This window comes from Physcomitrium patens, chromosome 24, assembly GCF_059467195.1.
Source record: "Physcomitrium patens ecotype Gransden chromosome 24, ASM5946719v1, whole genome shotgun sequence".
Classification (NCBI taxonomy): domain Eukaryota; kingdom Viridiplantae; phylum Streptophyta; class Bryopsida; order Funariales; family Funariaceae; genus Physcomitrium; species Physcomitrium patens.
The window spans coordinates 14,081,275-14,153,363 of NC_143433.1; the positions used below are offsets into that span (position 1 = coordinate 14,081,275).

The 72,089-nt window shown below is 32.5% G+C and overlaps 3 protein-coding genes and 1 long non-coding RNA gene across 8 annotated transcripts in view; all 4 read right to left on the minus strand.

The window, feature by feature from the left end:
* Positions 1-18,387: 18,387 nt before the first annotated feature.
* Positions 18,388-19,387, minus strand: LOC149986454 (uncharacterized). The gene is made up of 2 exons (XR_016500483.1): positions 18,864-19,387; positions 18,388-18,528 (listed from the first exon to the last, which is right to left on the minus strand). It is a non-coding gene; the product is annotated as an uncharacterized LOC149986454 (long non-coding RNA).
* Positions 19,388-19,975: 588 nt separating this feature from the next.
* Positions 19,976-26,205, minus strand: LOC112276848 (sugar transporter ERD6-like 4). 5 transcript variants are annotated; one of them, XM_090246907.1, is made up of 20 exons: positions 25,877-25,998; positions 25,571-25,747; positions 24,915-25,157; positions 24,606-24,668; positions 24,322-24,411; positions 24,116-24,175; positions 23,842-23,907; positions 23,601-23,666; positions 23,388-23,463; positions 23,028-23,092; positions 22,704-22,796; positions 22,530-22,610; positions 22,323-22,407; positions 21,986-22,032; positions 21,803-21,865; positions 21,510-21,569; positions 21,288-21,356; positions 21,037-21,096; positions 20,789-20,903; positions 19,976-20,637 (listed from the first exon to the last, which is right to left on the minus strand). In XM_090246907.1, exons 3-20 carry the CDS (start codon positions 25,122-25,124, stop codon positions 20,525-20,527), a joined length of 1,482 nt encoding a protein of 493 aa, XP_090103033.1. In that variant the 5' UTR covers positions 25,125-25,157; positions 25,571-25,747; positions 25,877-25,998; the 3' UTR covers positions 19,976-20,524. The 5 variants fall into 5 exon arrangements, with proteins under 5 accessions (XP_090103033.1, XP_024364378.1, XP_024364377.1 ...); XM_024508610.3 differs by lacking the exon at positions 25,877-25,998 and adding an exon at positions 25,319-25,402 and having other exon boundaries at positions 25,571-25,707; XM_024508609.3 differs by lacking the exon at positions 25,571-25,747 and having other exon boundaries at positions 25,877-26,205.
* Positions 26,206-27,660: 1,455 nt separating this feature from the next.
* LOC112276847 (sugar transport protein MST4) lies at positions 27,661-30,753 on the minus strand. Its single transcript, XM_024508606.3, has 4 exons — positions 30,089-30,753; positions 29,400-29,725; positions 28,678-29,304; positions 27,661-28,572 (listed from the first exon to the last, which is right to left on the minus strand). Exons 1-4 carry the CDS (start codon positions 30,219-30,221, stop codon positions 28,075-28,077), a joined length of 1,584 nt encoding a protein of 527 aa, XP_024364374.1. The 5' UTR covers positions 30,222-30,753; the 3' UTR covers positions 27,661-28,074.
* Positions 30,754-72,049: 41,296 nt separating this feature from the next.
* Positions 72,050-72,089, minus strand: part of LOC112277028 (large ribosomal subunit protein eL14z) — a 1,471-nt gene continuing 1,431 nt past the window's right edge. The window contains exon 2 of the mRNA XM_024508989.3: positions 72,050-72,089. This exon is cut by the window's right edge and continues 120 nt beyond it. The gene's annotated coding sequence lies outside the window, so the exon portion shown is untranslated.

The window sequence follows — 72,089 nt, forward strand, 5'->3', positions numbered from 1 at the left end:
ATGCAATATTTATTTTTAACAAGTCTAGTTTTTTTTCCATTATATGTTGTCACTTTGGCTTAATACAAAGTACAAGGCTTATTAGACTATTTTTTGGATTGATCTTCAATTGTTAATTCATACCAACTATATTCACATTCTTGATTAGAAGATCAAAGAGTCTTCTAAGAAAATCTTAGTTGTTTTTTAATGGAGCTTGGTGTCTTTGGTTCCCTTTGACAATATTAATCTAGTTGATGTTGCTTATATTTTAATGTTGTAGCTACACTACCTAAGGCAATTCATATTTTGGCATGGTGTAAGCTCTCAATTATACTCCAAACTTTAAATTTTTGTTATTTCCTTATTTTATGATAATTGAGTATGTTAGATTAGGATTTATATGAATAGAATTTAGTTTTATAGAATTTTTAGGATTTTAACATTTGATGATATAAATCATAGCTTAATTCCTTGAGTTAGATTAATTTGGATTAAAGTGATAAGAGTTAAAAAATTAGAGTATCAAATTACTTAGTTCTAATAATTTAGAGGTTGTTAGTCATTACTATGAGAGTTGACTAAAGATCTATGAGTTAACCTACAATCATCTCATATAATTTAGGATGAATAAGAATTATAGTTTTTTAAAAGATTTGGTAAAGTTTAGCAATGACAATTTTAAAGATTTTCTCCAAATTCAACAAAATCAGGTAACAAAGTAGTTCTTTTAATTAATGAAAGCCTTTCAAATACAATAGTGGCATCAAATTCACCCCATGAAGTGAAGAAAACAAGATCAGCATCCTTTCCTTCAAAATATAAGTGGAGCAATGAAATTCTCATTTTTGAAGAATTTTACAAGAATTGCCAAAATCCTTATAAGTAAAAACCTTCATAAATATTGCAAATAAGCATATATTGATGCATATAAGTATACAATCTTAATATAAAAAGGTATTTTGAAGACAATGGTGAAGTTAGATTTATCAAAAAGTGCTTTTTTGACTACTTACAAGAGCCATCAATCTACATTAAAAATTTTAGAAATCAAGGGTGGACATGTGGCCGCCTTCCTATAAGCCACCACTTAATTGTATAAGAGTGGCTTGATTTTCCAAGCCCTCTCTCTCTCTCCTCTTTGATATAGGGCAAAGCCATATCAAATTTTGTAGTCTTTGTTAAAAAAACATTTCTTATGGCATAGATACTCGATTGAGTTGAAATTTACTGGAACAAAGGTGCCTTCAAGTTAAATTTGAAAAAAACTAAAAATCATTCAATTTAGAGCTAATGACGATTTTTGAAAATTTTTAGAGTACAAGGAGATTGCTACCTTCAATTCTTTGGCATTATCAAGGTACCTTTGTTTTTGTTTTTTTTAGTTCTATTTTTACTTTTATTTTTATAGTAACTTGTAACTTCTATATTTCAACTTTGAATTTTGAATTTTGAATTTTTAACCTTTATTCTTCTTTCTTATATTTTTAATTTTTACATTTAATTTAAATTTTAATATTTTATTTTTACTATAAATGAATAATAAGAATTTAATTAATTACTTTTACTATTAATTATTTAATAATTAATAATTTATAAATTTAAATTAATTATTTATTTATTTACTCTAATTAATTATAATTTTTTAATCACACAAAATTTAATATAGACCATGTGAATGGTCTTGAACAGTTTGTGAATGATTGAGTAGAAACCATATGAATGATTTGAATGACCTAATGGCATTTGAGTAGACACCATGTGAATAGTGTTGAAAGAAAAATCATAGTCAAGTGGTGGTCATGAAAATAATCTTGAATTGTATGAATTGAATCCTAAAACAATCAACTTTCCTCTAATTAATTTTGTTCCATCTTTATTATTTGTCTCTTTTGTTTTTTCCTTATTGAAAGGTATTGTGAGGCTCTCATAAGTTTTATTTATCTTCTTCTTCTTTGTTGTTATTGATTAATTACATTATAAGCTAAATAAAATTTATTAAATCTTTCTATTTAATATCAATAACCATTTCTTAGGGGGCATTAAATTAATTGAACTATAAATACTAAGATTTAAATTAAATTGGTAATTATACAATTAAGAGCTCATCCATTCTATCTTCTAAACTTGTTATATGGCATCAATTTTACCAAGTGGTGAAATTTGAACTCACATATGGATTGAACATGCTCTTAATATTCAATTACATTTGTTAAATTAAAATTTGTGGCTGCATTTACTTCTTTTAATTTATTTTTGTATGACATTGTGGTTGAAGAAATCTGCAATATTATTTTGATCTTAGATTCTAAAACTATATTTCTACTTCATGATCATTTTTCAATTCTATTTTTTGTCTCTTAATGAAGTTGCCTTATGTATTAGTTCTAAATTTTTAAAAAGCAAGTTTTTATTAAAGATGACTTTGGTTTTGAGATTGAAGATCTCTTGCCCTTTTGCCATTTTTGAGTATCATACAAAGTTCATTTTTTGTACCTTAGCATCCAACTTATGCCACTTTTTTCTTGGCAAATGGTACCATGCAATATAATGAAAGTAGTATATATAAGAGAATTGATTTTTCATCAATAAAGGCTTCAATAGGTGTCATGCTATCAAGCTTTATAATTTGTAATTAGTTTTGAGCCTAAATCACAAATTTTACTATAAATACCTAATATTAATAGTTTAACTTTGCCTTATCAAAAAAAAACCTACACTACTTTAAAAATTATGTACATCATATATTTTAATATCATATATAAGCTATGGTTATTATATATTAGAACTCTTCTATTCTAAAGTATGCACTAAATTCTTTACTTACAAATCCCTTGTCTTAGTCCTTAAAAAAGATCTTGATTTTTTTTCTAATTTTGCTTTGTATCTTTGCCTTGCAAGCTATATATGCTATCCAAAATTTGTCTTGTATATATATATAAATGTTAAGCTTGTGTAGCTAAGATATTCATTGATCTTCATTGCTAGCTACTTAGTGCTGTTGAAGCTCTCAATATTAGAATACCTTAAATTTGATACAATGATATTTAGAATATTCTTTGTATATTTGTGTTTGTTCAAAAACGGTTGTAAATACATCTTTCTAATAATACATGACTTATTTGCAAGCATATTTTAATTGTCTTTAATGATGTTTAATCTAATTATAATTCTTCTACGTTTTGTCTTCTAGATTGTTTCTATTAAGACACGTATCAATGTATGGTGCCATTTTATAAGCATTTAGCTAGTTGTGCTTGTATTAGATTTGGTGGCAACTTCTTCAACTTTATATGATATAAGATATGTATTTTTGCTTAGCTTTATTAGAATTAGATTATCTTCAAATAGAAGGATCCATTCTACTTTCAACTCATCTAGGTTGAATTCGCAGCCTTTCTTGCACAAGATCATTTTAGACATAAAAAGTTCTTTTTTTCTTAGTACTTAATGTATGCTTTTGATGATTACCAAAATCTATTTTTTTTTAATGAGTTTTGGACCGTGTGAGCCAAATTATGTGACTTACAATGTAGTTAATATAAATATTAGAATAAATCAATGGAATTAAGAAGAATTTTTTTTGGATGTAGTCAAGTAGGATAAGTTATTGAAAAAAAGTCTCATTTAGGTGTTAAGAATTGAGCACAATCATAATGGTGGATGAAACAATTATGGTTAAAATTAGATTAAGTAGGGATAGTGGTGTTATATTGATAAAGCAATGAAAAAAGGAGTAAATAGTAGAAAATACGTTATCTAGACCTTTAAAATTAAAAATATATTGAAAATAGTAATTTTTTGAACATACTATTTCTCAACAAGATTAGAGTAAGAAAGACTTCTAGAAGGGCTCCTAACAATCTCTCATAAGGGTGTGTTAGGGACTTGAAAAAAAAAAAAAAAAAACACAAACACAAACACAAACACAAACTAGGTGACCTACCTTACTGGATTAGTTTGGATTGCATAGGTTTCAATCTAAACCGTTCTAAATTGGACAAGTTTTGTTAATAGTAATAGATAGACAAGGTATGGAGCATTGCAATTTGAAGATGGCAGAATTAATAATGGTAGCGAGGCGAGGCGGCGAAAGATGTGGTATTTAGTAGACAAGAAAGTTGAGCAGTGCAGATTTGGTTGGAGACATATATGCTGCTTAGAAAGTTTTGTGCAAAGGAGAGAAGTAGAGATTGCAAAAGAAGGTAGCGACTTATGCCATAGTTGCATAAAAGACCGAATTGTGATTTAATTAGAAAGTGAGTGGAAGAATCTAAGAAGAAAGAAATGATGGCTATAGCGAAAAGAAATTATTGGTTGTGGGCATAGGAATAGATCTAGATTAGTAGAGAAGATTGCTAATTAGGAGGCGGAAAGGATGTCAATACTAGAGGAGCTTGGGTTGACTGAAAGAGAAGCAACAGTGATACTATGCTGGGTTGGCATTGAGAGATCTAAGCTACATGGCTATTTAGAGGAGGCAATGAGGTGAAGGCGTTTTTATTGAAATAAATTAGAGTGATAGTGTTGGGAGGACATAGAGACGACATGGTGGCAACAAAGACAAGACATGACTTAGGAGTTGATGACCATGGTAGATTAGTTGTAATTTGCTATATTGTTGCAAGGTGATAGTTGATTTCCAATAGTGGTTAGATAACAACTTTGGAAGGATTTTTGTATATATTTTTGGTGTAATAATAAGCGATAGTAGTATTATGATCAATATTTAGTATGGTTGGTTCTTTGCTGAAGAAAGTGATATATGTAAAAACTTTCAAGAGTTGATTATTAGGCAGCGTAAATAAATAAATAATTAATTAAAATAATGTATATATAATAATAATAATAACAAATAAATAATTAATTAATTAAAATAATATATATAATAATAATAATAATAACAAATAATTAATTAATTAATTAAAATAATATATATATAATAATAATAATAACAAATAAATAAATAATAAACATATAAAAATAAAATAAATAAATAAATAATAAGAATAAATAAATAAAATAATAAAATAATAAAATAATAAAATAATAAAAATAAAAATATAGTATAATATAATATATAAATATAAAATAAAATAAAAAATACATAAAAAATTTAATAAAATAAAACCATAGATAAATAATGCTTTAGAAAAAGAAGACAGCTAATCTTATGTGAGTGAAGTTACTCCATCAAACTATCAAATGCAATTAAAGTGGATTAATTTTGTTAATAGACTCTTAAATGCATCTCATTTAATCTTTAAGATTGATTGATAATATTATTAAAACTCTATAGTGGTATAGAGATAAATTCATCAAAGTTCGTGATCCTCTTTCTATTGTATTAGAAGTTCATGTTAGTGACACAATTGATGTACAAGTACTCTAGCTTTACAATAAGTATGGATATTTTTTTTTATTCATGAATAATTGACAAAGTCAATGTTTTGGTTTTTTGATGTACTTCTTGTGTAGACAACATCCCTACAATGCCAATGGTTGTTGTATTGTCATTTGGAGTATGAAATTCTTGATTGCCTTCTGGGTGGCTCTTCTATTTATATATTTAATAGGTAGACTTTACATTGCCAATTCTCAATCTTTATTTTGTTGGTTTGAAGTATAGCTTCTTTGCAGATTGTCCTCAAGCTTATATATAATTAAGGTAGAAATTACAAAGATGTTTCTCTTTTATTCATTATATCTTCTTCAAGAAATATGATTTTTATTAGATCTTTTATAATCTCTTTTAATTTTTGAATCATAGCAATTTCATGAATAGATCCAAGTTTTTTAATAATATATTTAAAACCAAAAATAGGAAGCTTTTATTTTTTATTTTTCAACCTACTTAGATGTACTAGCTCCTATAATCAAATAGTTATAAAAAAAAATCTCTCTGTTGGAAATTTCTCTATTCATTTATCTTTTGTGTATTGGCAATTGTAGAATTTTTTTTATAAAAAAAATATCTACTATAACTTCTAAGGGCTTGTATATTTCAACAAGTTCTATCACATCTCTTGTATAGTGTTGCATTTTTAAATGTGGCTATATTGCAAGGGCCTCACATTGAATATAATGTAGATTTGAACTTTGAGCTCCTTGATATTCCAACTCAATCACTCATTGGACTTGGCGTTATTGAAATACAAACTAAATCCATCCACTTATTGATATAAGTTTCTTAAGCTTAGAAAATATTGCATTACAAAACTCCATATAATATAGATTTTTTTATATATGTTGTAGACATATATTTATTGTAATTATTATTTAAGTGATATGAATAGGTAGATGTAGATAAAAATAGATTAATTTCATAATATCTTTTAAGAAAGCTTCTCAGAAGCTTCATAGATGCTGCTTTGACTTAACATGTGTTTATAGTTGATTGATAGGTTAGAAACTTTGTCAACAAGTTAATCACATGCCACATAAGTTGATAGTTTGCAGAACTAGTTAACTATGTAGCATTCATATAAAAAACTTACCTTATAAGTTAAGATAAATGTTGTACAAAGTCAACCTATTTTGGATGTCTTATACAATGTTACCAAGTAGCTCATTGATAGGTAGTATATATAGAAGTAAGAGTAAAGTTTTCTTCACTCTTGCCAACTCTTTTCTTGCTTCTAGTCTAGTTTTAAGAGTCTCTAGTTTTCTTATCTTTTGGCAATAGCTATTTCAATTTCTTTTTAATACACATTTTTTTTCTATTTTATCATATTTCTTTGAAAAAGTTTCACTTATTTATTTTCTTTCATCAAGTGCTTATCTTTGAAAAATTGACAAGAGTATATTTATAATATCAAAGCTTTGTCTTTTTTCATTAAGAATAGATTATCTCTTTTTCTTGATAAGACATAAGCATATTAGAAGTTGTAGATTACCTTCTTCTAAACTGATATTATTTTTTATATTTTCTTTGTTTTTAAATCTTTTCTTTTATTTGTCTTGAGTGATATTAGATATCTCTTTTCTTTTAAGTATTATTATGACAAAGCTTATTAAAATTAAGAGTGCAATGGTACAAATACAAGAACTCTTGAGGGATTTAATGCTTGTAATGCATCAATTCAATTTACTACTATAAAGAAGAATAAAAATGGCAAAAAGTGGAGATATAGAGATGATTGGAGTTTTTTCAACATTTGTACTAAATCATATCCTTCCTTCCATGTAGAACACCATTCAAGTATTAGAGAACCAAGAATTACCTTAATTAAGAATTTTAATGGTACAAAATCAAATATTTGAAGATTTATTAATCAAGTATAACTAGGAATTGAATTTCAACTTCAAAGCTATCAAATTCTAAAATCACAAGTCAAGTTTATTGAAATACTACTTTTTAATTTAGCATTTTCATGATTCATTAATTTTTTGAATTTTATTCTAAGAATCACACAAGTAGGCCTCAACATTATTATAATTCAATGGCAATACCAACTTCTTTTCAATATATATCTTTGGAAGTAAAGGATATGCAAATTGATGCAATATGTTTCAAACTTCTTATTAAGGAAGAAAATACTTATTGTCATGAAGAAGGATTGTATTTATATTATAGAGTACTAAAGCACATTGCTCAACATTGTCCAAAGAAATGAGGCAATCATAAAATGAGAAGTATAATTATTAATATGTTAAAAAATAACTTTGTCTAGCTACAATAAGAATTGAGCAGCTAGAACCTTACAACACCTAATGAAGGTCATATTCTCTTCTCAAAATTCTCTTCTTATTTTGCAATAGATATTAGTTTAGGACCTAAACATCACAAAGCCTCTGCTTTACTAGATTCAGGAGCCTCAATTTATTTTTTAGATGAAGACTTTATTAAAAGCCATAACATATCTTTAATAAAAAATATATATATATATATTCATATAGAAATCATAGATAGTTGTTCATTATCCTTTGAAAATTTTTTTTATAAATTTTTTTTAAAAAAAAAAATTAATGGTTATAGTAGTTTTGTAATATTTAATATCATTGGATCTTCTTTTAATTTGATCATTTTAAGTTTATCATAGTTAAAAAAGTATAATCTTTAAATAGATTAGATTTATTTAAAAGTATAACTAAGCATGTATTTAATCAAGTAGAAAGTCATAATCTAATATAACCAAATTTACATTTATAAATATAAGAGCTTTCTTACATACTGTTAAAAAAAGATCACTTTGTGTCATTTATGCCACACCTATTTTTAATGGTAAAAAGACTTCAATTAATATTTTTGGCTAATATTAAGATTTTTAAGATATTATGAATCATCAAATTAACTCATTAATTATTTTAAGACAAAAAAATAAATTTAGAGTACTTAAAATTATAATGTATAGTAAGTAGTATAGAAATCCTCAAATAAATTTAAAAAATAGAATATTAATTCTAAAAATAGAGTTTTAATAAGTCTTAGAGATAATTATCTTAATTGATTTAGTATATTTATTTATTATTGAGTATTAAGGATTATTTATTAAGATTGATATTTATATTGGCCTTATATCTATATGTATTATTTATAAAAAACTATAAATATTGGTTAGTATTTAGAAGCATGAAAGAGAACTTCATATCTTCTTAATTAATTATATAGAAAATAAAAAATTTAATAGATACAAATTGATTTTATAACTATAAAAAATCACTAAGATAGAAAAATAGAGCTTTAAATAGTTAGTAGTATTAAAAAATATTATAAATTTTTTATAATTTATTAAAAATTTATTTAGAATTTTTTAGGAATTTTTTAGGAATTTTTAAAGAAGATTTCAAGACCTTGGTAAAATTGAGTTTTATCACTTTGGAAGAAATTATAAAGAAATGAAACAAGTTTTAAAAGCCATTCAAGGTTCCTAAACTAATTAGATGTTTTTGAATACTATGGTGAAGTTAAAAATATAAAAAAAATATTTTTACTATTAGAAAATAGAAGAACCAACAACTAGTCTAATCATTGTAAAAAGGCAGGTGCACAAGTCCCATATGGATTGTAATACCTTAGGCATAAGTAGGAAGATAAAACTTAGGCCTCATGGCCTCTCTCATACACCCATATACACTACTTGTGAGCCTTGGTGAAGCTCGAACTCTTGATCTCTTAAGTAAGTTATCCTTGAGGTAAAAATTATTCACTTAATTTTTTATTTATTACTTATTATTTTTAAACCTTCATAACTTACTCATAATAATTCGAATTCACATATTTCTTATATCATTATATATATATATATATATATATATATATTTATTTATTTATTTTTATTTTTATTTTTTTTAAATATATTTATTTATTTTTATTTTTTATATTTTATTGGATAAAAAATCAGTGAACATATTGTGACTAGTTTTATAGTGTACAATTGCTTAGTTGCACTTATTTCACTTATTTTGTATTGTGCTTCTTTTGTTATTATTTTTACTACTTTCACTTCATACTATCAATTACAAGCAACTCTTAATTAAGGCCATCTTATAATTTAGATTGAAGGGTGAAATTTACCTTCATAGATATATTTAAGAAAAAAAATGCAAATACTCTTTCAAAACTTTGTTCCTATGACTACTTAATTGACCTTTAAGAAGAAACTCAATTGCCATTTGGACCAATCTATAATTTATTGCAAAATAAGTTGGTTAAATTCAAAGAATATATTGAAGAAAATTTAGTCAAGAACTTCATATGCTATTTCAAATTTCTTATAAGAGCTCCAATTTTATTTGTGAAAAAAAAAATGGATTATTATGGATGTGCGTTGATTATTAATGATTTAATAAGATCACTATTAAAAATAAATATCTACTACTTTTGATATTTGGACTTTTTAATCAATTGAATTAAACTAAGATCTATATAAAAATAGATCTATAAAGGATATACAATCTGATACACATCTAATAAAGAGATGAATAGAAGATTACGATTTGAACAAGATATGTATATTTTGAATATAATGTCATGTCTTTTGGACTTACAAATATACTAATAGCTTTTTAATATCTAATAAATGATATCTTTAGAGAATTTTTAAATAATTTTATTATTTTTTATTTAAATAATATTGTAATCTATTCTAAGAATATAAAAAAATCAAAACTTCATATTTGTCATATGTTACAAAAACTAAGAGATGCAAGACTCTATGCCAAGATAGAAAAGTATGTATTTTATACTACTCAAGTCAAATTCTTAGAATACACCATTTTACCATATAGTTGTATTATAATACGACACTGCCTCCTATAGAAGTAGATAATAATCAAGAATTTGAGGTTGAAGAAGTCTTAGACTCAAGGTAGTACCAATTTAGGTTGAAATATCTTATTCATTAGCATAGATATAATATTAGAAAATATACATGGAAATTGACAAAAAATCTTATAAATATAGTAAAGAAGGTCAAAAAATTTCATCAATAACATCCATCAAAACCAAGATAAAAGATAGCAAATCTTTGCTATAAAAGAATTATAATTTTAAAAAGATTGCATTCTACCTTCTATCTTTGTTTGTAGTTTCTATATAGTTATAGGATTAAGAAAATAGAAAATCAATAGCTAGCAGATTCAACTAAGGAGCTATTATTTATTAACTTATTGGATTAGATATTGCAATTATCACACCCTTCAAGATGATGTAATAAGAATGAAGACCTTCAAGAGTAATATATTCTTCTTCAAATAAATGGCAAGATACAATATGTTTGATATTATGACTTAATAAGAGAGTCTTGACATTTGGTGATTTTATTAGAGATATAAACGACTTTGGATGGCATTACAAATATTTTATTTGAAGGAAGTTAAGGAAGTTTCAACAATGATCAAACAACAAAGTAGACTTTTTGCTTTAGAATGGGACATTATTCATGGCTAAGAGAACCTATCAACTACCTTCAAAAGAAACAAAGATCAAAGTATGTGGCAAATATAACTTGTTACATCTTAAACTTTTTCAACATGTGATGACCACTCCTTGTGGAACTTATTCCTAGAAGGAAGAATAATGTCACAAATATATATTTATTATAATTATTATCTATATGATATAAATAGATAGAAGTAGATAAAAATAAATTAATTTGATAGAAAAGCTTTTTAAAAATTAATAGATATTTTTTTGACTTTACATATATTTGTAATTCATTAGTAGGTTAAAAATTTGGTCAATAAGTTAACTACATGTCATATACATTGGTAGCTTATGAAAAAAGCTAATTATGTGGCATACATATAAAAAACTTACCTTGCAAGTTAAGATACATGTTCTGCAAAGTCAACATGTTTTGAAGGTCATATAAAATGTCAATGTGTAGCTCCAAGGTAAATAGTATATATAGAGGCAAGAGTGAAGCCTTCTTTGCTCTTGTCAATTCTTTTCTTACTTCTAATCTAGTTTCAAGAGTCTCTAATTTCTTGTCTCTTAGCAATAGTCATTCCAATTTTCTTTTAATATATATACTTTCTTATTTTTATTTTGTCATGCTTATTTAAAAAAATCTTACTTACTTATTTTCTTTCATCGAGTTCTTATCTTTGATAGTTTAGCTAATTGATCTATTGATTGTTAGGAGTCAAGGTAGTTGCTATGATGGAAAAAAGAAAGAATGAGATTGCCATGATAGATAAAAAAGAAGATGAGAGGATGATGATATAATATTATTTTATTTATTATTACAATACCATAATAAAAATAGATATAAACTTATTAACATAATATTAAATTTCAAACATAATTTAGAAAAAATTATCTTGTAAGTTAAATTTGAATTAATAATTTGTTAAGGTAGTTTGAAATTTTGCACAATAGTGCACTTAATTTAGATTTAATATTTCAATATATTTTCTATTAAAGTAATATTTTCTTATCACCACTTTATAACAAATCATTTCAAAGCTATAGATGTCTTTTTTTTTTATCAACAATTTATGTATAGATTTTTTCTTGTTGTAATTTCTAATGAACTCTAAAGCCATCTAACAAGGCTACTTCATCTATATAGAGATTTGGCTCCAAGCTTTTTCAAGTTTCAATGTTCAATAATTTTGACCTCCAAATATTTATCATAATCTTTCATCAAAATATTAGAGCTTTGCAAATTTTTATACATAAATTATTGAGTGTACAAGTAACACATAACTTGTGCTATTTGACTATTGATATAAATTTCTTCACTCTACAAGAAGGATTGGTACCCTTTATATTTCTTATGCATGAATTCTTACAGATCTATATTCATCAATTCTAAAAGAATAATGCATTACTTCGCATCTTATACAAAGATAATAAATTGAATAACATCCAGATGTTTAACTCAATAAATAAGCCAAATTTCTTCAATAATTGATACTTATTATAATTATTCATACTAGATTTAAATACTTTGATAACAAACTTAACTCCAAGCCAAGTGCTAGAATGAACAACAGCTCATCTACAACCATCATCCTTCTCATGCTCTAAATCCTCCAAACATGTTCTTTATAGATGTATATCTCAATTGATTTAATAAAAATATAATTGGATCCTTCAAGCAAGGAGAATATACTTAACTTTGCTACCTCAATTCTTTCCATTTTCATAAATTGTGTATTTTCTATCATTTCTTACATAGACATATTAGTATCTTATAACAAATCCAACTTTTCAATCATCTCCCTCATATCCATCTCAATATTTGCTATTAACATACAATGCTTTTTAATTTCTATAGAAACATCAAATTTTCTTGCACGATTCTTAATATAAGGCTTTAAAAAAATTGTACTTTTAGGATGTCCATCTCTTCATGAATAATCTTGAATGCATCTTGATTGTCCATTAGGCTGATTATATTCCTTATAATTACTAAGAATTTTTTCTTCTAGGTCAAAGATAAAGCCTCTATTTTTCTTAATATCCTTGGGAGCTCACTTAAACTAAAATAATCTTTATTATTGTTATTGCCAAAGGAAAATTCATCTTCAACAAATTCCTTAAGATGTTTCTTCAATCATTTATCAATGGAATTCATTTGGTTTGCAATACACTTGATTTGATTGTAGTTCATTAGTACATCATAAGAGGCATTGCAGACATTCTTTACAATTTGCAAGGCGTAGAAGACTTGAGAAACAAACTTTATTGATTCAACCATAGCATAACATGCTTTTGAAACTTCACACATTAAGTACATAATTTTTTTTCTTGCAGTTTGAATATAAGATAGAACAAGAAATATTTCTAGAAAGACATGCTGCAGCTATGTGATGCTAGGAAGCAAAGCAAAACAACAAAAATTGAAAGTGATTGGGACTCATAAATACTCAAGAATCCATTTGAAAATGAACTCCATTTCTCATAAACAGTCACATTGATATACATTTGTAACTTCAGTTAATTGAAAATTAACTGAAGTGTCACCGTTTAGACAAAGATAAGTTGGATTTACTAATGTCATTTCTATTACATAAGCTAACTATATTTCATGGTTGCTTTCTTCGATATCCAGCACTTCCTTTCAACCACAAACATCTTTTTTTCTTGATTTCTGCAACTATGTCGCATCTTAGAAGGAGACTCATCCTGTCAAAGGTCATTGAGAATCTTCGCTTACAGATAGAAACTATGTCTCTTGTTAGTGCTATGTTTTCTGGTACTATTGTTAACATGTATTTTGCATCGTTCTTCACAAAATCTATAGCTTCTGTTCCAACTTTTGAAATTGTTATTTCATTTAGCTGCAAATCTTCATTCTCTTGTTTTGGATTTTTGGAGTCTCCCTTCACAGAATCTGCCGTATTGTTATTGGAATTTTGTTTTCTTGGTTGATAGATTTGCTCAACCCTAAGATGCACCTCAGTAAAGATCTTGTTCTTGAAATTGCGACAAAAGAGCAAGGAATAAATAATCTCCGTAGTGCATTTGTACCTAGTGTGAAGAAATTTTTCGTCATTCGTTGAGGTCGCATTCTTGGTATCTATCTTAATTGGCATGACTATGAGGAAAATATAAAAATATTAGAGGTTGTAAATATAGAAGTTTCAAAAAATACGAAGAAAAGTGATATTTAATAGCAGATTGTGCCAGTATTGATTAGTCTCTTGAGTTAATCAAATTTTCATGATATTATTGTAATCTGCCAATGTTTTGTAGCTTATTAAGGTAAAATGTTGACAATGTTTTTATTAAAATGTCAGCTAATTGATCTTTGGTGGGAATAAGCTGTACTGCTATTGTGTCATTTGTAATTTTTTCTTGAATGTAATGATGTTTGAACTTGATGTGTTTTGTTCTTCTATGCATGACTAGATTATTTGCCAGCTTTATGCACCTCATATTATCACTTAGAATAATACTATGAGTATTAGCATTCATTTGTAATTCTCTATGTAATCTTCTCAAATATGTGAGATCCAGAGCTGCCTTAGAAACAGCTCAATATTTAGCTTCTGTATTTCATAAAATAATTGTATCTTGTAAATTACTACTCCAGTGAATTGGAGCACCTGCAAATTGATGTATAATTCCAGCAACTGATCGTTGAGTATCTGGATCTCTCCCAAAATCAGCATCTATGAATGTGATGAGTCCTTCCTCGCTTCTAACGGAATATAGAATACCATAATTTATGGTTCCCTTTAAATATCTCAAGATGTTTCTTGTTGCTTGTAAGTCTGTCTCCTGTGGTTTATTCATGAAACATGAGCAATTAAAGACTACAAACATAATGTTTCATGTAGTGATATTCAAATGAATAAAGCTCCCTACTAGTGAACGATAGTAAGTTGGATCCGTTTCAAGAGAGTTCATCTCAACTTGTAATTTTACTCCTAGATTCATTGGTACTGTTAAAGGACTACGATTTTCTATATTGAATTTTCTTAATAATTTTTGTATATATCTTTGCTGGTGCAACCAAATTCCCTTGTCTGTGAATTCAAGCTCTCCTCCAAGATAAATTTGAGCTTGTCCTCAATCTGATATCTCATAGTTATTCATCAAGCTTGTTTAGATATCATTGATATTCTTGGTGTCATCACCTATTAACAACAAATTATCCACATATAATAATAAAATAGTATACTTCTTACTGCAAATAGAGTAGTATAAATTATATCCTTGTTACTTTGATGTAGCTGTTTTTATTGTAAATATTTATTAATGTTTGAAAATCACGCTCTGAGAGCCTACTTCAAGTCATATAATGCTTATTTTAGTCAACATACTTTGTTTGTTATTGCTTGGGATGCCTACCCTTTGAGTACTTCCATATACTCATCTTCAGTTAATACTCCATTTAAAAAAGTTGTCTTCACGTTTAGATGTCAAATGAACTAAGTGCAACTTGCAGAGAGAGCTAATATGAATCTAATTGTAGACCACTATACCACTGAAGCAAAGGTTGCAAAATAATGAATTCTTACAATATGTTTGTCCCCCCAAGCAATTATTCAAGCTTTGAGTTTTGGTTTTTCATCAATATTATTTTGCTTTGACTTGAAAATCCACCATCATTGGATTGTATGTACGTCGATTGGTGTCTCAATCAGTTCTCATGTGTAAATCTTATTTACCGCATCAATTTCAAGTTGAACTGCATGTTTCTAATTTTGATGCAAAATGGCTTTGGCATAGTTTTGTGAAGACAGAATATAATAATTTCTTCAATTTGTATTTGGTTTGCAAAGTCGTATTGATCTTTGCACTACCGTTGAGATTTGTTGATATGATTTGCTTGATTTATTAGTCATGCCATGATTACTAGAAACTAAATCCTCTTGTTTTGAACTTTATGGAGATGATATTAAGCTTGTTTCATCTTCTGCCAAAAAATCAATACACTATTGAATTTGTTGTTCCGCAATATGTTGAGATTTGAATGTTTTAGCTGCTACATGAAAATGATCAATAGATGTTGATTGCAAATGGTTGGCAGGTGCTACATGTTTGTGTCCAACTCGCATCTTGTCGAAAACAACATCTTTGCTCAAAAGAAACTTTTTGTTTATCAAATCATACAAACAATTCAACTTGCTCCTGTCATCGCAGCCGACTAGCATGCATTTTTTGGTTTTAGTATTTAGTTTCTGTCAATTATGTTTTGGAATGTGGATAAAGGCGACAAATCTTATGATCAAGGGTTGGTTTATGTTTTGTATACCTTTGTTCTGGAGTAATACCATTATTTGGTTTTGTGGCACTACGATTTAGTATATAATTAGTTGTATTGATCAATTTGCTCCAAAGAAACATCGGCAATCTTCTTTCATGCAACAAACTGCGAGCTTTTTTGATTCATAATTGATTCTGTCTTTTAGCTACCTCATTCTGAGGGGGTGTGATGGCTTATATTAGATGCCTTCTAATTCCATGAACCTCCAAAAATCCATCAAATTCTTTTGAGAGAAACTTACCTTTTTTATTAGTGCAAAGAATGCAATTTTTCTTCCCAATTGGTGCTTTAGTCATTGCTTTAAAAAAATTAAGTTTTTTAAGAGATTTTTATTTTTCTTTCATAAAATATATCCAGCTTTTTCTTGTTTTGTCATCAGTGGAAGCGACAAAATATTTGGATCCGTTCAATGAGGCAATTTTTATAGGACCTACTAGATCGCATGAATGACTTGGTTTATATAAGTGCACTAGTTTCACTAACTTTTAAAAAACTCTTGCGGTGTTGTCTCCTTGCCAATCAATTATGACAAACTGTTCTGTTGTTTTGCAAAGTATGTAGACCTTTTATGCGTTGCAATTTTGAAAGACAATAAAGTGCGAAGTAATTTTGATGTCTACACATCCTATGCCATATTTTCAGCAGATCATTTATCGTTGTATAATTAATCTGCTGGTTTGATATCACGCAGTTACCAAATTGTATAAATTGTATAAACCATTATGATTATCTTGATCTCCAAATGCAACTACTTTCGACCTGTATATGTTATCAAGAATGTAAACATTAGTTGCGGTGAACATAAGAACTCTTCTTATATTAGTAAGAAATCCTACAGATAACAAGTTACATTTAATAGAAGGTGAGTAGAGAACATCCATAATTTTTATTTCATCATCACCGGCTTTAAACTTAACCTTGCATTTTTTAAGATCTTGTGACACTCACCCCAGCAGTTATAATTGTTTTTCCTTCGACTATTTTTGTGTGTTCTAGAAATTGCTCCTGCTGTGTAATGTGAACACTAGATCCAAAATCCATGTACCATTTTGTTGAATTCTAAAATTCTGCTAGATCTACCTTGAAACTATTTGCCTTACATGAAGTTTTGGTGTCTGATTCTGATTCTTTACTCACCATATTGACTGGATGAGGGATTACTGGTCCCTTACAATAAAAACAATTTTGAGCAATATGCCCAGGCTTGTCGCACACAAAGCAATAAACGATTTTATCGTGCTCAGATTTCTTGTCACCAGAACTGCTATGACTTACCTTAATTTAAAAAGTATTGCGTCTCTTTGGCTACGGTAAAAATTGCCTCTTCTATTTATATGAAAAGATTGATTGTATTTCCATTGTATAATGGCTAGTGCTTCCTCATTTGTATCACCAAAGTGTAATGCACGCAACTAAAGCCTATGGTGTTCATTAATCACTTTTCCAACTACTTGAACAAAAGATGGAAGCGGTATCAGTGTGTTAATACTCATAATCAAACCTTTGAAAGTTTGAGGTAGGCCATTCATTACGATGTTAACTATCATTTGTTCGGGTATTCGTTCTCCGATTGCCGCCAGCTTGTTATGTAACTTCTTCGCATGCCTCAGATACTCTTCCACATCTCCTCCTTCTTTCATCCGCATAGAGTGAAGTTTTGTGGTTAACAAAAGAATTTGCAACTGATCTCCACTATGAAACATGTTTTGTTACATCTCCCAGACATTAGCAAGATCAGGTTTCTCTACGACATTGTTTTTGAATTCGTCCTTTATTGAAATAAGAATACTCGTATGCGCTTTGTACTTGTTTTTCCTAAGAGCAACTTCAATCAAGACTTGACCATTGATTGTGGCAAGAAAAGTAACATGAATTACTTTTGCTTCTACAATATGACACAAATACTCTTTACGAAGAATAGCTTTCATTTTTTACCTCCATACATGATAATTGCTCTCTCCTTCTAGCTTGTTTGCCTCTCCACTGCTCAACTATGATCTTTCTTCAGCAATGCTACTATCAAAATAAACTACGTACTTGCTAAACTTGCTTTGATACCATGAAAGTGATTGAGACTCATAAACACTTAGGAATCCATTTGAAAATGAACTCCATTTCTCATAAACAGTCACATTGATATGCATTTGTAACTATAGTTAACTGAGAGTTAACTGGAGTATTACCGTTAAGACAAAGATAAGTTGGGTTTGCTGATGTCATCTACAATTTCTTAAGCTAATTATGTTTCGTGGTTGCTTTTCTTGATATCCAACAAAAACAATATGAATCTAACATTTTGTACTAGCCCACGGTGGGTTTCACGCCAAGAATAAGCTACACCGGTTTCATTGTGGAATTTGGAACGTTATTGACTTCATCCCTGCCACATGATTAGAATTTTTACTCCATTCGACAGCTCACGTACCCAACCAAATCGACTTTTTCCATAATGCGATTTATAATTTCCAAGTATTCAAGCATTGCATATTCAATTGCTGGTAGAGAAGACTTGACAATGAAATTAACAGCACAATATTCTACAAAACACCAAGAATATTAGGAACAATCATCATTGGGGAAACCTGTGCCATAGAAAACGTATCAAACAAGCCTTGGATTTAATGTAAACATGCTTGATCCACGCTGGATTCATCGTACTTCACCACAGAGCACAGCCAATGCGCAAACGGTGTCGGCAAACTTGTGAAAGCTTACCAAGAATGATAGAATTCCTTGTCTGGACGCCAAGGCAACTTTCATATCACAGCCCGCGTGAGTATTACGCCGAGCTACTAGTGTGCATGACGCAATGCCGCCGTCGAGGTTGAAACCTATTTGCCGTTAAGGATCTGGCCATTGTTTCTTTATCAAACCCGAGAGTGGGCAATTACGACCTCAAGATATGAAGCTCCTAAACCATCTAGGAATCTAGGAGACCTAGGGAAGAGCGTATGGTTGCGGAAATGCAACCAGTTACACAACTTCCACAACCAACTTCGATTGTGGGCGAACAGAAGAAGACCTCAATCCGGACAACACCAAGCGAGCTAACCTCAAATGACACCTCAAAGTGTCTTCAAAGACGTGGGGTTCAAACACACTCCTTTCAACAATCGGCTTTACAAACTCAGATTCACGGAAGATCCATTCTGCAACTATGCAGCAATTCATCGCCACTTGATAACCATCTCCCCCAAACTTCGGACATGCCGCCACCCGCACAAGGACTTGGAATGGGTACTGCGCTATCTGGTGCTTGTTGCCGGGCGCAGCGATAATGCTCCCACATTTGCACCACCCCGCCGAATCAGCTTCTTAATTCGGAGGGTGAACTTCTGGCCTCTCGTCGTTCATAGGGAAAGGTCAGTCCGCCGGAAAGTTTATTTTCTTCAATATCTGATACACGCGTAGTGCGATATTTTCCCAACAGCTGCGAAAGATGAACCGTCGCCGCTGTCACCATGACCATCGTTGCAGCGTGCAGCATCGGTTACAATTCCTTCGCGAGTTGAAGTTCCTGTTGGATTTCGATTCATCGATCTAGTTAATATGTCGATGGATTTTTGAATACATGGGTTGATTGGTTGAAAATCAGAAATTAAGAAAACCATTGGAAATTGCTAAAATACCACGAGTAGATGCCTGAAATTATTTCTAGGACACCACAAAAAGATTCATTAGGACTTGAAATCAGATTTATCTTGTTACTGTTAAGTGCTAGAAAAAATAAATCATACCGATTTTGAGCGAACAGTTTGCTACATTCATTTCAAGTTGTACCATCCGTTCATCAATACAATTTTGCAAAATCAAAAACAGTCGAGAACTAATCAAATTCAGGTCATGTATTAAAGCTACTGAGGAAGTGACGCTACTCATTAATTAAGTGTTATGGCAGAGTCACATGGCTACCGATCATCATCATTTATAAACAGGAACATGTATAGTACTAAAACGAAGTCCTAAAGGATCTGTGAATGAAGATAAGACAACTTGGGTTCTCATGAGAAGAAGAGGCCTCTAACAAGAGCTAGAGAAGGCTAACAGATGCATCAACAGAGCCAGCATGAGCATTGAGAATCCCTCAGTGGAGTTGAATGAGATGCTTCGCGACGACCTTCAACCAGTTTCCACACCTGAGCAAAGCTCATTTTCATACAGCTTAAGCAGAGGATATTTGTTTCGCCGAGTCCCAGGATGAGATGGACGATGAGAAATCGAACAAATCAGAAATAGCGGTCACAGTGGGACCTTAACACTAGAAGATCTATTCATCAGAGCCAAAAAGTGTTTCTCCTCCGAAGCTCGTCCTACGTTGCCGTTGCTGGTGCAATTGGGAATTATTTGTTGTAGTCGAATTTGCTGGCAGATTGATCTCACTTGAAGGAAGCTTCGATCTGTTCCAGCGTCCGGCCACGTGTTTCCGGTACAAACAGAGCAACGAACACGACCGTTCCCACACACTCGGCAGCAAAGATCCAAAACGACCCTACACGTACAAGGTTTCACGAGAGTAAGTGCTACCGTTAGCAGCCAGAAAATCCACAAAAACGAGGCAATGTCAATTAATTTCTGCATCCATCTCTGTATCAGCTGTTCAACAAAATGAGATTTTTCATTACTGGCACAATTTTTAGCACCTGTTGAGCTCCACAGAAGCATGTAGTTAAAGATCATGGTGACGGCATACGAACAGAACCAGTTCACGAGAGTTGCAACACTTCCAGCAATTCCCTTCACGTATCCGGGGAAAATCTGTACATTTTACATATATGAATATTAAGATGACGAGAGATTGACAGCAACCAAGTTGAAAGCAGAGTGTTTTCAAGCACTAGGGAGGGATGAATTTCTGACTTGCTAGCACTTCCTGGATATCAAGTCTCACCTCAGACATTATTATCCATGGAATGGCTCCAATTCCCAACGAGAATGCTGCGATGTATACCTGCACAAGTACCACGCTTCCATTAAGCGACTTGACGAACAAACTCCCAAAAGACTTCGAAAGTTTGCCATTCAACCAACAGGACATGCTCAAACTCAACAGATCAAGTTTAATACCAAAATTACGAGTAGGGCAACGGTGAAAGGCATGTAACGACTGACAATTGAGGGGAATGGATGTAGAAACCTTACCAGAAGGCTGACAAGAGCTAAATAAGCGTCAAAAGTGGCTAATGCCTCTGACATGTCTGGTTGCAAATCCTGTAGCAGGAAATCACATGAACCTTAAAACACTACCAGACCAATCTATACACAGTTGGAAAAGCACAAATACATGATAAAATATAAGATAATCAAATTCGACAAGGTCCAAAATATAGCTCAAGTGAGAAGCTTCAGTAGCAAAGGTCGAACCCGTAAGTAGAAGGAAAACCCCACGAGGAAGCAGCTGAGAGCCATGCCTCCTGCAGAAACCTATGTACAAACGCACAAATCCCAATTCTAAGAATTAACCGCACAAACCCTTTTCAACTGAGCCAACCATATAGACAATGAGCTCAGGAGGTTGAGAATCCCAGGGTAGCAATACCAATCTTTCTATTCTTATCCTCGTTTTTTTATTTTTTTTTATTTTTTTTTTGTTCCGTTTACAAATTACATGGCAACATCATGACCATGAACTCTCCTTTTGCTTAGTTTGAGATTACCATGAGTAAAATACGTCGTCCTGCTTTGTCCATCAGTCCAGCAGCAGCAAGAGTCATAATAACCTACAGAAGAGAATCAAACAAATAATATCAACAACTGGCCTTCACCCATGTCGTGAATTACTAGATATTTCATGCACCCTTCAAGCCAAGACAGCATGTCCTCAAGGCAGTAGCAATCACCTGCAGGGTTCCCAGAGCAACAGTAGCCACATCTGGATTATGGACACCTGCAGCATGTTGAAGGAAAGGTCAGACTCTTAAATCTAAGGATATAGGAAAAGCAACTATGATGCATTTTCTCGACTAAATTTTCACATATTATAAAGATCAGAAACATAAAAGGTCGAACTGAACTGAATAATTGTATGCAGCAATAAGAGCACGCCATGTCATCACAAAAAACAGAGCTGTCTCAAGATGTATTTCTGCTGTCACTTGCAAGTTTGCACATAAGAATTCCTAGTGACTTCATCTGCGAAACTGCTTTTATCAAGCTCCACTAGGTTTAGCAACATACCAGCTGTACTAAAGATAAAGCTTGAGTACAACATGACCGCATTGATGCCAGAGAATTGTTGAAGAACCATCAAGCCCACTCCAGCCTAGAGAAAAAAGAATATTCAGCCCAGCGAAAATTAACAGCAGTGAAGTGGAAAATTTACACTTCGAATTAAAGACATGAAGTAGATGATGCGTACATCCAATTGCAATCTACAGTACTCACAAGAAGTGGTCGAAAGAGTTTTCGTTGCTTCAGATCGCTCAATTTAACGCTGGGCATAGCATTTGAGGCTTCCATAGCCGCCTGCATTTGCATCGAAAAAGCACGGGCGCTTAATTCGGTGAAGTTATGCTACTGTGTGAACAACGAACATGGGTGTCATTCATACATGCATACCTGAATTTCTGCAATTTCGCTTGCGATACTGAATTCTCTACCCCTCAGTCTTTGCAAACATGAAGAAAGCTCTTCTCTCTTCCCCACTTTAGCCTGCGCACACACAGGGATTACTGTAATCCTACAATATTCTATTTCACATTTCCGAAATTGGACAAACTGACAGCGCCCTCTTGTCTTGACCTCACAGTGATTGAATTAAGGAAGATGCCCAACATAATCAAGAATTACAGTTATACTGCACCCGATGGAGAGGATGCCGGCACAAGCTGCAAGAGGGTAAATATGTGGGCGTTTCAAAGAAAATATACACGAGCATCATACCAACCAGCGCGGACTTTCAGGAATAAACAGCAGTCCAACGATCAACGCGAGCTCCGGTATGCCACCTGCTCGAATCATCCAAAGCAAGACTCATACACATTAGCAACATATTACGAGTTTCTAACAGATTCAGAAAGTACAATGCACATTGATATTAAGCTCCATTTCTTGTATTTGTTCATGGTCCACTAATTATGTTACTTCCACGTGCACTTGCAATCAGGACAGCTAGACTTCTCATAAGTCACCAACTTTACACTCCTGCCATTTGCAGGGCGTCCAAGTTATCGTGACCTGCACCACTCCCCATGTACCCATCTTGCTCCCTAAAAACAAATAAAAAATAGTTACGTGACTTACCAAGTAAGGCAAGAGAACGCCAGTTGAGATACATGCCAAAGATGTATGAGAGAGTGATTCCGATTGTAATGGCAAGCTGGTCGTTGTTTCAACACAACTAGTGAGAAGATGCATTCAAACCCTTTCAGTAACAGTACAATGTAAATGTAGAAGAGCAAGTGATAACAAAAGTTCACAGCAGAGAAAGAAACTGTGATTGGAAGAACTCAGCACCTGATTCATAGTTCCTAGTGTTCCCCTCAAATGTTTTGGTGAAATCTCTCCTATATACATGGGTACCTGAAAAGGAGAGTAGCAACAATGGGACGACAACATGAGTTACCAAGCATGATCAAATAGGAGTGCAACGGCTGTCTTTTGAGGTGCACGATAGTACCTTCAGATAGGGTTGTTTTTACAAACATCTCAATTTTTCTACTTCAAATGCGTAGAGGCACAAAGTTTAGGAAGTTACAGTGAAAGAGATAATTCCTGCTCCAAAACCAACAAGGGTCCTTGCAATAATCAAAGGAGTTGCAGCCTGCAAACAGAAATAGTTGCGTGGATTACAGTCTGCATAGTAACGTTCGAGAGCTACTCAAAAACGTTGAGTAGGTTTATTCAATGTTGCGCCATCGGTCTATTTGGTGCTTCCAACCAACAAGTTACATCAAATAGACTGAACATCGCAGTCGGGACCAATATATGATATCTGATAATATACTAAAGATTTTAAAACAGCTACTAACCTTGCCAAACACAATCAGAATCCATCCTGCTATCGCGGGGACAACAGCCACTAATAATGCCTGTAGTTTCAGCAAAAGCAAGCAATGTTGTAAGTCAGGCACATAACATCACATGGTAGACTATCGACTTTAGGTATCATCTTGGCATCATCTTAGACAAGAGAACAAAGTGCCAACCAGAAGAACCGCAGCAAAGAGTAACTTACTAGTTTCCGCCCAAAGTAGTCAGCTAAACGACCGCTAACAATTGCGCCAAACATACAACCCACATTTAGAATGGATCCAAATGTCGAGAACTGCAAGGAAGACAACAGTCGTCCAAATTACAATTATGACCTGAGCAGAGAGGAAAAGAGAATGCATCCACATGGGCAGAAACAACAGGCTGGCCATTTGAACTAGAATCACCCGCTCCTAACGGCTTCCCAACCAATACCAGAGAGATCGATACCAGTTCCTAAAGCATTTCAACATGGTGCGTATTTCTCACCTGAGCAATCGTAAAATTCAAATCCCTCGTAATTGCGGCTTGAGTTGGGGAAGTAAAACCAAGCTGTGCAATTTCACAAGACAACGAAAAACAAAACCAGTCAACAGAGAAAATGCCAGGCGTACGAGGCAATGTCGCATAAATCCCCTAATTCAAACCTGCCCTCTCAAGTGGTCCGTTTTTTAGGCCAGGTTTTATTAGACAGAACTGGACCAAACCAACGCAGTAATTAACAAATTAATAAATTAATGAATTAACTTACTCATCAATAAAACTTGAAAGTCTGAAGGCATGAAAGAATCAACATACCGCAAAACCCAGAGACAGAGGTCCAAGGGCCACTACAAAAGTAGAGAGTATAGCATATGCGGAATTTGGCAAGACAGCGTCCCTCCTTGACCTTAAATTATGCCGTCGGTTATGGACAGGTCTCGATCTCCCAGCTCCTTCATTCAACAACGGTTTCCCTAACTCATTGCTCCCACTATCGACCCCTGCATTGCTCTCGCTGTCCTCCATGCTCACCACCGTGCTCTCCCACCCTCTCGCTTCCTGCCCACCCCAAACTCATCCCACACAATACCATCAATCACCATTCTGAAGGCGTGGCGCTGTCACGCTCTGTCCACCTTTGCACACCTCTACTCCATCCTGTCCCGAATTTGCAACAGAGAATGGCATTTCTATATCAACCACAGGCCGCAGGTTCAGACCGTCACTACGATTGCGACTTCAGGCTTCTGCAAACCGAAACTGCAGCTGCTTCGATCCCGAATCACTCAAGTCCTAAAACCACACTACAGAAGAACCAAGCAACCAAACCTCCCAAAAGTTAAAACCTACCTCTCAAAAAATCTCACTCGGACACTAGAGCAACCATTTGTCTCATTCACAAAACTGATCACCAGCCGGGAAGAGGCCAAATTTAGACTAATGAGAAGCAGGGCTGAAGAGGAATATGGCACCAGAGACTCCAGGCGACGGCCCAACTTCGTCTACTCCGATCACAATTGCACTACTTCAGCGGAGAATGGCAAATTAGCGCCAGAGTAGGGTTGAAGTTGCAACGAGGGGTCATGATTCGTGGGTGATGCGAATGGAGGTGATAGTAGATACTCGCAAGTTGTCTGCCTGAATCCACGCTGCAGCGGAGCAACCAAGAAGATAGCCGATGCGATTCTGGGATTAAGAAAACGACAAATCGGAGAACAAACGATGGGAAGTCCAGGAGAGGAGGGGAAGGCATGGGGCGCAATCCGCTTTCAACTTACTGTAGCTGCCTCTCGGGGATTCGGGCAATCTGAGGTACGCGCGGTGCCAGCTCCTTTCTCAACGCCTCACTGCTCACTTCGTTAGGATTCTGCTGCCCAGCACCTCGCCTCGCCACTGTGAGGTTTAAATTCCATCTTCTCCGATGCACGACACATTCCGCACACATGGCATCGCAGGGAGTGTGTCTCTCATGCACGAATCTTGCTAGGCTTGCTTCTCTCTTGGCCCTGCCTTCTGCCTCCCTCGTGCTTCTGTTTCTCCAAGTTACTTAATGGCGGTGATTCAGCCTCGCGAGGTGCGCTTACAACTAATAATTTGTGACACAAATTGGTTATTTCTGCTCCCAAGTATATTAATCCATTCAGGGATTTGACGGCTTCAGACTTGTATGGCGATCAATTCATATCGGTTGACACGTCATGCCCGTTATCCACATCACTTTTCAAAATACAATCAGCGTAACAAGTAAAAGGAGAGTGACAACGATTGCTATTGTTTTACATGGTTTTTTAAGGCATCTGGCATATCTTCCCAAGCGACCATAGATTAATATGGCGAGGGTGGACAGCATACTATGTATTTCATGAATTGGGTCCGCCCATTCTTGACAACATAACAGTGGACTGAGACTCTTCAATAATTGTGTGACGATTTACTTTACCACCATCAAAACAACTGGATATCAGTGTCAGATCAGAGACAGCGGCAGCAGCATCATCATCATCATCGTTGTGTTCCTGCTTTCTCAATTTCTGATACGACGAAAATGAAAATTTGTGACAGTATGGATAAACTCATGAATGAGTAGAGTTAATATAAGATGTCACCAATGAAAACTCACAAGCCTTTCTTACTAAAAATGAGAAAAAAAGGGGACCATGTTCAATAAAGATTACAATTTCCAAGTGAAGCATCTCAGACCAGATTCGTCCCGAACATTTACTGCGTCACAAGTTTTGTTAAAACCAAAGCTACGCTGGCTTTCCTAGTCTCCAACGGGACATGTTATCATCCCTTCAAAAGTATGAAACGTGACAACGAAATTTATCCTGTCAACGGAATTGTAATTATCAGTACAGCTTAGCGATCAAACTTCCAACAAGTTCCGTTTGACGAAAACTCGAAGTCGCCCAATCTCTGAATGCTTACGCGGCAACCTTTTGGGGTGCACAAAAGAGCATGTTTGCTCTTTGGTAGTGTGAATTTGATTTTAATTTTGGGTATCAACTGGGAAATGATATCCCGACATGATGTGACGGGGGAGGTGGATTTGCTTGCAGTTGCCGCATACGGAAAGGTTTCCCACTTTCTGCACCGCTGTCTGGTGTTGCGCATCATGTTATCCATTAGGACACCTGGCCATATGAATGTCCATCAATGCCAGAATCTTCAGTGAATATGAAGAGAGATTTCTGTGGACTTTGGGAGGAACGTGACGCCTTAGAGTTCTTGCGGCATGCCTCCAGGGTGAGTGTCCATGAGTTGCCCGTACACTTTTTTCCACCTTTGTTCCTCTATTCCAGTCTCAAGAACGACCAACTTTAGTTAGGCAAACTTTCTAAAGCTTGCTTGGAAGAGGAGTACTACGTGTCTAATGGCAGGCACCACTTCAGCCGCTGGAGTGCATGTGACAATCCTGTCAATTATACTTCTAATTTGGGTCTAAAACACGGAAGCAAAATTCATCAAAGCTTAAAAGATACCCTGCTGCTCTCCAAGTCCATCCACACGACTTTCCACAAAAGAGATGCCTGACACAGCCATTGACATGGGTTCAAAAATATGCGAAAAAGAGAGAGAGAGAGAGAGAGAGAGAGAGAGAGAGAACATTAAGTTGGGCTAACATAACAAAGTAGCTCATCTCCAGATGAGTTGAAATCGCCAGCACTCATTTGAGCGCACCTGGTTCGAGTCTAGCTCTGCTACAGACAGAGATGTCTTTTCCATCGCCAAGACGAAAAAACTGCTCAATGCAGAAAGACTGCATCAGCAGATGACTATGTACACTCGTCTCCCACTCCTGATCAATCAATCGGACTACCTCATGCAAATCAATGCCACTTTGACAACTCCAAATTGTCCCGCTACACAAGCATATCAATCAAGCACGTGAAAACTGATCTCCTTCTCCTACTTCATCTTCATCTTCTTCTTCTTTATCATCATCATCTCCGTTACTATTGTGCACTCATCTAATTTACAGTTTGTGGCCATTTGCGGAGCCATTCTCCAGCTTGCTGACCTTCATATCTCCCATGGGGATGCCGCTGGTGTGAGCGAGAGTCTCAGGGTAGGGGACGTAGCGCTTCCAGAACCAGTGCTTGGTCCACACGAGATCCATCTCCTCGATGGGGATGCCCTTCGTCTCGGGAATTAAAAAGTACGTAAAAAGGAACATCACCACCACCCACGCGGCGAAGAAGAGGAAGATGCCCCACTTGAACGCGCACAACATTGACAGGAACACTTGCGCGATGAGGAAGGTGAAGACCATGTTGGTCGACACCGTGATGGCTTGCCCTGCTGAACGCGTCTCCAAGGGGAAAATCTCACTTGGAATCAACCATCCAAGTGGACCCCAAGACCACGCGAAAGAAGACACGTACACGCAAATCAATACCACCGCGATCCATCCCAGATACTCCGGCATCTCGGTCCCCTTCAATCCCGCCGCCAGGATAATTGCAATCGCCGTCTGCTCACCAAGATTCCCAATTTCAGCAACCAGCATGCGAAGTGTACAAAAAATGATCAATCCCTGCAACGAATGTTCGGAATCCTAAAAGGTTGTGGAAGATACCTGTGCTAAGAACATTTGGATGCAAGCTTCCAAGAGCAACCATCGTCGACCGAATCGATCCACAACAGCGATAGCGACGCAAGTGGCCAGCACATTCACGGCTCCAACGATGACAGCAGAGTAAAGTGAAGCGGAACTCCCGAATCCCAGCGTCTGGAACAAGACAGGCGCGTAAAACATAATAGCATTAATTCCAGTGAATTGCTGGAAAAACTGAAGAGCCATGGAGATGACCAGCTGAGGGCGGTTGCGGCGTTTCAAGATATTGCGGAAGGGGTGCTTCACGGAGGCGGCTTCGTTACTGGCAATGAGGATGTCGTCGAACTCTTCCTCAATGTTGTCGACGCCACGAATCCTGCGTAGGACCTGGCGGGCGCTCTCGTGCTTGCCGCGTTGCACGAGGGAATTCGGTGTGTCTGGCAGGAGTAATCCTCCGAGGGTGATGAAGATCGCAGGCAGGCCGGCGATGGCGAGGGAAACACGCCACCCGTTGCGAGCCATCTTCTCTGTGCCGTAGTTCACGAGACTGGCGAACAGGATGCCAATGGTCACCGCCAATTGGAAGAGGATGTTGAGCGCACCTCGCCACTTGGAGGGTGCCATTTCGGAGAGGTACAACGGAACAGCCTGTGAACACACCGAAACATTAGCTCATGTGATTACAAGAATTGGTAAACGCATGAAACGATGAAGAGAGAAGCCTGCAGGTAGAGGTGAATTACCTGGTTAGCGAATCCGACACCCCAACCCAGGAGGACGCGCCCTATGATTAGCATGATGATTTCTTGCGCAGCGGCGGTGAAGATGACGCCGAAGCAGAAGGCGAAACCAGCTATGAGCATGGTAAATTTACGGCCGTAGTGCCTGGTGGTGTACGACGAGAAGAATGTCGACACGAGTGCGGAAATGTACAGCGACGATGTGAAGGCTTGCAGCTTCTGGTCATCATACTTGCAGTAGGCGCTCTCCGAAGCTGCCTCTGCTCGCTTCTTCGCCAACACCGCAGGAAAAAATTTCGCCAAAAATTCGTCCATAGACGTGACACCCCCTGGGAAAGAAACATTGCAATTCATCTCGTCAGTACACCCGAATTATCTCTGACGGAGCAATGGAGATACAGTGCGCCACAGAATATGTAGGAACAATGCACGTCCGACCTTGTAACATGTATCACCCACATGCCACAAACGGTATCTGTGAATCCCGTTCAATCCCAACAAAGTCTATTCAGGCAGATAATTTTCAAGTGAGCGAGGACCGACAGCATTTTCTTCCGTTCCGAGGTCGGCGCTGCATCCAGCAATTGCTGCAACTTGTACTTAGCTGCTCCAAGCCCTTAGGAGTGCAAAGCTAGAAACTGGCATCTTTCGACTGCAAGAATTTGAAATAAACTGGCCAGGAAACGAATTACCTGAAATTCCGACATCGTATCCGAACATGAGACCTCCGGATGCCGCCACTATACAGACCATAATCACAAAGAAGGTTGTTCGGCCGGGGTAGTGCTTGATCTCCCCCGCCGTAACGACACCCCCCCCTGCCATCTTGTCTTCCCTTCAAACCCACCTCTTCTCAGTAAGTCTGGCTTTCCTGCTACCTCCGCCTTCTCAAATTTGTTACAAATGGAGGTCCGTCATCCACAAAATAAGATACTGTGTACACCGAAGGAAAACACAATTTGAAGGGCCCGAACACAAACACTACAATCGCTTGAACTACAAGCTTAGTTCTCCTAGCTCAAAACATACAGCACTCGTTATGGTGATAATGAAGATAATGAATACAGGTCCACGCTCTGAGAATCGAGTGTGAACAAATGTTTCTAGCATACAGGTGCGAATAAAAGGCTATCCTTACAACGCTCCAGTTCAGAGCAGGAGGTCCAGAAACAGAGGAAGGAGGGCGGGGAGGAGGAATGACACGAGAGAAATGAAGGGAAGGTCAGGGATAGAGTGGCAGGACAAGGAGTGAGGGAATGCAGTGCCGAGCAGCTCTTCATGAAGCTACTGTCACCCGAAATAGCATAGTGCACAGGAGCACAACAGTGCACCTGGTGGGTGGATGAATGAGAGAGAGAGTGAGAGTGAGCAATGGGTCAGATCAGGTCGGACAGGCTTTACTTTTATACTGCTCGTCCCATGGCAACGTGGGTGATTGCGCTGGATAACATCCCAGGCCCTCGCCACCCTCAGTCGGCCGCCGTTCGTCGTTAGTGGGGGCGAAGTGGACATTGCAGATTGGCCATGGTCCACTTCTTCTTCCTCCTCTACGACTACTACAACTACTATACTGTGCTGCCTCCTCCACCTCCGAGTTGTTGTGGTTTACGTCTTCGTCTTCGTCTTCGACTTTGTCCTCTGCTTCTGCTGCACTTCCCTTCGGATTTCCTTAGATTCTCTCCACCCTGAAGTGCGGCGCCATCGTACCTGCCTCTTCTGTTGATACCCTCGACATACTACTGAAGTTGATACCCCGTACTCAGCGTGTATCAATCATTGCTTGCCAGCGTGGAGGGGTGCCACCCTGTGTCCACATCAGACGAGATTCGTCCTCCTCCCCCTCCCGACTGCCATCTGGCGGGCAGGTCTTCTCGGACAAAGAGCCTCGCGCGGCACGTTGGCGGACGAGATCACCACTAGATTTATCCATGGATTCATCCATCTGTTCATCTTCGCAAACACCCCCCCCCCCCCAAAGTTTTGCCTTGCCTTGCAACTACCAACCTTCCTTGCCACATGGAGGAGCCCCCTCCTCTAACCCTCCCCTCCCCTCCCCTCCCCCTCTTCTCCTCTTTCATATATACAACAATGACATGAAATATATATAACGATATATATATATATATATATATATATATATATAGACACATTGATAAATCACATACCATTCATTATTATTATTATTGCAAAGTGGGGTTGAGGGTGGAATTTTTATATGAGGTGAAAGACAGGTACCACTACTCACCATCCTCCACATCATCATCCCTCCTGCTGCATGATGTTAAAAAGGAGTGTCTATGTACAATTCCTTTCTCTCTTCTCATACAAAATATCTCTCTCTCTCTTCCCAACCCTCTATCACATTTTTGCCCTTTCTCTGTTTTGGTGTGCAGACAATGAATTGGATGAGACAAAAATAAGGTCAAGAAAGGAAGTTGAAGATCAATGAATGAATCAAACATAAACATGTGGGGCTGTTTTTATGTATTCATTTGTTTTGTTATTTGATGAGATCTTTTTTATAAAATTGAACTGGCTGTCCAGTGGAGGAAGATTTGTGGGGAAGGGGGGGGGGGGATTGCTTTGATCATCTGCATTCAAGCTTCCATCATTGGATGCTCTTCACTGCTCCAATCCAAACCCATGTCAACAACACCACCATAAATTTAATAATAATTTTTAAATAGCAACAATAATAATGGTAAAAAATAGTAATATGTTTAATGGGTCTTTGCAAATATACTGTTGAAAGGTAGTTTTGTTTGCCTGATCAAGTTTAATGGAATGAAATATTGTTGAAGAAAACTTTTTTCATTTCATCCATTGGTTCCACAATTGTTGCATTTCAAGCATGATATTTGAGAATATTGGCTTGACTAACTTCAACTTCCTTTCAATTTGAAAATTCAAGCAGAAATGTAGCTGAATACCAAGCACTGGAGACATCACTAAGGAAGTGATAGTAATATATATATATATATAAAGAAATCAAGCAGCCTATGTCAATTTGTAGCATCCGAAATCTCATTGGCTATAGCAGTGATTGGCTGCCAAGGTATATTGTGTGTGTGTATTTTCTTTTCTTTCTTCTTTTCTTTTTAAATCACAATGAGGGCAATAATTGGATGCCAAGTTTTTTTTTTTTTTTAATTGGCTGCCAAAAATGTACTTGATGTTGGCAAAGCCAATGAGTTTAACCACTAGTGTATATATATATATATATATATATGTTTAACTGAAATTCAATCATATTCTTGAACAAGTCATAATAACATTCAAATATATATAAAGGACAAAACAAAAAAATATATATAATAAAAACTATGAAATTAAAATAATGTACATAAATAAACACATACAAGGTTTTAAACCACAATTAAGAAGCTCTTATTAACTAAATCCATAACTACTTTCTTATCTATTTTTTAAATTGACATTTTCAACTCTTGTTATCATTACTGTTACATTTTTTTTTTTTTGGTTAAAGAATGCATGGTTTTGTTCCATGTTTCTTCAGCCTTTACCTTTTGAATACATTTTTATAAAAACTTCCTTTACAACTATATGATTTTATAGAAGTAAGGATTGGTAAAACATACTTTTTTAGCTTAGTGTTTGATTAAAACACGTGTAATTCATGTTTCTGAAAACTAATAAACTTTTTTTTTGTTGATATCAATCATTTACATTTATAGTTGTGGTGTTTTTAAAAACCTTAGAACATTATATGTGTTCAAAGCCAATCATTTTTCTTGGTGAGGAACATGAAAACTAATAATTTGTTTCATTATGTGTGTGTGTGTGTATATATATATATATATCCTTATATATATATATCCTTATACTAAAGTTCTCAGCACCACTATTTAATTGGATTCAATATTAGGCTGTAATTCCAAAAAATAAAATAAAATAAAATAAAATAATCCAAATTATTTATTGTAAACATTTTCCCCTAAACCCAAGGCTTCCAATTGGCTCATCCAAATTCCTTTTCCCTTGTCATGGCATAGGTCCTGGTCCCCCTCCTTCTCTCCCTTGCCCTATTGTGGGTCCCGCCACCTCTCTTTCTTCCCCTAGCACAAGTCTAGCCATTTTGATGTTATTTTAATGCATCTCCCACTATATGATGTCTCAAGTTGTCACTCTACCACATTGAGATTGATGCAAAAGCTTTTGCTGAAGATTATCACCATGGTGGAGGAAGACCTCCTCCACAGAGGCTTGTTTCATAACCAATTCATTGACGCGCTTCAGTACCACTTTGCTTTGGGGGCAAACCACAACAACAAAAGCCTGGAGCATCTCATGGCAGAGCAACAACTAATGTCATGTGAGATCAAGAATATACTTCCATCGGAGGTCCAGCTCAATTGGGGACAAGCTCAGCAAAGCAGGCATCAATGTTGTAGCCGTCAGTGCCAATGCAGTCCACCAAGTGGCATTACTGCTATCTCAGGGGTTCTGTTGTAGCAAGGATCACATGTTGCTGAAAGAGTTTGGTGCCCTCAAGCTTGGATGGGAAGATCTTTGTCTCGTCCCCACTTCTGCATGGACCTCAACATTGTTCATAATGTTCAGGGGACTCAGGAACTAGACACAAAAAACAAATAAATAAGTGAAGAAAGCTTTGGCAGAAACTGGTGGTGATGGTAGCATGCAAGGCCTGATTCAATCACATTGAGTCTCTGTACAATGACTAATTGTGCACACTCTCCAAACAAGCCCCAATAGATGAAGTGTGAGGAAATAATAATAATTATTATAATTATAAATATGTGCCATTTTTATCTTATTTAAAGCATATTCAAAAACATTTTACAATTTTGTCAGAGTCTGATGTTTCAAATGTTTTTTTATGAAAAGAGGTATGAAAACAGAGATGCAATGGGACTCATTCTCAATGCTCTTTCTCTGTCTCCACTTTCCCCTTCTTTAGTTCTTCTTTAAGCTTCTCTTTTGGCTTCTTTGTGCCCCACGCCCACTACCTTCTTTGTTGTTCCATCTTAGGTTCCTGTTGTCATTATTATTATTATTATTATTTTTTGTTGTTATAGAGTCACTTTTTTCATGTTCCTTGGCCATTTCTTGCACCCCCCCCCCTCCAACCCCCTTTTCTATCCAGATAAAATTGATGCCATTTGGGCTGCTCTCTTTAACCTCATTTGAACATGGACATTGCATTCATAGACTATTTACAACCCTTCTTTAGCAAATAACTACAAGATATTTGTATGTTTGTCACCCCACCTCAAAAAAATTGATCAGTACTTGTTTGTAAAAATTCCTTTATTGGCCAAACTATCATGTATTGTACCAAATGATCAATTGTTGTATTGTTATTGACAAACTATACACACACACACACACACATATATATATATATATATATATATATGCATTACTTACCCTCAAACTAGGAACTTATTAACAAAGAATCACAATATTGAATTAGAATCTATTTCAAAACTAGTTCCATTTTCAAGGCTTCACTCAGCTCCAATATCTCCCTAAAATCAAAGCACTTGTTCAACTTTCTACCATTTGGAATCCATTAGGCTCACATTTTGCCATTTGGATATTCTATTCATCTACTACCATATGGTGCAACAACCATTCAAATTTCATACATATTTAGTGCATCCCCCTTCCCAACTTCCAATTCTAACACACATTTCTACAAATATTTTAAATAATTAAAAAATCGAAATAATCCAATAAATGAAATAAAGGTCCAAGTGATAATTAATTGTATTTAGCCGTTTTACTTTTACAAATATAGTTGAAATTTAGAGATGAATAATAATTGCTCTTCTATGGACTGAATAAGTTTTTTTTGATGAACATTCATACATAATTAAATTTTATTTAATTAAGATGGTAGGATTCATCGTGGTAGTTGGTTAATTGCATACATTTGATGATAAGGAAACTAATCGAAATCTTCTTATTGATTGATTGATTGATTTATTCTCTATTTATTAAACAATTCATGAGATTTAAAGGTTCCCTATCAAGACTTGACTGATAAGGTTAATTAGTAATATATTGCATACAATTGTGAAAACGGATAGGTAATATTTATTCATGTCAACAAATAGACAGTTTTGGGGGGCCTGCAGAATGATCATTGGTTTTTAGAAAGGACTCAAACGAGTAGAATATTAAACTGTCCATCTATTCATATGGTGTTTGCAAATGGAAAATAACTTTCACTGCCTTGGTCTATACACAAATGACGAAGCTCTAGACCACCCCATTCCATTCTGTAACATAAGAGTGATTCCAGATTGAGGAGTATATCTTACCCTGATTCTTTCTTCAAGTTTTCCAATTAGAATCTGCTGTTGAACGAGTTCCAAGTGCATTGATATCCACGTGAGACAATGACTCCCATTGACAAATAAATTTTATTCATTCTAATGTTTGTTTCAACACATTTATGAGTGGTAGAAGTGATGAATGAGAGGGAGAGACAGAGAGAGAGAGAGAGAGCGAGGGTGGCTCTGTCATAGCAAAACCAAGAGGGCCATCGGATGAAACATCATACTCCATCACGAGGATGAATCATCCCAAACACATTCATGCAAATCAAGCCAGAATTTGTGAGAGCTAGTAATAGAGGATCTATCCATGGATCAAGCGCCTATTATTAATTTCACAGCTTACTGATAAACTATTTCTAATAATAATAAAGCAGCGCCAGGCCAGACAGAAGGACAAATCGACATGGGCAGATGCTAGGAAAGGTTTCTAGGGGGATATTTTGTGTTTCCCCTAATATTTAGTTGAGTATCTAATCAAAAAGTGGGGGGGGAGAAGGATGACGATTCATAGGGAGGTGGGTGAGTGAAAGGATCGTGTTACGTAATCCATTCATCAGTCCATCCACTCCCCTCGGCAATGCATCTCACAAGGTGCCTTCCCGCGCTTTCATATCTCGGCATGCCATTCAAAAGCTGAAGCGTGTTCTGACAAGCCTTCCGGGATTGCAAACAAAGCCCATGCCATCACTCTCCCTTTTTTCCCTCACTTTGTCCACGTAGTCCCCGCGGTGGCAGATTCTGACATGGAACCCTCCTGGACCAATCCCGACTTTCGCTCTCGATCTTCCTCGCCCCCACTCCCCTGCTGCGACCTTCTCTTCCAATGATCGATGTCCAGCCCTGATGACTTGGCACGAGGTGCCATTGCATAGATCAATGCATGGCGGTGCCACGTATGCAGCGGGAGAAAGGTACGAGGGAAACCGGAAGACGGTTTCGACGTGGAATCTGTGGGGGGGGGATAGAGATTCTGCCTTCTGTACCACGGAGGTCCAGCACTATGGCCACCTCCCTCCCCCCTCCCTCTCCAGACTATATTATTCATCTTGATGAATTACGGTGTCGATGAATGTTTTCAGCGTTGCTTTGTAGTGTGAATCCGAAGGTGCACTGGTGACCTTTTTGCCTTTGCTTTAGCTTGCTCTAAACCACAAAAACCCCTGCTGACTCCCAAACGCTGTTTCAGTCATGGTGCCATCTGGCATGTCAGCAGGCCTCAGCTCCATCACGCAAGAAACGGAGGCACAATTTGAACACCGCTACAAATCCCACACATTGGATGTATCGCCAATGAATGATGGATGAATGGTTGTAAAATAGAAGGATTTGTGGAACTTCCTCCTCGTCCTCCTCCACAAACCGAGTGGGGATTCTGTGGCAAGCGCAGCACTTTTTAGCACTCATGATGGGAAAATCAGCACCTGCCATGTTATTCACTGTTCTGGCGGTGTGCCTTGTGGTTTTACGAAAAGACTCATGTGCAAGAATGACGATACATCCACGATGCTTTCCCTCATCCATCTATTCGTTTTTACGCACGTGCTCAATTCATTGACCGTGTGGAGAATCATTCACTACTGTGTGCTGATCCATTCACACCGGTGGGCTCAGTTCTCATCACCTTCCACCTTCTCTGAACAGCGTGAATATTACAGCATCACCCAAAAAGAAGAGTTTGGTGCTGTGTTGAGATAGCAAATATGGAGTGGTTTGAGTGATTACAAAGCTGGAAGGAAGCAATTCCCTGGATGCATAAATAAAAGGGAAATCCATATTAGTTACCGTATTAGTGGGTATGTGGGGGGGGGTCTGTGGAATTGGAATCAATGGGTCCCATAAGGTTATGGATGTCTTTATTTACCATCCATCCAACTCGTGTCTCTGATGCATGGAATGATGATGACATTCATCCAATCATATGTCTCTTACAAAGGAGACGATTCCTCCGTTGTGCCTGCCATTCGGCTCCTAATTCATCCATCTGTTTGGACATTCGTCCACTTCCTCTCAAGTCTCTCTCTTTACCAATTAAACGCCCCAATTACTAGAAGAGAAATTAGACTCCAGCATCAAGGTGATGTCACAATTGGAACTAACTCTCGTTACTGACTTCTTTTTTCTTTGTATTTTTTCCTTTCAAATCAGAATTGCATTGTAAGTTACCACAAACGCTGATGATTTCAGCCGATTCAAATTTATAGAAGAATTGCCATGAGCTCAACACTCTCATTCCATTGATTTGAAATCCACAAATCATCATATTTTCATTAAAACCAAAGATGCAATGAATTTAAAATAGTAAGAGCGAGAATAAGTTCACAGATGCAAAGAACCTTCAGTCCTTGAAACTCTCTTCTGTAAAATGCTTAAAACTCATGAACAACAATAATGTGATTGATTAGAGCGATGAAATTATAATGCATCTACAAATAAGGTTTACTGGCTTTTGACATTTTCAACACATAATAAGAATATTAATTAACATGCACAACAAGGTTGACTGGCTTTTGACATTTTCAATACATAATAAGCTTGTCCACTTAAACTTGGCTTTCTTTAATACAACATAACAATTTTATATTTGAAAATTACACTTATGATGGTTGGCTTGCAAAAGTAAATAAATTGTGCATGTATGCATACACATGGTATTGCTATTGCCACCACAATTTGCCATTCAATTTACATATGTTTTAATTTAAAAAAATATAATAATAATAATAATAATAAAAAAATGTTAATATTTTTCCCCCAGGTTTAGGGGTTTAGGGCTGATTTAAGATTTCTCTATCCAAAACATTAGAACAGAACACTATGAACAACTCTTGGCATGGATTGTTTAGTCAGGAGGAGTACAATACCAGAAGAGGCAAACTTCTACTGCAGAAATGTGACATAGCAGATATAATGCAAAATCACATCTGCAGTATCAAAATATAACAAAATCGAGTGGGATACAAAACACAATTCCATCTCTACTAGATCATCCTCATCTTCTGCAAAGTACTACATAAAGATCAGACATGGTATATTTAGCCGATTTAAAGGGATTGCATCAAAAATTATGATAGATCAATATAAAGTCATGATTATTGATCAATATAACTGAATAAATATACCAACCTTGAATTCAACACCAGTCCTACGTGCACACACTCACCCACATACAGCATAACTAAAACTACACATTTCTGAAATATGTAGTCTCAATTCAGAAAAGAACAGATCAAATCTTCGTGGATTTTTTAATTTTTTTGATTTGTTGAAAAAGAAATGAGGTATTATAAAATATTACAATATTTCCAAACTTTTAATTTGAAAATCCTGATGAATCAAAATTAATAAAAAATAAACTACTACTTTAATCAAATGGCATTTAAGGTAATAATCCTATCGTCCTATAGAATATTATGACTGTTAAATATTCTAGCCTTACTAACGCATGCAAAAAATACAATTTTCTACAAGAATACTGATTGGGCATAAATAGTTTTCAAGAAGTTGAATTTAAAAAAAAATCATAAAATAAGGTGCACAGTTAAAATAATTTATAATGTATATCATAAAAATTAGTTTTCAAAACATTTTTGATAAAATAAATCAATCCCAAACACTTTATAGAAATATTAAAAAGTATGCTGTCATGAATAAAAGTTTCAAAACCATACAGTTACTAAACTCCACCAGATTATTATTTTAACCCTTACCATTGATATTTACATTATATTTTTATGATAAAATTTAGATATAATAATTTTTATACTTCAAAACATGCGACTGATTTTAATTGTATATATATATATATATATATATATATAAATAAATATATATGTATATACATGTAGTCTGTGGTGTTATTAAAATATGTTTGTGTGACTCTTATTACTATTTTTGTATTTTTATTTTATATAGGAATTATTTTTCATAAGGTCATTTGAGATGTAGAGCACTAGTTCAAACAATTACTCAATATTAAATAAGGATCAAAGTAACTCTTCATCCACAAGCAAAACTTATGCAAAATAAAACTTTGAATTCCATAGTAGCTAAGATTTGACATAACATATATATATATATATATATATAATTTCTTATTCAAAATTAACATTAACACATAAGTATAATTTTTAAATATGTAATAAAAATAAATTAAATCACAATATAATATTCCACAATAATAATTAATAAAAAAGAATGATAATTTCAGTTCCTTGAATATGAATCACCTTTGCATTAAAAGTATAAAATCACAACATTAAGTCTATCTTCCACATTATGTAAAGAAATAATATAATTTATCAAAGAAAAAACCTATTTTTATAATAATATTACTTGCATTTATTAACATTATTATTTTTTTCTTATTTAGATGCTAATAAATTCAAGCTGTATCTTAAAAGTGTAGAAGTGTGCATGAATATATATATATATATTATTGCTAAGGTCACCACAATTTTTGTTACTGCCATCCTAACATATCACTCAGTTAACATGATCTTTAAATTTTGTTTAGTTTATTTTTTATTTTATTTATATTTTCTTTATATTTTTTCAATCAAAAAAGTTGTCAATATTTTTTAATGTTTTTTCTATACTTATTTTTTTAAAATAGAAATTATATACAAAATAAAAAATTAATTCCACAATAATCAAAAAGCTAAGATGTAGAGTATTTTTATTAATATGTTGTATAATATTTAGTATATTTCTTTATTATAAAAATATTTATATGACATAATGTTTAATCATAATAAAACAAGAAAATTTACGAACACTTCACACTATGAATGTTTTGTGAAGTGGATCTTGGACAACTTCACTTGAAATTTGGCAAATTATCAATATAATTGTCTATTAAAATATAATAAATATGACCTTTAGCTAATCATAGTATGAAGGCCAAAAAGATAAGTCTATTAGCCATGGCTTCTATCATTTGCAAAAATCTAAGTAATTTTATATTAGCTCCAAATATAGTAGAATAAATCTAGTTTTAGATCAAAGTAGTCATTTCAATCTCACAACCTAGATCTTGTTAGTGTTTGAATATTTTATTAATAAATTTGACAGTTTGCATGACTAAGAATTGGATTTCTATTTTTGTCTAGGTCAATTTTTTTCAAGCTAATAATTCTTTCACACCAAAACAACCATAAAGTATTACTATGTAGATACTTTTGACCAAAATATGTATTGACCATTTGCCTCTAATGTATTATTCAAGCACTAAATTTTTTTTCTGTCCACCAATCATATTATAAAATATTGCAATATATATATATATATATATATTTAGAATTATTCAAAATTATATATATAATTTTTTAGAAATAAACTTTGATAAATATACTAGAGGATGTAAATTATTCATTTACTATTTAATTCTAACTAAATACAAAAATTATTATTAATTATTTATTTATTTAAAATATATCTTTTAGTATTTATTAAATATTATTTTTTATATTAAAATTATATAATAAATTTCATATTATAAAGTTTTTGAAACATTTCAACTTAAACATTTTTAAAAATTTTGATGTCATTTTTGGATGTCATTACTATCAACATTTCTAATATCTTGATCTTTTACAAATTATATATGTTAAAATCTTCTTGTATGTACATAATATGTACAAATATTTATACATGCATACAATGAATAATATTAAAATTTTCTTATGATTCAATTTTGATATCAAAAAGTTAATTAATTCATCAATTTTAAAATTAGATACTAATAAAATTCTAAGGCTATTACATATTAATTTTATTTCAATAGACATGAATATCCATGATTGTGGTGTTTTTTTACTTTGTTTCTAGTTATCAAAGTGCATCTAAAGTTGTTGTTATGTAATATGGCATTAGGTACCAAATTCCATTAAATATAGGTAGGTTAATTTGACTAGTAATTTTTCATCCATTGATAGTTTTTTATTTGTTGACTTTTTTAATATCAACTAGGATTTAGATACTTTGGTGGAAAAAAATCCTTGACTTAACATTCTTATCAAGTCAAGTCTTGTGAGTGATTTTTGAGAGAGAAAGAACTTATTGTAAAGTTTTGCTTAGCTATGGTGATTTAGCCATTTTAATAAAGCTTAGGATTTTTTCTATTTCTACACATGTATTATCAGATTTTCTTTTTATAATATGAGAGATAGCTTAACTTAGTTTGTTGTAGATTTTTAATCTTATACGTGATAAGATATATATATATATATATATATATATATATTAATAAAATAATAATTTTGGTTTGTTTTTGCTGTTGGGTCTTGGACATTGTTATGTTGGGCACCAAAATCCAATTAGATTAAGTATTAATTTATTGCAATAGATATTGAAATATAGTCACAATTTTGGATATTGCCAAGGTTGTTTTATTATGTCAAAATATGTTGTAATAAAAGAACAAGATATTGGACAATATTATATAGGATAAGATTGCAGTGCAAAAAATAAGTGGCATTGCTGGACAAAGTCCATCAATACAGATTGCAATGCGGGACTAAACAAGAAAGTACAAAGATATGGTGTTGTGGAAGGTTGTAGGATTTTGAAGCATAGTCTAAGTATGACATTGGAATTTCAATGGGCAAAGACATGATTTATTATTTTTTATTATTATTTTTTGTTGCATCACAATGCAATGATCTAGTGTAAAATATTAAGGTCATCAAGTGCAACACATTGAACTTATCAATTTTGATACAAGGGTTTGATTGGAAGAGTGTAATCTTTTATGTTGTGCTACATTTGATATGGTACACAAGTTGTATGGAAAATATTGTGTGAAAATAACAAAAAAAAAAAAAAAAAAAAAAAATCTTCAATGGCTTACACCAATAGTTGGTGATTTGTGGTACTAAGCGAAGGTAGTCTGTGTCACAAGGTGACAAGACTACATGGTTATAAGGTCTTATGGTGATAGACATCCGCGGTAATAAGTTCTAGCATATTCATAGATATCTGTAGTTATGAGACCCTCAATTATAAGCTACAAGACATAAGACCACTATGATAGATCCACATCATTATAGGACTAGATTGGTTATAAGACCATTAAAAAAAATAAAAAAAAGAAAAAATAAGAAAGAATTTTTGAATATCAATTTTGGAAGCTTACTCCAAATACATATGAAATCCATATTTGTTCATTTTTTAGTCTATTTCATATAAAAGAGGCCAAAAGAATTCATTGGCATTTTTTGTATTTAAAATGGAGATTATTTGGAGCATTGAAGTGGCATTTATCAAATTTCCATTGCTTTCTAAGTGAATTTTTGATTTTCTTTCACTTCACAAAACTTCATTTTATCGCAATTATCTTTTATTGTCAATAGATTTTGTAATTTGTGACCATTAATTGCAAAGAAGTGCTAATTACTTTGATTTACTTTAAATTTTTATTTTTATTTTTTTGGAGATAAAGATTGAACGTGGACTTTTAGATTTTATTTTTGATATCTTCATCTAGTCACAAATATTATTCTCAGAGATTTTTTGTGATTATTCTATTTTATATTTTTTACTAATTTATGTTGATAGGCATATTGTAGTAATGAAGTTGGATTGATGGCTATAACGATCTCTTTGTTTGTTGGTATATTGGACCTATAGTGATTTGAAGGTGATGACTTATGAATTACAAAGCTTGGTAGTATTTATAAGAACACATTGCCCTTTTAGCCCTTAGATAGTTGTAGGTATCTAAATAAATTATTTTAATGGTGTAAAGTAGGAGTTGATATTTTAAATCTTTTTCATCAAATTATTTAAATAGTAACCACATCAAAGACTTCAAGCCAGTACTAGATACTCACAAAAAAATTATGTTTCAACATTATATACTATTTAAAGGCTTTTGGTCTCAGAGGTGGATACATATAACAAGATAAAGAATAATATATCAAAGATAAGAATTCAATGAAGGAAAATAAATAAATAAATAAGAATTTTTTTAAAGAAAAATAAAAAAACAAAAATAAAAAGTATATATATATATTTAAAAAAAAAAAAAAAAAAAAAAAAACTAGAATAGTTGTTGCCAAAAGACAAGAAAGTTAGAAACACTTGAAACTAGATTAGAAGCAAGAATAGAGTTGTCAAGAGTGAAGAAGGCTTCACTCTTGCCTCAATATATACTATTTACCTAAGAACTTTGCAGTGATGCTCTATAGAACCTCCAACATATATTCAATTTAGAAGATATATGATTTAACTCGTAAGACAAGTTTTTTTTATGTGTGCCTTACTGTTAGCTTGTAAAATAAGCTATCAATACATGCAATATATGGCTAATTAATTGGCCAAGTTAAGTTTCTAATCCATCAATCATCTATGGACATGTATAAAGATGAAATCACATCTACAAAGCTTATAGGAATCTTCTCTAAAAGATATTTTGAAATTAATCTACTTTTATTTATTTTTATTTATTCATATTACTTAAATAATTATTAGAATAAATCTACATGATTAAAGCTTTATCTTCTGTTTTAGAAATAAGTTCTATGAGAATTGAAGATCACATATTGATAAAGTTTAAGATGTGTTGAATTATATTTGCTATATATTCTAACTATTATCTCCTTCAAAGATAGTTAATAGGTCTTTTTAGCCATGCATGAGTCACCAAATTTACTTACTTATATATTTAGTACAAAAATATAATTATTGTGCTTAAAAATTATAGATTTAATGAATTAGTTGTAGATTTTTTTGAAAAAAAATAAAAAATAGATTCTAATAGCAGAAATATAATGTAGGATAGAATTTATTAAGATAATTTTTTAGAACAAATATGTTTTGTTAGTTAATACTAGGTGATGGCTCAATGGAAGTAGCCCTTGTTATTAAAAAAGAAGATTTTTTTAATTTATAATTTTAATATATATATATATATATATATATATATATATTAAAAAGAAAAAAAATCAAAAGAGTAGAAAAAAGAAAAAAAATATAAAAGACAAGAAGAAAAGAAAAGAAGAAAAGAGGAGGAGAGAAAGAAAAATGAAGAAAAAAAAAATGAAAAAAAGAAATAATGTAGAAAGAAGGATGAAGAAAAAAGAGAGAAGTCATTCTCAAATTTTGGTAGTTTCTCTGCCAAAAGGACTTTAGGCTCCTATGATCTTATCTCTCTCTTCTTTTTGTTTTTTCTCTTCATGTTTTTACAAGCTCTAAGTATTTTTTTATTTTTTATTTATTTTTTATTTTTTTGGTTTTTTGAGGGCGTTATAGATGCTTCAACTATGAAGGGCATTTTTTATGCTTTGTAAATTTTGGCATTGAGGTGTTGCATTCAGAGGCTAGATGAGTCAGGCTGTTATAGCAGTGCTTAGATTTGAAGATGGCATTGCCCATTTTTTGACTCTTTCTTATTTCTTTGTAGTGTTCTAGTTATTTTTTGCTGATTTTTGGCTTTGATCTTTTTAGAGTCCTTCTTCTACGGTTCATCTCAATGTATGTGTAGTTACTGCTTTAATTTTTCCTTTGTTCCATCAAAGTGTTGCAATGCAGCTCTTTTTGAATTAGTGTGCAATTGATTTTTATTGACAATTTTTATTGAAAGGTTAACTGAGGAGTAGTGGTACTATGGTGTAATTCAAGTCTCTTCAATATTAATTTTGAGCATGGAGTAGAAGTGTTGAAGTAAAGAAGTGAGCCACATGGAAGTGAAGAAATATCATTGAGGTTGTTTTTTGTGGCTAAGCAAGCCTATAAATAGATAATAGAGGCACACATTGTCATGATATAATATGGCTAATGAATGAGAGAAAGAAGAAAATATTATATTATGAAATTTCTTATTTTAAAATATTATAGAAAATTATCTAAGAAATATAGATAATAGTAAAAAAGATAGTAATACTAAAGATGCTAATGATATCTTTTTACAAAATAGGCTTCTATTTAATTTGTAGGGCCATGAATAATAAAAACAAAGTAGATTAAGAAATCAAATAATACAAGCATGTATAGGAGAGAATTAAGTGTAGATTTTAGACAAATTTACCTCAAGAGGCTAAGAATTGATACTAGAAGAGAACCAATTGTCAAAATGGGTTGAAATCAAATCTTGAGGCACAAAACTATGCACCTATGGTGATATAGGAGTTCTTTGGTAGATAAAAGAGTGGAATTTGAGAAAAAACTTGATTTTTTTTTTAAATATTAGATTTATATCAATTGAATCGATATTAAATTTTTGGAGGATTTTCAAAGTTGATAATATTTTTAGTTGGTTTAGATTTTGAAAAATAAAAATATATTTATAATTTTCAGGATTTATTGAATTTTTTAGTATATATATAAGTGAATTTTGGATAGTATATTAATGTACAAATTTTGAGGTCAATCAAAAAATTTGATCAAAGTGTGTGAAGGTTTTTGTGGGTTGAGGTCTTAGAAATTGGAGTTTGATGGTTAGTAAGTATTTCTAAGATCTTTAGCAACTTATCAATTGGATTGAAGTGAATTTTTTTATATAGATATTAGACTTGATTTTCAATGTTTAAAAGAATTTTTAGAGCAATTCAATAGTTTAAGAAGGAGACATTGATGCTAGAAGTTCAACATTTAGGTTGGAATAGGAGGCCGCACAATACTTGATTGGATTATCTTGCATTTCTTTCAATTGATAAATACAATTTATTTCATCTTTCTTGTGCTTATTTTTAATTAAGACATTAAAAATTTTAAAAATTTTGAATTGATATTAATGGTTCAATCATTAGTTATTCATGTTCCATTTTGCTATAGGATTTATTAAGACTTTATTTAAGATCTAGGATTTGATTAGGATTTGGTTTAGAATTTGATTTAGGATTTGATTTAGGATTCGATTAAGCTTAAGATTTCTTTAAAATTTGATTTAGAACCTATCTAATATTTATCTAAGATTAAGGATTTTATTAGAATTTTATTAGGATTTAATTTAAAATTTGATTAAAGTTCAATTAAGATTTTAATTAGGATTTGACCTAAGATTTAGTTAAGATTTAATTAAGATTTTAATTTGGATTATATTAATATTTATATTTTTAGAATTTCTTTAGAATTATTTATATTTTTTTATGAATTCTTTTAAATTTATTTTGATAAGTTAAAGTTTGATTAGATTATTACAAATTACTTGAAGTTTATTTAAGGCTCTATTAGACTTGATAGAATTATTATTACATTATTAATTACGTTCTACATCTAGATGCTTGGTGCATTTTAAAGCAAGAATACACATAATATGACAACAAATATCAAAATCATCAGAAAATTCCTTTCTACATCATTAGCAATATTGTCAAGTACATAATTAAAATTTAAGAAGGCAGCATTAATAACAACCTCATTCTTCTATTGGATGTCAAAGTTTATTTAAGATGAAATCCTTGATGATAGTCATATAAGTAAATTAAATATTACTCAAGGTGGTGATTGGAAAATATAGCTTCATTACTTGATTCTATTCTTTGAGCCCTTATGGTTGGCACTTGTATCCATGGAACCAACCAAAGATGCTTTTGCATACATCCTTGTTGGAAAAATTTCTATTCTAAAGGCCACCACAAATATGTCATTTGAATCCTTGAGTGATACTTTTTAAATTGCTATTACTACTTATAATTCATCTATATTGGAGTCCAATCATCTTTTGTAAGAAAATACAATAGATTTGGCATTCATAATACTCAGCAACTTAGTTTTTTTTTCCCTTTGTTCTTTAAATTGCAGCAATAATTTGAAGCTCAAAGCTCATTTATTGTTTCACATACTAAGTAGAAGATGCAAGTTGAATGTGTCAATATTGATAGATTTTTTTCTATGATTTATTAGCCTCTAGCCTTTAGTTGAAGTGTAAAAGGATTTGTTTGTCGAATTTGAAGCTGTTAACAAACTAGCATTCAAACTATTCATAAAATTTCTATGAGGTTTTTGTAGCATGGCAATAGGAGCAATTTGAATTATAACACAAGAAGATAATTGATTGTTGTCCTACCTTTATTATCTAAGTTTTTTTTATAACTGATATAAATGTCATCATAGTGGTGCCTCCTAGCAATGAGCTTAAAATTATATAATTAGGCTTGGTACAATTGTAAAAGGACAAAGATCCATTAATTGGAGAAGGAATTTAAGGCAATTAATCAATAATTGAATCATTGAGCAATAGTTTGGCAACATTTTTCGATCGATATAAGACAACTTAGAAGTATAGCTTTATTGAAGCAATCTAAATTACAAAAAGAAGAGACTTTGGAGGCTATTAGGATTCCAAGGGACTATAGTCCAATAGCTACAAGAGTTTTTTTATTTCAACAATATTATTTTCTTGTGATATTTTTTCTCAGATAGTATTGGTAATATAATAATCATGTTTATAAATTGAATAATTTGGCTTTGTTAAACAACTTCAAAGTGGTTAAGAATCTTGATTGGATGAACAAAGATAATTAGATGAAGTTAGGTTAATATGGATGAGATTATAAATTACATGAATTAAGATTTAAATAAATAAATTATAAATGAGAATTGATTGAAATTTAATGAATTCTTATTTATAGATGAAAGATTATATTTGAATGTTTTTTTTGTTAATAGATGAATTTTTTAATTAAAAATAATATATATATATATATATATATATATATATATATATATATGTATATATTAAATAAAATAAAATCGGTCTATTTTGAGAATCCAAGACTTTTCTAATCGACAACAATATAAAATCTCATCACAAAGTAGGACAAAATGGACCAAAACAAAACTAAATAGAACTAAACATGATGGGACAAAAAAGACAAAATTTTACAAACAAAAATAAAGCAAAACAGAATCAAATAGGAAGATGCAAAACCAAATTTTACTAAGAGAAAAGATTTGAAGCCATACTTAACTAGATGCCCAAAAGGCCATAGCTAGTCTTATTTATACTTTGTTTTACTATCTTAGACTTTCTAGAATGTTCTTAGATGATGGATCCTAGCTAAATAACCATCCTAAGTCTTTTTTAGAAGGTTCCATGGTGGACCTCATCCTAAAAAACTACCTTAAATTCTTTTTAGAATATTCTATGATAGATCTTATCTAGACCAATAACTTAGTCTTAATTCTAAAAACTTCCATAACTGCTCAAATATAATTCCAACTATCTATTCTTATGTGTCAACAATACAAATATCTTATCTATATTCTATTATAATTAATTTTCCTCTACTAATGCAGAACATCTTGGTTTTGTTCCGGATGGTATTTCCAAATTGTCTCTTGGCAATAGATGTAGGTTTCTACATTGTATCATGGATGTGATAACCTTTCTAAAGTACTTTGTATTGAAGTTGTAGATGTCCACTGCCATAATAAAGATAGCAATGGTCCAAAATATTGTTCACTTCATATTCTTGTTGGTTATCAATTACAATTAGTAGTGGTGGTAGTTGGTATCGATCTAGAAAGCACTTTGGCTTAGTATGAAATTCCTTCAGTTGCAAAATACAGAAGACTTGATGGACCCAAATATGTAGCAAAAGAATGAAGTGATATGCAACATAAGAAATCATTGGAAAAATGTGAAAAGTTCTAAGCCATTAAGGTGTCAGTTTATGGATTTGGATTGATGTAATAAGCGGCAAGTTGGCATTGGAAAGTAACACTTGATCATCCTTTTAGAAGGTCTTGTATTGTTGATGGTTATCCGCATATTACTTTTGTTGATTCTGTATGGTAAAAAAGTGGGTACCATGCCTCTTGTAGAATTATTGTAAGCCATTGTATAAACTCCTTCGTTGTTAGATTATTGGTGTTAATGGAATGATGGAGAGTTATTGGTATAATCGGATGTTGACCAATATTAAGAAAAAATGGTGAATAATTGGTACTTACTTGAATACTATCATTGTAAGCAAATTCTAAGGGCATCAAGTATTTATTCCACTCACTATCATCTACTACCACAAATACAACATATCTTCTAAGGTTTGATTTGCACACTTTATTTGTTTATCTATTTGAAGATGGAAGATTGTAGACATAGCAAGTTGTGTATCTAGTAGTTTGAACAAGGCTTACAAAAAATTTCTTGTGATATATGGATCCCGATCTGAAATAATAACATGAGGTAATCCATAATGATAAAAGATAGTATCAAAGAAGATCCATGCAAGTACATAGATATCTATATCCAAGCGTATTGTGGCCAAATGAAGTTGCTTCAAGAATTGATCTACAAAGATGACAATCATGGTGTGATTATGAAGCATGTGCAGCAAACATGTAATAAGATCTATAGTCACTTATTCTCAACAAATTATAGATAGTGGAATTTGCTGCAATAATTCCAAAAAATATGCATTATGTACTTTATTACATTGACATGACTCGCAAGAGCATTTAAAAACTTGAACATCATGATCCAATCCTGTCCAAAATTATGTCCTTAATATCCATTTTAGAATCTTTTCTCGCCCTAGATGTCCAGATATTGGGATGTTATGTTTTTCTTGAAGTATACGCGTCCAAAGTATAGCATTATTAGGTACATAAATCTGCTTCTTGAAATAGCAAAAACTATTATTAAAATTATAATCTTAATATTGTATATTGTCGACCTTCAATTGATCACTAATCATCTTCAAATAAGTATTTCAATCCATTGCTACTTTCTATTTTACCTCTTTGGTTAGGTTTGAAATAACACTACTAATGGTAATAACTTTTGCTTTATTTTTAAATTTAGCCTTTAAATTTGGTCTCCACAATAATCTGTTTTACACAATATATTATTGCCTTTGCTTATACTCAAGGTAGATATCAAAAAGTTGCAACTCTTCTTTTCAATAATAATGTTATGATTTCATATTTTCTAGATGCAAATCATATAGCAAGGATTGATAGTGAATTGAACAACTAGTGGCTTTTCGAACAGATATTGTTGCAACACCTTTGTGGCATGTACAATTCTTAATTGGTCTTGATCATGTGTGGAGTAAGTGCTCTCTATCCTTCTGAGCTTACATGATTTATATGCCACAAGTTGAAGGTTCCTACCAAAGTCTTTTTAAAGGACCGTTTTAATAACAAAGTTAAAAGCATCAATATGAAGTGTACAAAGAAGGTTGAGATCATATAGTTGTAATATTGGAGCTATAATGAGTGCTTCCTTCAACCTATCAAAGGTGCTTTGGTGCTCCAATTTTCATTCAAATGGGGCATCTTTTTTCAATAAGTTTGTTAATAAGGCAGTAATGTGTACAAATTGCCAAAAAAAATGGCAATAATATCTACCATGGCCTAAAAATGGGTGGACTTCAAAAGCATCTTTGGAGGTTAACCAATCCTCCACTGCTTCCATCTTATCTTGTTCCATGCGTATGCCTTTGAAGGACACCATATGCCTTAAAAAAGTGACTTTTGACTTTTTAAGTTCATATTTTTATTGCTTGCAATAGAATCAACTATTTTATAGATGGTGTAGTACTTTTCATATAAATTACTCATGTTCTTCAAGGATTTTACTATATATGAGGATATCATCAATTAAGATAATTACATACTTATTCAAAAGGTTCCAAAATAATCTATTCATAAGACCTATGAAAGAGGTTGGAGCATTGGTAAGGCCAAAAGGTAAAACAAGCCATTCAAAATGTCCAAAGTGTATATGAAATGCCAACTTTTTAATATCTTCTCTTGCAATAGGTCTCTATCAATATCCACTTTGAAGATCTAATTTACTAAAGATGGTAGCACCTCAAAGTTGATTAAGAAGATAATCTACATGTAGAAGTGGATATGTATTTTTAACAATCTGCTTATTGAGGCCTTGCTAATTGATGCAAAGTTGAAGTCTACTATCTTTTTTGGGTGCAAAGTATACAAGTGCTCTCCATGGTGATGTGCTTTTTCAAATAATGTTCTTTTTTAAGAGTTCATCTAATATTTTGTGTAACTCTTTAAATTTATTTGGTGGTAGGTAATAAATTGGCCAACTTATTGGTTTGATTCCAAGCAATAGTTCTATTTGAAAGGAGGTACCTTGATCAAGAGGCATACTACTAGATAGGTCAATTGGAAATACATGCCGATATTTTGTTATGAATTGCTTTGTACATTCTATTCTTTCAGCTGTCTTGTCGACCATTGATACAAGGTTTGGAACCACAATATATATTGGTTGCTTATGCTATATTTTTTTCTTCATAAAGATCATTCCTACGAATAAGTCTTTAGCTGCAAATTATTTTTCCTCTTCATTTGATGTAGAGGTACAAAGAGTCACCTTACGTTGACTATCTTTAAAGGAGCTTGTCCTTGCTATCCAATATACTTACTTATTTTTTATTTCTAGCCATGTCATACCAAGGACAACATCATATCTTAGCTTTGTCACCTTGAACTTCTCTCTTAAGACAAAGGTGTCAATCAACTTCAAGGTTTCTTCTTCACATGTTTTACTTAATATGTTATCTTGGTCATCTGCCAGGTATATATTTCTTTCTTTGATTACCTTAGTTTTAATCCCAAGTTGGTTGATAATTTCAATCAAGATGAAATTTTTTGTAGAACCATAATCCACAAGCACTTGACATGGTTGTCTTCTTAATAGTCCCCTTAGATACATCAGTCAACTCTTTTTATAGTTTTCTAAGGCCATGCCATTTGTCTTTGATAGTTAGTAGATATTCCTAGTACTAGCCTTTGGCGCCTTTACTTGAGAGCCTTGTTTCCTTGCTCTGTCTCATTATTGACTTAATGAATCTTGAAACTATGAACCCGCTTTTCTTTGTTGGTGATTGAATTTTGATATTTTAGACAACTGTTGATTTAATAGCATGGCTTTTGATAATAGAAACACAATTCTTTTTGTACCAATAGTTATCAATGATCTTTGTAATAGTATCAATGATCTTTGTAGGGCATCAATCTCCATTGGCATTGGTTGTTGTACTATGGCATTAGATAGTGGAATAGGACTTTGTGCTATACATCATGCTTTACAATTTTTGAAATTTATAGCATGGACCCTCTTTGCAATCCGAATTGCCTCTTTAAATATTTGTAGATTCCTTAGTTCCACTTCTTGCTAGAGCTTAAATTTTAAACCTTATAGAAATTGATCCATCATCTCTGTCTCTCAAATATTGTTAATTTAGAGACATAAAGACTTAAATTAGGAAACATAATCTTCTAGTAACTTAGATTGTATAAGATTAACCAATTGATTGCATGCTATCTTTTCTACATTGATAGACCAAAATTGATTCCTAAATTTGATCTCAAAGTCCTCTCAATTACAAAATCTACCTTGAGTTCTATAACTTTGAACTTGATGTCGCTACCAAATGGCTGCCGCATCTTTCAAATAGCTAGCTACATATATGATTCTTTTCGTAGTATTTGCCCTAAATAGTTGAAGGTATTGCTGCTTGTTGAAGAGCCATTGATATACATCTTCTTGTCTTGAAGTCTTAGAGTATGTATTAGAGTTACTCAATTTCAGCCTAATAGATGTCGACTCCCTTATCTTCAAGTCTTCTATTTGTTCTTACAAAGTAACTATCTAGCCTAAGAGGTGTTGTATTTGAGCCTCCATCTATGATTGCTCTATCATATGTTCCATGCTGTAATTTTCTTGCTAGACTCGACTATCATAATGCCTTCTGATCTTTTAGTTGATTTTTTAAGAATAATTCATGATAGCCTCAATACAATATTCATTGTGACTACAATCTAGTCTACTAACCTAGCCTCAATTCTAAAAAACCTACTCACATTGGATATTGTATAGAGCCTATCATGAGCTATTCTTAAATCCTAAACCTCAAACTACCATGAACTATTTTTACATCCTAAAACCTAGTCTACTAACCTAGCCTCAATTCTAGAAACTTTCATAACTTTTCAAACATGGTTCCAATTATCTATTCCTATGTGTCAACAATACAAATATCTTATTTATATCCTATTATATGAAAAATAAATCAAACAAGAAAATAAATAAACTTTAATAGATGTAATCGACAAGCAACTTAATTGATTTGTTCACATATAAGAAATGGTTTCAGTCTATAATAATTCAACTTATCATAAGAGCAAATAGTCTTGATATTACAATGATATAACCATACTATATTATCAACATGGAATTGATAATGTTCTTTATAATAAGCATCTATATTCGTCTTTTGTCATTCTTAAGTTTTTTTTAATCGTATCTTTATTATTTTATATAGCTAAAATAAACAATTTGTCAAATCTTCTACTATAAGATTATTAATTTTTGAAAAGTCAAAAGTATTAAGTTATGGATAATAACCATAATTAATAAAAAAAAAGATGTTTTTTAAGTAGAAAAATATACCATATTATTATAAGCAAACTTTTTTAATAACAAGTATGTTGTCTAATTATCTTATTGGTAGTTGATGGTACACTTCAAATATTCCTTCAAAACTTGATTTATATGTTGTTGTACTGTAATATGACTATATGATGAAAATATAATCAAAAATAAATTTCAAATTAATATCTAATCATCTTGGTTCAATAGCAATTCAAGACTTTTAAACATGGATTTTATAAAAGCCTCTTAGTTTATTTTTTTTTATCTTAATAGCTAGTAGATTAAATATTAATTAGTAATTTTACCTTTAAGGTTATAGAAATTCTTTTATTGCTTTAAAAAGACCATAAATTAATAAAATCACATTGAAACAAGTAAATAATTAGCATGGTTGATACTAGAATTAAGTTGAGGATAAGATTGGACTTAAAAACTCCTAGGATAGGCTAAGTCATATGTGAAGGTCGACCATTTGTAGGATAGGGTCGAAATGAAACCTCCAGCTATTAAATCAATTACCTAGGACAAAATAAAGGGACATTTGAAGATCAAGAATTAACATTTGATGAAATAGCTTCAATTTGATTTCAAAGATATAAGATTTGTTTTCAGAGGGTTTAAAATGACTTTGTAATTGATGTTCAAAGTTGGAATTTGTATTGATGATTTTGGAATTTATGCAATACAATTGGAACTAGAACTTTCATTTAGTTTGTGCAATTGGTGTCATATCTATGGTTCAAAATTTGATAGTACTTAGTTGATTAGGTACACTAAGTGTGTATAAATTTTTGTATTAATTTAATAATATAATTAAGATATATCTATATTTTGGTACAAGAGGATATTAGAAATTGGCAACTTTGAGTTGGATAGGATTTCTATGATGTCTAAAGATCTACTAATTGGATCAAGGTGAAATTTGATATGGTAGTAAAGGATTGCAAGATCAACATACGTATTGATTTTGAGTTAAAGTTAATAGTTTAAAAATGAGAAATTGCTATTGAAACATATGCATCAACTTTCAAATTAGCAACCAAGTGACATTATTGTAGTTTTTGGATTTTTTCCTACAATTTATAAATTGAGTTGGGCTGAATTTTTTTTGAGCATGTAGAAGACTTATAGTAGAATTTTTTAAAATTTTTTTTCATGAAGTAGATGATCAAATTAGGAATGATAGCTTGATGAAACTCATTGACTAAGATTAGGGCTTCCAAAGAGAAATCAAAATTACCTAATTATAAAAGTAATAATACAATTAGAATTTTTGTATAGTTGAGGATACTAAAGAGAGTTTTTTTGAGTACTTTATATTGGCTTTAAGTACTTTTGAATTAAAATTTGAATTGCATTCTTTTTATATAGGTGAAAACTATTAAGATTTCTTCGATATTTGTAAAACACAACTTTACCTTCTATAGTCAGATATTTGGTGCATTTCCAAATAAGACAATATATATTATGACAACACTTCATTTATCTATCTATTTAAGGTTGGAAAGCGAATGATGGTTTTTTATCTAATTTTATAATCTAAAATAAAATTATCTTATATCTTGATACAAATTAAGTCTCTCTATCTGATATAATATCTTTAAACAATTCATAATAGTAATATATGTTGTCCAAAAAATGATTAGTTTTTTTTTCCACCTATGATAGATTTTGTATATAGTACATAATATGCCATCTTAGTGAAATTATCTACTATCAAAAATATAGAATTATAGAAATCTTAGAGTGAAAAATCTATAATAAAAATCATAAAATACAAGACTATGGTTGTTTAAGAATAAGTAATGGCTAAAAAAGTCTACAAGATTGATTACAAAGAGTTTTTGATCTTAAAAAAATGTCATATGATTTTTTAAAATCTTTGAATGCCTTCCACATTTGAAGCTACTAAAAAAATTTGGATATTAATTCCAAAGTCTTGTTGTATCTAAAATATCTTATTTTTAAGAAGACATGATAATTTAGAGAATACATAATCTTGCTTCATGTTTTGAAATATATTAGCTATCTTTAAAATAGAATAGATTTTTTTTTTTGAATTTAAACTTAAAAGCATCATGAGATTTTGAAGAACTTTTTTCTATTATCACAAACAAGAGAATCATGACATATTTGATTGAACTTATTTTAAAAAATTAAATCAATAATTAGTGTTGATTTCATTGCTTGAAGATGAAATTACTTTGGCTTTAAAAAAATTATTCTTTATTGATCAAAAGTTACATCAATTTCTTTTGGTATAAAATAAGATCATTTAGAAAGAGTATCTGATGAATCTTATTATTTTTTAGTTAAATAAGTGATCTTAAAATCAAATCTTAATAAAGACATATTCCAATGGGCTTCACAACAATTTCAAATATGTGTTGACATAATATATTCAAAGTTCTTGTGATTTGTATAAACAATGATTAGACTAGAAGTACCTTTTAGATAATGGTGCCATACTTGAAATGAATCTATAATTATCAAAAGTTATTTTTTATAGATCTCATAGTTAATTTTGACTATTGAAAAATTTCTTGAATTAAAAAGTATTAGGTGAAGTTTATCATATGTTTCCATTTATAATAATATAACACTCAAAAACAAAAATTAATGTATAATTTTCTATAAAAAATGGTTTAAAAAATTTATCATGATATAAAATCAAAATAAAAATAATAATTATTATCAAAGCTTCAAAATATTACTTCCACTTCTTAATTCTATTGAAATTTGTTTACACAAGTCAAACATATAAGTAGAATTGCAACTTGAAGAAGTTCTTGATGAAAGTTTAATAGTAATTAAAAAATTTCAAAAAACATTGGATATTTTTTAGTATTTTTAAAATCTTCCAATTCCTAATAGTTTGAAGTTTTTTAGAATCCATTATGATTCTATTATTTGAAATAATGTATCTTAAAAAATTGACATGAGTAGTATAGAATATACACTTGTTTTTTTCTTTATGTTAGCATAGAGCCTTGCATCTCTTAGTTTTTATAATACATGACAAATATGAAATTCATATTTTTTTTATATTTTTAGAATAGATTAAGTTATCATCTAGATAATAGATAATAAAATTGTCTAAAAATTCTCAAAAGACATCATTCATTAGATGTTGAAAAGCTACTATTGTATTTGTAAGTCTAATAGATATGACATTATATTCAAAATGTCCATACTTTGTTTGAAATATAATCTTTTATTCATCTCTTTCTTTGATGTATACATAATTATCTACTTCTTATAGATCTATTTTTGTATAGATCTTAACTTTATTTAATTGATCAAAAAGTTTTGATATCAAAGATAGACGATACATATTCTTGATGGTAATCTGATTGAATTCTTGATAATCAACACATATTGACAATGATCCATCTTTTTTTTGCACAAATAAGATTGGAGTTTTTGTTGGAGATTTGGAATGGCATATGAAATCTTAGCTAGATTCTCTTTAATATACTCCTTAAGTTTAGCCAATTCATTTTGTGATAAATTGTAGATTGGTCTAAATAGGGATTGAGCTCTCTATTGAAGGTCAATTGAGCAATTATAGAAAGGATGTTTCAAAAGAATAGTTACATTTTTCTTTTCAAAAACATCTTAAAAATCTTCATATTGGCTTAATATACTACTTGAAATCTTTCTACTATTAGAAACAAATGTGGTATAAATAAATTAAGATGGTTCTTCTTTTACAACATATAAGAAAGCTATTACATTTACGAATACAAGTTTGGTTGTATTAAAACTATGATCTTTTATTTGATTAACACTCTTAAATATATTCATAAAAAATTTAAGACTATAAAAAAATCTAATGTATTTTAAGATTATTCTTTTTTAGCCACAATAAACATAAAATAACTAGATTAGAGGAAGATCTAGAGATATTAAATATTACAAAGTAACTATGATAATTAATTACTATTCTTATAAAAAAGATACTATGAATAATATTTCTTAAAGGCAACAAATAATTATCTATGATTTCTACATGAATAGGTTTAATTTTATTTATTAAAAGTATATTATGTCTTTTAATAAATTTTACATCTTAGAAATTAATTGAAGCTCCTGAATCAAGCAAGATAAAGGCTTTATGATGTTTAGGTCTTAAATTAATATCTATAATAAAATAAAGAGAAGATTCTAAAGAAAAAATAGAATCTTTAATAAATATTGTACAAGGTTCTAAGCACATAGTTTTCATTGTAAATAAATAAACTCATTTTTTAAAATATTATCTTTATTGATAGCCATACTCCTTTTTTTGTGGTTGCAATATTTCTTTGGATAATATTGAGTACTGTGTTTAGGTTTTTTATAATAGAAACATAATCTTTTGTAACAAAGATAAGATATATTTTATTCAATGAGAGATTTAAAACATATTATATTAATTTATATTCTTTACTTTTAAGTATATGTGTTGAAAAGATGTGGATGTTGCGATTGAATTGAAATAAAATTAAGACCTACTTAGGTGATTTTCGGATTGGAATTCAAAATATAGGTTATCATACTTCACAAAAAATTTAATTGCTTGACTTAATATTTGCAGATTAGATAAATTGAGCATCAATTTCTTTACATTATATTATAATTGGTAAAAAAATTGGCTAATGAGTGTAGCATCATATTATTTGATATTAGTTCCAAGTTGTTAGTGGGACACAATGCCATTTTTTTCTAAGCTAGAATATAGACATCAATACTTAGTACGGATTTTTGGCACATGCCTTGCTATTCATAAAGATTTTTATGACTATTTTAGTACTCTAAGATTTAGAAAACAATAGTAATGAGATAGTAGATCCTAAATTTATTAAAATTAAGGAATTTGAATCAATTTTTTTTTAAATTGGCATGCAATTGATGAGCTATAAGCTCAACATATCTCTCTTATTTTAGCGAAAGACTTAGAAAAAACAAATGCTCAAGAGATACTTTCATGAGATTTTTTTTTGGAAGACATTTCATATTCTACCAACATTTTAAATTCACACAAATATTATAGTAATGAAGTCTTATATTTGGCTACAAATAAGGATGTTGGAGGTATAGAAGTTGTTTTTTGAATAGATTAGCAATTAAAAATTGTGCCACTATACAATGATACTTAATTGGTTCAAAAAAAAAAAAAAAAAAAAAAAAAAACCATAATTTTGATGATTGGCCATTGGAATTAGAGCTACATCTAATTAATGCTAAAGTACAAGAGATATGGACTTTTATATGCTTGTATGATAATTATTTTGTATTTAGCCTTAAAGATCTTAAAGATAATATAAGCAAAGCTATTCACATTCAGTTGGAGGATGATCATCCAATCTTTCAATGACCTTGTTGTTCTTATTGTGTTCAAGCTTCAGTAGACCAAAGCAATTGAACTAATAGAGGTCGGTTCGAATATGGAAAAAGATTGGTTATATGAATTAGATCTGTTAGTGTCACAATTGACTATATTCTGGCTATCTGAAATCAAGTATCAAACTACAAAACACCGAGGCTTACTACTTCCGTCTTAATTCAACCCATAATCCATTCTATAATTATCAATTCAACAATACTTCTTTCAATCACCATTCTTCATAAACAAATAATAAAGAAAATAAAGAGGTAGCACCAAGCTTACTTTGGCTTGTGACTCTCAGTCTGGCTCTTGGCTTACAACTCTCAATTTGGCTCTCGGCTTACGACTCTCAGTCTGGCTCTTAGCTTACAACTCTCAATTTGGCTCTCAGCTTACAACTCTCAATTTGGCTCTCGACTTACAACTCTCAGTCTGGTTCTCAGCTTATGACTCTTAGTTTGGCTCTCGACTTACGACTCTCAGTCTGACTCTCGACTAATAACTCTCAGTCTAGCTCTCGGCTTACGATTCTCAGTCTGCCTCTCTATTTATGACTCTCAGTCTGGCTCTCGACTTATGACTCTCAGTCTGGTCCTCGGCTTACGACTCTTAGTCTGACTCTCGACTTATGACTCTCAGTCTGGCCCTCGATTTATCTTTCCTCAACATATTTATCCTACTAAAAAGATGATCCGTTGGCCAGCGGATTCCAAAGGTTATGACCCTTTTAATTTTTAACCATTTATTCTACTAACAACCTACTGTTACTAGCTAAACTGCCTAACCATCAATCTAATTTTCAAGGTTGTTAATAACTAACCAGTAACTTATTACAAAGTTTATTTACCTATTCTACATAGTCCCACTCTTAATTGTCCAACATCCTCGCAAATATTATTTAGCCTCAACTTATAAAGACGTAGCAGCGTTGGCTTCTTCAGTCAATGGCGTTGGCTTATCACCCTTTGAATTGGTGACCTTTTCCTCTTTACATCTTTTTCGTCTGCCTTGGTGTTCGATGGTTCTCCATCCAAATGCGCCATCAGATCTTCATTCAATAAACTTAATTCCCATACCTAAGACTCACGTTGGGCAATTTGGTTGTCATCTTCCTCCAACATCTTCTGTCAGTTTCAAAGGTTCTTCTGAAGGTGTTATCACTGAAACTGGCATATTGATCCGTACTAAATTATTGGTCTCCTTCGCTAATGCTACTAGTTGAGTCCGCAACATCGCAACCTCTACCTGCAGTTGTTCTTGCCGTTCCTTCCAATCAGTCGCCATCCTTACTGTCTTAGATATCATGTTCGCCATCTTCTCCTTAACCACAAAAGAAAATACGATGCTTGTTAAGAGCCCCCCTCCTACTTCTTACTATGGTCCAATCAATTACGTCGACTCCCCCTTTTGTAACAGAAAATCCATCCTGAGTTAATATATAATAAAGTTTAAGCCGATTACCATTGATCCGTGTCGTAAATTTAGTACCTATAAAATCTTCTAATTGTACAAAATCATTTGGAAATCTGTCAATAACTCGATATGGCCCATGCCATCGAACTTGAAATTTTCCTGGAAATTTTTTAAATCGACTATCCGTAAAGAAGTACCAAATCATTTCGCATAAAAGCCTTTGGTCTAAGCTTACTATCATAATAAGTCTTCCTTCATTTTTGGGTAGTTTCCATTATCATTAATGCATTGGCTCTAGTTTCATCCAATTTTTTTAATTCTTCTAAACGGTGCCATAATGAATCCTGATCTCGCAATCTATTATCTATAGCAATTTGTAAACTTTGAAATTCCAATTCAATAGGTTAGATTGCTTCTTGACCATAAATCAATTAAAAAAGCGTAGCATTGGTAGTAACTTTATACGCAGTATGGTATGCCCATAAAGCTACAAATAACTTACTGTCCCAATCTGTTCTTGTGTGTGAAACTATTTTTGTTAAGATTTTATATAACATTCTATTAATCTTTTCTATTTGTCCATTGGCTCTAAGGTGATACGGTGTAGTCTTTCGATGTTTTATCTTGTATTTAGCCATGAGTGCTTTGATTGTACTATTGATAAAATGAGTTCTCCGATCACTAACCAATTCTCGTGGACAACTGAACCGTGTAATAATATTTTCATACAAAAAGGTTGCTACTGTACTTGCACTATTGGTTTTCATAGCTACTACTTTAGCCCATTTTGTTACATAATCTATTGCTACCAATGTGTACCGTTTCTATCCATTTCTCGAGGCTGGTGCGATTGGTCCCACAAAATCAATTCTCCGTTTTTCAAAAGGCGCTTGAGTCAGAATTGGTACCAATGGCATTGCTGAAGTTCTAATAGGTCGACCCGTTCTCTTAAATAGGTCACAATGACAGACAAATTGGTGGGCATTTGCAAACATTGTTAGCCACCAATAACCAGCTTGTAAAGCTTAACGAGCCGTGCTATCTCCTGCAAAATGTCCACCACAAGTGTCCAAGTAGCAACCTTCCAATATAATACATACTTTAGTCTGATAAATTCAGCGTCTCAAAACTCCATCCTTACCTTGTTTATATAAAGCTTCACCAATCATTGTATAAAGTACACATTTTAATATTAAGCATTTTTTAAGCTTTTCATTGAAATTAAATGGAAAGGTATGAAATGTCAAGTATTGAATTACTTCACTATACTTCGGAGTAATTACATCTACCGCAAACAGTTTCGCATCAAGTAGTGCATCGTTAATGGGTTCATTACCCAATATATTGGATAATCGAGATAAATGGTCTACATTGGAATGTAATTTTCTTGATCTTACCTGAATAGTGAAGTCAAATTCTTGCAAGAGTAGAATCCATCGTGCAATATGACCACTCAATTAAGGCTTATTAATCATATATTTTAAAGCATGATGGTCGACATGGAAAATAAATTTATAACCAAGAAGATAATGTCAAAACTTTTGTACGAAATAAATCATCCTCAATGCTTTTCTTTCGGTTGTTGTATAATTTCTTTCAGCTGCTACCAATTAATGACTTGCATAACAAATAGGGTGATCAAAACCCCGATCATCTTTCTGGCTTAGCATAGAACTAATCACAACATTAGATGCATCCACATAAACTTGGAATGGTTTTGTCCAACAAGGTGCCACCAATATTGGTGCTAGAACCAATTTATGTTTCAATATTTTGAATGCAATTGTATATTCTTTTGTCCAAAATGGACTGGTCCCGTCAGTTGGTGGTTTCTTCAAGAGATTTGTCAAGGAAAGGCATATAACTGCGAATAGATAGATAAATCACTGATAATAATTGATATGGTTGACAAATGCTCGAACACTCGTAACAGTGTCTGGTTGCTTTAATTCTCATATAATCTTTATTTTATCCGGATCTGTAGCAATGCTTGCCATCAAAACTATATGACCCAATAGTTTACCAGAAGGCACACCAAATTGGTATTTTTTTGAATTTAAAGAAATTCCATATTTGGCACATTGATTCAAATATTGACCTAGACATTCTAAATGCTTGGCTCTTGTACTAAATGTACAAAAATCATCTAGAAATATTTCCATTAAAATTTATAGATAATCTTGGAATGCTTGTATCATTACCCTTTGAAATGTAGCTGGTGCATTACAAAGCCCAAACAGCATAACCTTATAGGCAAAGGTCCCCCAATCCATAATAAAAGTAGTTTTTAACTGGTCTTCTTTTGTAATCTTAACTTGATTATAACTGGAGAATCCATCAAGAAATAAATAACATTCATGTCTAGAAACAACATCCAACATACTATCCATGAATGATAAAAGAAAATAATCCTTCTTGGTAGCCGCATTTAATTTTCAAAAATCTTGACAGATGTGAATTTTTCTATTCTTTTTTGATACCATAACAATTGATGAAATCCATTCACTAAAAGGAACTGGATAGATAAATTCAACCTCCAAGAGTTTATGCAGTTCTTCTTTTATCATAAGTGAGTATTTTGGATTAAGTCAATGTTGTCTTTGGCATACTGGTATAGCGTTCTCCTCCAATATAATTCAATGCTCACAAATTTTACTTGAAATTCTTTTCAAATCCGCATACAACCATGCAAAAGCAGTTTTATGCATTAAAAAGTAATCCATCCAAATTTCTTTTTTCTTGTTTTTTATACCATCATAAATCTGAATGATTTGGAGAGCCTCCCTTGTACCTAAATTAATTGGTTGACATCGTGGAATTTCAAGAGTCCTTGAACTGATGTTCTGCTCAATTCCAGAATCTTTCATAAAATCTGATACATGAGAACTTTTCAACTCTAGTTCCATAGCACTAACGTAATTAACATCCCATCTATTCATCTAATATGCAATCCTATGATCAGAATCGTCAATAATATCTAGAAGAACTAAGTACTCTCTCGGTCCCTTGTACTGATAGTTCATTCTAGTGTGCTCGTCAACTTGCCTTGTATTAGTATAAATTGGGGCAAGTGCACCAATCTCTTCTTCTGTAGACTCATCTTCACAATCCGACATGAATTCTGAATTGGCCACTTGAGTTTCTCCATGATATTGGACAAGGTACATTTGAAGCACAATTTTATCATTACCTTTCTCAATTGTCAATGTACCACGGCCCCAGTCATTTTGAGCTTTAGCTTGATACAACCATGGTTGCTCCAATAAAATTAGATATGATAATATAGAGCTTTGTAATTAAAAAATAATATAATCAATTTTATAGGTAATCCCTATAATTATTATATCAATACTTTGTAAAATATCCATAGGTTTAACTCGACTGGAGTCAGCTATTCTCAAAACCACTGTAGTAGGCAATAAGTGATCCAAACTCAGTTCCTCTATTGTAGCGGCATTCATAAGATTTATACTAGATCCTCCGTCTACTTGCACTCTCGATAATAACACTCCATCAATTGAAACATCAATCGTAGGTATACCCAGATCAGGATTCAAACTTACTTCTCGGATTTCTTTATTTTGAGATCTGCGACGAATTAATGAGGAATTCAAGATAGTTCAACGTTCAAGTGCTACCGCCAATAGTTTCTTCATGGAGATCATGGGTTGTATGCTGCCCAAATCTTTTAGAATATCATATGGTTCTGTATTAGTGGTAATTCCCAATGTCCGTTTCTTCTTCCCAGTCCTAGACACCGACTCAAGTAATTGGTTTTCTCTATATTAGAAATTGGTAAAGCTTCTGGAACTAAATTTGATGGAGCCTATAAAATCAATTCTTTTAACAGGTAAGATTGTTCTCCCAATTGGACTGATATTGGTTCCTTGGAATTCACGCCTCTTAGAGGATCTTTCAACGGAAAGGATGTTTTTCGAAATTGTATAGAGAACAGAACAACTCAACACTGAACCAAAGCCTCCGTAATTGGTACCTCATTGGGGTGCGTAATTGAATCAGGTCTTATACTGAGTAAGGAGCCTATGTCAGGACTTGGATTAGATATCCCCGTAATTGGGTCCAATTGGCCCTTCGCTTTAGGATCACCCAAATGTTGAATTGGTCCTTTCCTTTTTTGCTGACTTCTTATAAGAATAGCTTGGACTACTTCTACCCGATGAACTGGTGAATCTTGAGGACCTTGATTTATTTCCTCCATTTTTCCTTGGTTTTGGATCTATTCATCTCGATTATTGAAATTGAACGAAGCATTACATTATTGATAAGTATGTCCAGACTACTTGTAATTCACACATACTCGCGCATAATCATCACTAGCTCTAGGATTAGGACATTCATTGGCATAATGACCAATCTGTGTGCAATGGAAACAACGAAGTGGTCTTCTTGTACCTCCATCCGACATATTGGGTGTCTCCATTGATATATACCTACTAGACTTGTTCCATATAGGATTAAAAAATGATCCTGGTTGTCCCGTTGGTACGAAGGGTACTTGGTTCGATGACGCCGATGGAACATATTGCTGATACCTCTGCTGCTCCTTCCCATAGTTCTGAGGGTTTGATGCAGACTCCTCATTAAAATTGAAACTTTGAAAATTATTGAATATTCGATTTTGTCGATTAGATCAATTTTCATTCTATCCATACGTATTTTCCGTTTGGACTCAATTGACTTCCCACTGAGTAGGTGGGATCATGGTCTGATTATTGAATTGTTGTTGCATTTGTAAATGCTAGCAGTTTTAGGTAGGATGCTTTCCTCCGTAAAATGTACATTGAATACCTGTTTATCTGGGTAATGGATATTTCATATCAAAATGACCTTGTCCCTTACAATTATTACACCATACATTAGGTCTTGTATTAAAAGGCTTATATTATTTTTTCCTTATGTTTAGCCAAATTCACAGCCAATTCTTCCATTTTCTTTATTAGATTTAATAACAAGGCTTCATTTGGATCTTTAATAGTCACATTTGTGAACAACTCTAATTGTTGATAGATTGGCGATGTAAAATAAGGTGTCATCATTATTGGTGCTATTGCTTGGAGTGATGTAGTATTAATTGGTTGTTGCAACATAACATTCTTTATATTGGAGGCAGCCATTTGTGGATAATTATCCATCGACACATTTTTTGGTTGTATTTGTTGGCTTCCTAAACTTGGAATCATCATAGCCCCCACTATTAAAAATTAGTCATAATGACATTCTTTCCACACCTTTGCTCGTGCCAACGATGCTTCTATCGTAGCTGGTTGAGCTTCTTTTACAAAAAAATTCAATTCTAGTGGATGCAAACTGTTAATTAATATCAATAATATAAACACATCTGGTATTTGATTATTTAACCATTTACAAAGTATATCCACGATCCGGCCATAATAGGACTCTACAAATTCTCCCGCAAACATCCTGCTATTCATAAAACTTTCTTGAAGCCGATCTTCAAATCCAATTGGTCTAAAATAGATTAAAAAAGCATTCTTCAAGGCCTCCCAATTGAGAAATCTACCCACTAGTTGCCGAATATACCATTCAAAAGCTGTATCTTTTAAAGTTCCTGGCAACCATCTCAATCAAATATCTTTAGTTCTACTATTATTAGCTACATAGGTTGTCAAAAATTGAGATATATGGTGATCAGGATCAGAGCCCAACCAACCACTAAAAGTAGGTAATGGTGCGACACTTGTAGTTTGGTCTCTTATTGCTTCCATTTGTATGGCAATTGGTACTTCTGGCACTCCCACGGCCATTGGTGTTATCATTGGTTTCCTTACTATTTGAATCTGAATTTTTCTTCCTTTGGTTTTTTTTAGACCTTCAATTCCTTTTTGTTGTTTCCATAGGCTATTTCTTGTGCGTAATCGCTCATGTCTTTCTTTTGCTTGTTGATTATATCTTTGATAATCCTCCCCTTTGTGATTATCACTCATAATCTTTCATTCTTCTTTACAAAATCAATACTGCCTTGAATTATTACTCAGATATTTTTAATCCTAAAACTGGTTCTTCTCACGTTCTCATTCAATATATAATTCCATCTCCCATACAATTAATTTTTAATATTTCATGTTGTTATTATTTCTCCGACAGCAGTGCAAAAATGTTGTTCTCGTTGCATTCAAGCTTCAGTAGACCAAAGCAATTGAACTAATAGAGGTCGGTTCGAATATGGAAAAAGATTGGTTATATAAATTGGATCTGTTAGTGTTACAATTGACTATATTTTGGCTATCTGAAATTAAGTATCAAACTACAAAACACCGAGGCTTACTACTTCCGTCTTAATTCAACCCATAATCCATTCTACAATTATCAATTCAACAATACTTCTTTCAATCACCATTCTTCATAAACAAATAATAAAGAAAATAAAGAGGTAGCACCAAGCTTACTTTGGCTTATGACTCTCAGTCTGGCTCTCGGCTTACAACTCTCAATTTGGCTCTCGGCTTACGACTCTCAGTCTGGCTCTTAGCTTACAACTCTCAATTTGGCTCTCAGCTTACGACTCTTAGTTTGGCTCTCGGCTTACGATTCTAAGTCTGGCCCTCGATCTTTCTTTCCTCAACCTATTTATCCTACCAAAAAGATGATCCGTCGGCCAACAGATTCCAAAAGTTATGACCCTTTGAATTCTTAACCATTTATTCTACTAACAACCTACTATTACTAGCTAAATTGCCTAACCAACAGTCTAATTCTTAAGGTTGTCAATAACCAATCAGTAACTTATCACAAAGTTTATTTACCTATTCTATAGACCTTATAAGTTTAGTGTCTCAAAGAAAGCTAGTGTCTATTTTCATTATCTGGAATTATTGGCTCTTAACTTGATTAAGCTTTTTAATGGATAATATGCTTGTGCAGTAGTTATGTCTTCAAAAAATGATGTTTTTGATAATTGGATAAAGAAGTAGATATATGGTTATTATTATTAAATTAATTATAAAATTGAACTTGATGGAGATCTAATATTAATGTTAAAAGAATTATTTGATGCAGTAGGATTTTCTTGAGTATTCAATACTTTGGATTTAAGATCTATTTATTACCAATTGCTATTACTTATTGAAGACTAGATAAAGAAAATATTTTAGAAAATTAATCAAGATAAAAAAAATTAATACTATTGTTAAAAGTTTCTTCTATTTGATCTTTAAAATACACTAGTTGAATTTTAATGAATAATAAATCAAATTTTATCCAAATTGTCATTTATTAAATGCTACATTGATGATATTATTATTTTTAGTTATAGTCTATAAGATCATGTAAAGTATTTACAAATAATATTTGAATAATTATGATAATAGAGATTATCCTTGGATCATAAAAAAATATAAATTCTTTTGTAAATAATTATCATACTTAGGTCACATGATTATTCTATGAGATCTTAGTATATGGTAAACAAAGGTAGATGCTCTATAGAAAATCTTAGCATCAAGTGATGTTTTATGACTTCAAACTTTTTTAGAGTTGACAAATTACTATTGAAGGTTTGATAAAAACTTTAAATTAATTATTAAGTCTTTAGTTATTTTCATAGGCAAGGATCAACTATAGATTTGAGACTGTCAGCAACAAAATATATTTGACACATTGAAACAAAAGTTGGATTTAGATTTAATGCTTTGACATTTGGATTCTATTAGATCTTTTTAATCATATATGGATCAAAGTGCAATAGGATTGGAAGCAGTCTTAATTTAAAAAGATGGTATAGGAGGAAAATATATCATTGCATTTGCTTCTAGAAGCAATAAAAATGTGAAGTCTAATTACTCATCTTATAAAAAAGAAGCTTTGGCAGTAGTTCGGACTATTACTCACTTTTAACCTTGTTTGTATGATCAACAATTTATATTGGTAACTAACCATCAATCTTTGAAGTGGCTTATGGAGTCATTTTAGCTTACTGGCAAGCTTGCAACATGGGCTTTGTTGCTTCAAAAATACGACTTTGAGATTGTGCATCATGCAAGCATTATCAATTTGGATATGGACTATCTTTTTCATAGTTCAAGTCCTTCAAAAGAAGACTTAATCAAAGCTTGGTGGCATGGAGATTATAATAGATGAGTGTCTAGATGGCATATAGCTACAAACTTAACTTTAATGTCAAGCTCTACAACTTTGGTTCTTGATTAAAATTCAGATGAAGAATTAGACAAAAATTAAGTGATTAATGAAGTATGGAAAGATCTTATAATTTTGCATAAGCTTCAATAAGGAACATTTTCCTTAGCTATCTCTAATATAAAAAGAGATAAGATTAATGACTAAATAATAAGATTTTGTTGACAGAATAATTTGTTATTTTATATATGGCGTGATAAAGCTAACCATATAGTTCTAAGATCAGATCAAAGAGCCTCCTTAGTATGGCAAGTACATGAAGAGCTTGGACATTTTGAAATATATAAGACACTTTATATATTATACAACCAATATTGATAGAGTAATATATAACAACAAGTAGCAACATATGTTTCTTAATATGAACTATGTAATCAAGTTAGATTAAGCTTTAATACTTTATTATCTCAATTGAAGCTTTCACCTATCATAGATTTGGATTATTATTGGTCTATGGACTTTGTCAGAGTACTTATTGTTACATTACATAGAGATAAATATGTATTAATAATAATAGAATATTTTAAGAAGTAGATTGAATTTGTAGCTTTAGTACAAAATTCTTTAGAATTGGCAACTAAAGCTTTTTTTTTTTATTGTATATTGGTATATTTTGGAACACTTGTTGAAGTCTTAACAAATAAAAGAAGAAAGTTCTTTGGAGCATTTCAAGCTTTATATACTAAAGCTTTAATAGATTATTGTACAACCTCCAGAAGTCATCATGAAGTAATTGGCTTAGCTAAACAAATTATTCAAATTATCAAGCATGGTTTAGAAAAGTATAGATTACTTCATGTCAACCATTGTAATTGAGATTTGATATTACTACGGATTACAAAGGAATATTGCTTCAATAAAGAAGTATCTTTGGCATCTTATAGTCTTCACAAGTTGTTGTATAAATAAAAGCTAATCCTATCCAATTCAATATATAAAAAACTAGCTTTAGCTATAGACTTAGATGATCTAAATGTTTAGATTCAATATCTACACAATCAAGTAGAGTTCTTTTAGAAAGCCATGTCTATGGCTGTAAAGAACTTATCTATTGCTCAAAATTGCAACACTGTATAATATGCTCACATTTATAGTAGAGCTTATTGATCTCAGTTGTAGAGATTCTTTAAAAGAGAATATGTGTATTTGCAACATGAAGTGCCTACAATACTTGATGTTAAAGTAAAGCACATAATTTTACATATGAAGGATATGTTTCTTAGTCGTATTTTATTCTTCGAAGATAAAGATGAATAAGAGTGGTACAAGTATTCAAAGAATTATGATCCTTGTCATCTTCTTATTGATGATTCTATTCATTCTAAATTGGCAGTTGTACCAATTGGTCTTTATGGTTTTGTATGTGGTGAGAAGAAAGGAGCTACTATCATGCTTTTGTGAGATCAATGTCAATGTCTTGTGAGAAACATTAGAACATGGCCATTGGTGGCACCAACCTTGAAGCCATTTGGCAGCTATGTTCCTTTGTCCTCAAAAATGGTGAAAGTGGCCACACTTGATTTGAATGTTTGGTTGCTAGCCTACCATGTAAATACCTTGGTGTATTTATATATATAAATTATCTTTGTAATTACATAAATGTGTGTTTATATATATATATATATATATATATAAATATTCATATTCAGGTTTATTAGTGTGTGAAATTCTAAATTTTGAATTCCGCACTTGAACTTATTTACACAAAACAGTAAGATCAGCGCATTTAATAAAATTTCTGTGAAACATGTGCTTGTGTTAGTACCAAGATGGTACTTAGTAACCTCCTGGAGACAATTCATCACATATTTGAGATTCGGAGAGTAGACAAGAAACCTAAGTCATTACATTATTTCGGTTGCTCAAGTCATTTGTTAAATTTGGTTTAACTACTACATTCGTAATTTGCAAGCCCGAATGCAATATAAAAATCAATTTCCTAAGCATGTAGTAGGAGAGCAATAGGGCCTTGGAAGTAACGAATTTTCACTCATCACCACACTTTCGCGAGGAGTTTGATATTGAGAAATTCACAGGCACACACGATTTAAAAGAAAACATGGACAATACTGCAATCTAGCAGGGACAGAAAGCGTTCAGGATGCGCCACTATGGCACACAAGAATGACATGGGTTATTCACAAAGGCTGTAGATCTACAACGGCAAGCGAACATCCCAGATCACTCAATGGACACTTATCATGGTCGGGAATTACTGTTATCTGCAATGCGTCGACATCGTTGAGATAAGCCGCGGTAAGAGATATAAATGGCTTCGAGGAGTCGGACACATACGTTGAAAGCTGCGCAATGGTTACAGAATATGGGGAGCCCCACCTTGACAAATGAACCAGTGAGAAATGATGGTTACTTGTAACTTTGCATACAACTTCTGAAATTCAGAGCACGAACGCAGCACTGAATATCCGAAATCCGACTGAAACTGCAACTCCGCTAACAATCTTACAAGCCGAGAAATGAAGCATCATTTTAAACAGAAAGCGAACCGCTGACTGGAATGGGCACCATGTTTCGTCATCTTCACGACAATATCTTGTTGGACTAATATAGTTAAGGCATTCGTAAAACTTTAAGCATCACATAGCCATAACTTAGTCACTGAAGACAGGTACTAAACGACTATTCAAGCATGTGATCAATAACAGATAAGCAATGAGCCTAGATGCATTATGGAACGTTGCCCAAAATGTGTCTTCCGCAGTCCTAACTATAACCTACATGGCCAAAACTCAACATAACGGGAACGACTTCTGCTAATATTAAAAGTGAGTTACAACGCGTACCCATCCAGAAACTCATTGCCTCCGATACTACAGAGTAAAGCCAACTTCCACATTCAAACATACTGAAACCGAATTGAATTGGTCTTGCATCATTACGATGTCATCAGCAACCGTCTCGATCACAAGTAGACAAAAATCCCAACGATATGATGTGAAAGACAACATTAATGCGGTAAAATTATCATGAAAAGTAAAATATCATGACCAGGGCCTTGAACTGGAACAACGAACACGCTCAATTGAACAAAATTT

Bases quoted from the DNA above. Each gene is read 5' to 3' on its own strand.
- LOC112276848 (XM_024508609.3), bottom strand. From the start codon at position 25,124: ATGGAGGACAGCGAGAGCAATGCAGGGGTCGATAGTGGGAGCAATGAG. The intron at 23,908-24,115 runs GTTAGTAGCTGT...TTCTGTTTGCAG, and splicing joins TTCTGATTGTGTTTGGCAAG to GCTGCAACTCCTTTGATTAT. The intron at 22,611-22,703 runs GTATGCATGTAT...ATGCAAATGCAG, and splicing joins GCGAAATTGCAGAAATTCAG to GCGGCTATGGAAGCCTCAAA.
- LOC112276847 (XM_024508606.3), bottom strand. From the start codon at position 30,221: ATGGCAGGGGGGGGTGTCGTTACGGCGGGGGAGATCAAGCACTACCCC. The intron at 29,726-30,088 runs GTAATTCGTTTC...TTTCTTTCCCAG, and splicing joins ATACGATGTCGGAATTTCAG to GGGGTGTCACGTCTATGGAC. The intron at 29,305-29,399 runs GTAATTCACCTC...GTGTGTTCACAG, and splicing joins GTGTCGGATTCGCTAACCAG to GCTGTTCCGTTGTACCTCTC.